Source organism: Rutilus rutilus (assembly GCF_951802725.1).
Source record: "Rutilus rutilus genome assembly, chromosome: 1".
NCBI classification, from domain to species: Eukaryota; Metazoa; Chordata; class Actinopteri; order Cypriniformes; family Leuciscidae; genus Rutilus; species Rutilus rutilus.
The window spans coordinates 18,460,515-18,532,603 of NC_140209.1; the positions used below are offsets into that span (position 1 = coordinate 18,460,515).

General features: G+C 38.3%; 1 protein-coding gene and 1 long non-coding RNA gene across 3 annotated transcripts in view; both read right to left on the reverse strand.

Moving 5' to 3' along the window:
• LOC311292934 overlaps positions 1-772 on the reverse strand; it is a 4,432-nt gene extending 3,660 nt beyond the window's left edge. Inside the window, exon 1 of the long non-coding RNA XR_014627853.1 lies at positions 345-772. This is a non-coding gene — a long non-coding RNA (uncharacterized lncRNA). The remainder of the gene's footprint in view (positions 1-344) is intronic.
• Positions 773-15,050: 14,278 nt separating this feature from the next.
• Positions 15,051-54,043, reverse strand: LOC311276492 (L-asparaginase 1-like). 2 transcript variants are annotated; one of them, XM_084386176.1, is made up of 13 exons: positions 53,914-54,043; positions 43,453-43,585; positions 43,082-43,193; positions 40,757-40,868; positions 40,331-40,456; positions 31,893-31,976; positions 31,127-31,253; positions 28,610-28,722; positions 28,242-28,424; positions 26,599-26,712; positions 21,573-21,671; positions 18,317-18,478; positions 15,051-15,517 (listed from the first exon to the last, which is right to left on the reverse strand). In XM_084386176.1, the coding sequence occupies exons 1-13, from the start codon at positions 54,022-54,024 to the stop codon at positions 15,437-15,439; spliced, it is 1,557 nt and encodes a 518-aa protein (XP_084242302.1). In that variant the 5' UTR covers positions 54,025-54,043; the 3' UTR covers positions 15,051-15,436. The 2 variants fall into 2 exon arrangements, with proteins under 2 accessions (XP_084242302.1, XP_084242303.1); XM_084386177.1 differs by having other exon boundaries at positions 15,302-15,517; positions 43,453-43,567.
• Positions 54,044-72,089: the final 18,046 nt, after the last annotated feature.

A 72,089-nucleotide genomic window follows, 5' to 3' on the forward strand; every position in this document is an offset into this window, starting at 1 on the left:
TGGTACCGTCAGACCCGGAGTTCGGCTGAATGGATTCTAAAACGGTAAAACTCAACTGTTTAACTCTGGGGGAGATGTAAAATGAGCATATTTCCGAAAAAAGTGGAGTATCCCTTTAAGTTTGAAGTTAACTTTCTGTTACAAGTGGATCACGGAAGTGACGCAGCCAGGTAATAGAAAGTGTGATACTTTTGCTGCTTTCGTTCAAGCTGAGATTTGTTGTTGTGTTAAATGTTCTAAACAATAGACAAAGGCTTGTGAAGTTATACTTAGCTAATATGTACAGTTTGTATTTAGAATGGTTACTTTTGCACAAACATCCTTGTAAATAATGTAATACTCACATTTCAGTAAGAAAACACTTGATTGTATCTGGTCTCTTTGGAATTCATGTGGATGGCATTAAGTTTATTTACTTTTTTTTTTTACTCTTCTTTCATAGTGTTATGGAGAGAGTGACATCTTTGCAGTTAGAACTGGTTGAATAAAACAGTTGTGGAAAACGGAGAGGGTTGTTGTTGTAACGTCTGCCAGAGGGTGTGTCCTGTCCAGGTGAAGTAAAAGACGGATCGAGGCGAGAAGGAAAACCCGAGGCACAGGACTGGTAGTCCTTATGGATAGTTCGCACAAGCACACTCTTAACATACATGTCAAGGAGTGGATAAAACAGTAAAAGAGACAAACAGCCCGAAATTAAACCGTGTAGTGTCCCGTAGCAATTCGCGGAGGAGCGGCCATCTCCCACTTCCGTGTCTCTTTCATCTGCTCGAGCGCGTGCGCGGCGCGCTCACGCGAGGATGGGAAAGGCATCCTAAAGGCACATCAACATCGAAGTCAAAAACAGCATTCAATAGTAGGAAAAGTTGCTTTAAGAATTGCAGAAGAGTAATCGCACATGTGGAAAGATACAGACTTTAAAGTCTTAAATATCTCATTGGCAGAGGTAGGCTATTATTTCTGCATGTTTCCCCCATCACATTATGTGAAACATTTACGAAAATGAAATTGTTTGAATGAATGAAATGTGTTTTACTTAATATGACAATAGACTTAATGCATGGAAATGTAATACATGTACATTACAGGTGTGTATGAGTATATATATAAGGATTTTTCATCACTCTCAAGAGCAGGTGCTGATCTCTGTCCTCTGCCATTTCTGCTCATAGTCCCTTCTGTGAGTTTACTTTATGCTTATGACTATTAAGTGTTTATTTCACTTCACAGGTCAAACATCAAGAGCTTTAAAGCTAAACTCTAATATTGATTTATCATTATCAGCTGATTTGATATTTGATCACTTCATCGCCTTTTTTCAGTTCTCCGCCTTGTAAACAAAGCCTGATTAATCTCATTTACTTATAAAAGAGCACAAAGTCATCCTCAAAAATCGTTTAATTTAGAATGGCGATCTGCAGGAATAGCTCAGATTTCCATAACCCACAGTACTACGACAAGGAAAAGTGTGTACGTCTGCTCAGACCCTGAAGTGGCGCTGAGCACATTTCCGTATTGAAGACCGCTTGCGTTAGCCTGGGTTTTAGCGAATACGAGTTCGCATGAACTAAAATAAATAAAATACAAGTTTATTTAATTTTGACTCAGTGTTGTGTGCTTTTGAAACAAGAGGGAGAAAAGTGCTTTACAAAGAAAGGAATTAAAATAATCACAAAATGGAAGCAAGGAAAATTAAAACAGTTATGAAAGGAATTAAAAGAGATATGAATATGAGACCAGTATAAAAATAATCTAAGTGTACAAAGATGAATAGAGTCTGCTTAGATCATATTGTCAAACTTGAGTCTTTCTGTCTTTTTTTAAAGTCAAAACATGTCTTGGAAAATTGTCCTTTTGTAAACAATGTCTCTTGTAAACTGTGAATATATAATCTCAGTGTTTAAAATGAAGTCAGCTGACACTTCTCATTATTTCAATAAAAGGCCTGTATTATTACTTTTGGGTTGGTATACCTGCATAGAACTAATTAAAAGCAAGGTATATTAGACTGCATAGACGCCACTGTGTAAGTATTGGTTGTGCCGACTGAAGTGGCATGTGTTCAAAAGGCTCCTCTGTTATTGACCAATCGCACCCTTCAACGTCATCACCGATCACGTGCCAAGAAGGAAAAGCAGGTGCACCGAGCAGATGCAATGAACGTATGCTGTTCCAAGATGACTCCACTTTATCGCACGTTTGTTGGCAGCATCTGAATATTACTGATGTAATATAGTGTGCGTGAATAGAAAGTAAGTGTATTTTGTCAGTTTTTCCTCAGAATGCACCGATCATTCATGCCGCGATTCAGATGTATCTAGCGCCATTGCGCCATAGGAATCTGTGTTATGTAAGTGTAACCCATGTTAAAATATGAAATAAATAAGAATAAATAGTTTAAAAGCTGCATAAATAAGTTTGAAAGTTAAGTGATTCATTTAATGTAAGTTTATTCATCAGAGTTAAAAATGTTAAAAATGTTAATACAACAATTTAATGTTTAAGATTAAAAGTATGCTGACAGAAAATTCATGTCACTGCCCCTTTAAGGGACTAGTGACGTTAGACGCAGTACTTCAGTGACGCTGCAGCGCGGAGGCCTGAAGGAGAGAGCAGAGGATAGATCAGAGAGAACGAACTGTGTTTAATTAGCAGAGAAAAGAGTGATAAAGTTGATTTTGCAGTTGAAAAACATAACTTACCTGGTTGGGAACTGACGGGGATTTTATGAGAACTAAGCCACCCCGGTTTTGGTGAGTTTTGAGTTGTTTTCTTGCATTTTACCGTGTTGTATTTTTATTTTATTTTTTCCTTTCTCTGGCGGAGAGCTAACATTAAAAACGTAGCTGTTTACAAGGAAATGCTTCGCCATAAACTGTTTACCATTTAATATTTTGGGTTTATGAAAACTGTGAATGTTATAAAAGTGAATGTATGCTTTGTAAATGAAAGATGTGTGCGGTAGTTGTGTGGAAACGGAGCCGTGAGTTAAAAGAGGCCGCTCCGCCGCCATTTTAGAGGTGAAAAAGCACGTAGCAGTAATGTTACAACTCAGAGACTGTGAAATATTCATTCGTGTAATTTGAGGATTTAAAAATTGATTTATTGTGCTTATGACCTGTTACACAGGTCAGGTTTTTTTTGCTTGGTTTGAAGCTCGGTCGGAGCGAGGATTGGCCTGCAGTGTGCGGGTGTGCACATGGCATGCACAGACGGATTCAAGATGGCGAGCCAGACCCAGACTTTCAACTCATCTTCTCCATCGCATCAGTGAGGAAATCTCCTGCGTATGGTAACTCGCTGCCAGAGTGGTAGGAGTATCAGAAATTGTTTTTGAACTGAACTGAAAACCGATTGAACTATTATTTTTGGACTGAATCGAACTGAGACCTTTCATTGAATTGGAAACTGATTGAACTATTATTTTTGAACTGAACTGAATCGAACTGAGATTTTTCATTGAACTGAACAATTGAACTCACATTTGGACTTGAACTTGAGTTTAAAGTGGTATACTTTTATTTTCATATTGAGTTCATATGTTTGAATGTGATTTGAAATGCTTGTGATCCACTTTGATTTGGTTGTGTAAATTGAAGGTATTTTCTTACCTGTAAAAGAAAGGAAAAAGAGTTAACTCAGGAAGAAAAATAGGATTTCTAAAATAGAAAGAGACCGGTCTAACATAGATTAGTCTGACTAAAGTAACTTAAGTGAACTAAAGAACCAAAATAGAGTGAAATACCTATTCATTTATTATACTTACCTCAGTTAAGAACCTGCAGGGTATTTTTTGTTTGTTTGTTTTGTATTCTGTTTATTTTGTGTGTCTTGCATTCAGTAAATTGCCGGCCTTTTGTACTTAAAGCAACGGTCTTTGGTGTAATTATTTTTGCTCCCCACTCCTTAGAACCTAGAACTGGTCCAGTGGCGCAGTAAGTGGTGTGATACCGGTGCTACATAAGTAATATTGCCGTCCTGTTATCCCTTTATCAATATCCATAATAGCTACTGCAAGTAATACACGCAATTTACAGTAAGACATGACAATGTGTTGGATTATTTTGTGATTTATCAGTACATGTTATCATTGATCTAAATGTGTTCAGTCACCATAAATGCGCTAAGGGCGCCATCTAGCGGACTTATGGCTGTTCTATTTGTTTTCCTATTACGTTATTAAGGGCTCAATGTTATTGTTATTCATACCTGTAATGAGCATAGCCTTATAATCATATCACTTACAAATGTTAAAGTAAAAAAGAAACTCTCATTTAAGTTTATTTCTGTATTTCTGTTCCAGAACCACACCTGTTAAATTGAATTTTTATTTCCTTTATTTAACCAGGAGAATCACATTCATGAATTTATCATCAGTAAACACTTTCAAAGAGATTGGGAGTCTGCAGAGTGAATTCACTACATTTGATGTCATTACACAGTTCTGACCGACTGTCTGCAGGGGTTCGAAATAACCCGAATTAGCATATTTAACATTTAGATTAAGTCACTGATGTCCCCAGAGTGTGTATGTGAAGTTTTAGCTCACAATACCCCACAGATATTTTTATATAGATGTTAAATTTGTCACTTTTTGAGGGTGAGCAAAAACGCACTGTTTTTGTGTCTGTCCCTTTAAATGCAAATGAGCTGTTGCTCCCGGCACAGGGGGCGGAGCTTCAAGAGCTCATGTCCTTTTACCTCACACACACATGCACTGAAAATTTCAACAACTTTTGGCCTTTTATGTTCAAACCGGAGTCAGACAAAGATGGAGAGACTCAAGAAGAAGTGACGTACAACATTTCTGAATGGTTAGTTGATGAATTTATGTAGCTTATGTGTAGATATATTCTAGTCATTGATTAGCATATTCTATCTTGATAATCTATGAATCGTGTTCAGGGGGCGGGTTTATGTAAATTCTAGGGTTGGTGATGTCACTAACCCGGGAGGAATGTCATGTAGTCTCTACCAGCCGTTTGTTGTAGTTCTTAAAAAGCAATTTCTTTAAAAGCAAATATTTCCCTTTACTTTGAACTTTGAGCGTTGTAACTTTGCAGATGTTGATTATGCTCAAACAGCAACATTACACACTAACTAAAGTTAGAAAAGTGAAATCATAATCAACCACCCCTTTAACATTTCCACTGTGTCAGTGTTCATTTCCAGTATTGTTTGAATGCTTATTCCAATAAAACCCTTGTCATGCAATAGTAATACTGCACATCACTGTGACACGTGGAGAGACTGACGGCGGGTTTGAATACAGACTTCATGCAGATTTACTGAATCTGAACAGTAATCTTGACTGTGAGGTGAGGTGACACTCTCTACAGAAATATTCACTCAGAAACATTTCTTCATGTCTGATTTGATCAGGACGGGCGACTGTCAGCAGATCCACCGAATCCACACAGATCCACTGCAGTCTCATGGTCTTCTTGTCACGTCTCACTGCATGGATGAACTTCATTATGAGATTCAGTGTCATTCTAAAGGAGTCAGTCAACTCAATCTTTCTCAACAATTATACATATTTCATATTTAAGCACAGAAATGATCATGTTCTTTTGATTTGACTGTGAAAGCATTAGAGCTGCAGGCCATCATGAACACAATAAACTCATACAGTAATGAGTCATTCATGAACACTACAAATGCTTCTTTCTTTCATTTCAGATTATACGTGAGGTGAGATCATATATTCAGAGGGGAGAGAGACACATGCCTTTCTTTCCTCTGTCAAACACAAAAGCAGATTTTTTTTTGAAGAGAACCTTCTTTTGGTCCATGAAAGTAAAGTAATATAGGTTTGGACTGACATGAAGGAGAGTAAATGATGACCGTGTTTCACTTCTGATACACTTCAAATACATTCATTTCAAGAATCTGCCTTGACATTTTTACAGACTTTCTTTAAATGAGACACACACATCTGTTGAATTGAATATTGTTGGTCATGATGATTCTGAAGAGATTTATTTTTGACTCATCTGATACTGTAAACCTGGTGAAAAGGCTCTTTGAACACACCAGACCATTCAACCGCTATTTGCACAAGCATCCGTTCAGGTTATGAAACTTGTCTCTGTCAACGTGCATGCAAACACCGTTTACCACAAGATATGTGAATCAACCCACGGTTTAGATGTCCTCGACCCAAAAACACAATACCCAGAAAAACCACAATAACAGTGTGAAACCTAGAGACACACATGAGTCAAGGTTTGTTTTAACTACTGCAGCGTTTCGCTAGAAGTAACCAGGCGGGTTCTTTCTCCTTCTGAGACTTTAAGAACCGCAGGGTTACTGTTATGACCCAAACCCACGCCGTACGTACACTGTTAACCCTTGCTGTAAAAAAAAGAAGAAACAGAAAGAAACAAATATAGCTCGCTGATCTTGCTGTTGAACTCACTTTGAACTCACACAAACTCTCTCTATCCCTCTCGAACAACTAGAATCACTTCTTATTAGATTAACACTGTTGAACATCATCACATTAACTATTGTCTTCCAGCATTTATAATGACATCTATAGAACTTCAATCAGTTTGGGGTTGCCAGTGGGGGACTAGTTCACCACAGATGTCCAGTTAGAGGCATAACCCGTGTTTCATTTATGTTACCCACGATGGAGAGACTGGAGTAATCGCCGATACGGCATCAGGAAATGAGGGTTACATGACATGAAGAAGCTCTTTGAGACATGCTTTATTTTCTCCTCATTAATTCCATACAGCTTCAATAAAGGTTCAGCACATATGTGCAAATGAGTACATTGGTGTTTCCACGGTTATGTGGTCTAAAACAAAGCATACAATAAATTATCAATATGACATAACAGAAACACAATTCAATAACTAAATAGACTCAAACAATGAGATGTAGCAGAAACACTTTCATGAACAATAAGAATACATGAACACAAATCAATCCCTACTTCTATGCAAACATAATATATTCACTTCATCAAGCAGTTAACATGAGCTGAAGTACAAATCTAAATACAAATAAGTCTAAATACATTTACAATGGGCCTTTTAAACAACTGCAGTGTATTGACCTTTAAGAAGGTTTATGATGGTGTTTCCATGAAAAGAGAGAAATGGCACGAATCTGTCCTGATGCAGCTGAAAGTATTTCATTTTTTGTGGTTGAAGTAAAATATTAAGATATATTGATATTTAAAAGTTAGTGTGTTTTTTTTTTAGACACTTTTTTAAAACACTTCTTTTTCTCAAATGTTTTTGAGAATGTATATAGTTTGTACAGTATAAACACCATTACGCATATTGAGAGACCCGTAATGATAGGAATGACTGTGTGTGTGAGTGTACATGCATTGGTTTTGGGTGTTAGATGAGTGGTGTGCTTGAGGAAAGTTTCTATACCTACATGTTTACTGCATCAGCTGCTTCCTTTTGTCTGATTTCACCCATCACTGTCACTCATGTGAAGCGCTTCAAATACACATCCGCACACATTCTGGAGGAGTTTATCGATCTTCATCTTAACCAAGGATCAACTTCAGGTGAGAAATACTTTTCATTACAGTTTTTATTATAAACATCTTACAGGGAAAGTCTTCAAATGTAAAATATGAGCGAAAACAATGTGACTGAATTAAATTGGTGAGTCTTTGACTGATGCTTGTTGTTGTCTAAATAAGCTACTAAATCTGTTTGCCTAAGAAACAGACCTGAATTAATGTTGTTATTTGAAAGACATGAAGAAATTGCAGAAGATGAGGTTCTGCTTTCTATCACAGATCAGTAACACCTCATCCACAATTCTTTTAAACCCATTTCAGTTTCACTTTATTTCAATAGTCCACTTTAGCCATTCTACTAACTATAAGTAACTTTGCAATGTCAACTAACTCTCATTAGAGTATTAGTAGACTGTCTGTAGACTGTTTGGTTATGGTTAGGTGTTAGGGTTCGGGTTAGGAGAATAATGTGACTTGTAGTTGCCAAGTTACGTATAGTCAGTAGAATATCTGTTGGGGGACTGTGATTGAGACCCGAGCGGTCATAAGAAGATTCACACCAGGCATCCGTTTAAAGGTTGTTCCAAAAGAAGTGTAATGCTTCCAAAGGCAAGGAAGTGCAAAAGGTCCATACAACAGTGGATATGAGCAAAAATAAAAATAAAGGTTACACGACAAAGAGTTTAAAAACAATCAATAAATTAAACAAACAGGCAAGAGAAAAACAAATATGGTAATTTGCACAACTGATATTTCCTAAATTAGTTAAAGCATTTCCCAGCGTGTACACACACCTAGAGGTTAGGCCCACTCTTCTAACAACAGGAAACATAACATACATGATACAAAATACAATAAGGATACATTTCGAGGGATGGAGAAGCAACGCTGGCTCTCCATCACAGTATTTCATCTTTTTTGATTGAAGTAAAATATTAAGATATATTGATATTTAAAAGTTAGTGTATTTTTTTCAGACACTTTTTTAAAGAAAAAATTGGTTAGGGGTGTTATGAGGGGTGTGCTGGAGGAAGTTTCTCTGCGGTTCTATCTACCTACATGTTTATTACATCAGCCACTTCCTTTTGTCTTATTTCACCCACCACAGACTGTCAATGACGCTCATGTGAAGCAAAATCAAATCCATGCAGCTTTCTGAATGAGTTTAGTTTAGCACAAGCTCGCTCCCATCATTCAGGCTTCATTCATCTTAACCAAGGACACGCTTCAGGTAAAAAAATATTTTCAATACAGTTTTTATGATTAGTAAATTATAAACATCTTACAGGGAAAGGCTTCAAATGTAAAGTATTTGCGAAAACAATGTGACTGAATTAAATTGGTGAGTCTTTGACTGATGCTTGTTGTTGAACTCTGATCAAATCTAGACTTTTTGTTTTTGAATGTTTGTATAAATAAGCTACTAAATCTGTTTGCCTAAGAAACAGACCTGAATTAATGTTGTTATTTGAAAGACATGAAGAAATTGCAGAAGATGAGGTTCTGCTTTCTATCACAGATCAGTAACACCTCATCCACAATTCTTTTAAACCCATTTCAGTTTCACTTTATTTCGATAGTCCACTTTAGCCATTCTACTAACTATAAGTGACTTTTCAACTACATGAACTGAACTGGGATTGCCTCATTTATGTGCTGCGTCTGAAAACTGATTCTGTTATTTCTTCTTTAATACTGTGATATTACACTTGACAGCTTCTGTTGGTTTTGAAGATTAAAACCACAAAGTTTCCTGTTTCCCTCAGCACTAAATCATGAATAACATCACACTGACATGTGGAGACATTCACAGCTCTCTGGGGTTTCTGTATGTTGTTTCCGTTGCTGTCGTCAATCAAACACTTAATGCAGACTGTGAGCAGAGCTGGTTCTCAGAGGTGACACACACACACACACACACACACACACACACACACACACACACACACACACACACACACACACACACACACACACTAACTGTGAGCAGAGATGGTATGCAGAGTTAAGTGTTTGTTTCTGTCCTCTAACTACACCATTACATTTGTGCTTTTCTGGGAGGAGCACCTGTCCTTTGTCCATGAAAAATGATCTTACTCGCGCTGAGTGACAGATCCGATGCATGCGCACAAAGACGGCTCAGACAGCGTGCGATTCTGATACACTGTAAGGCTTTACCAGGCTTTTTACAGTAAAATATTGGCAACACTGTTGATTTTACAGTTATTTACTGTAATCTACAGTATGTTACTGTAAAAATGCATTAAATTAAAACTCGAGTTAACTAATTTCACTTGCAGAAACCGACTGACTTAAATTGACCAACTGTCATTTACAGTTTTTTTCGATTGCTAAACGACAGTGAGCACAACTGGAGCTACATGTGCAAAACTCTAACTACAGTCTGCACTACCAACAGTCGCCTGAGCTAAACAGTTCACATCACCTGCAAAACTCACTCCAAGCAACACAACTCTTAACACATGGCTCAAAACAGGCTCAGTGCAGCCAAACACTATGCACAACCCTCACTGAGATAACACACACTGTCACTCAGAACACACTGAGAGTAAAAACACTAGCATCAAACACCAATACAGAAAATACAAACTTTTCATCTTTACAGTTTGAACAATTTCAGTGACTTCATACAAAGTATATTTTCTTCAAAGAAAAGAGTGACATTTTTTCACATGATTTATTTAATTTTTTAGAACATAACAATTCTTTAAGGTAAATGAAAATTAGCAGTTTGCTTCAATAGTCTGTAGTAATTTACGGAATTACAGTAATGAGAAAAAAAAAGGTAGAAACTAAAAGTACATACGAACATGTAATGTAATGTAGCCTAATATAATGTAATGTAATTCGAACAAATAATTGAGGGGCTAATCCTGCCTCTCTCTAGCATCAGGCCACAGGTTTTCATCAACATCACATCTAATATTCTCTCTTGCCATGCACCTGGGGAAGAACCTTCTGGAGTGTCTTATCCATCCCTGGCAGTCGTGTCCTCACATCCGGCACGCATGGCTTCCAAAAGAGACCTTTGGTCATGTGGGTGGTGACCAAACACTTTCCACCTCCACCCATACAGAAAAACAATATATTGAAATATATATATGTGGCATATATTCCAAATACATTGAAATATATTTGCATTGTTGGTCACTTATATTTATCATTTTGAAATATATTCTGAAATATAACAAAAATATATGATGTTACAGTAAGTGTGAAATATATTTACATATATTTAACTAAAATATATTTATTGGGCCAATTTCGAATATTTGCATATATTCCAAAAATATATTTCAAATATATTTATTTTGTGTATGGGAGCCTTTCAGCTGAGATTGCAATCAGCAGTGTGTGAAAGGCACAAGGCTGAAATCTATTCTGTTTTGAATGTGTGGTTCACAGTTTTGACAGCAGTGTGTTAGCATTTGAACAAAGTGCTGTAAATCCACAGTGTTGTGCAGGTTGTGGTTAAAGTCATGGGATAAGTGTGTAGAGTTTTGAAAACTGTGTTCAAGCAATGAAAAACGAACTAGAGTTTGGTCCACATGAACTGCTGCTGTGCAGACTGTAGTTAGAGTTTTGCACATGTGACTCCAGTTGTGCCCACTGTCGTTTAGCAATCGGAAAAAACTGTAAATGTATTAACTAAAATGTATAATGCATTAATAATGTGAGCAAAGTATTACTGTGAACTTATTTCATTTGAGACCACTCAGTTACTAACCTGCTGCTTTAACATTCCTGCAAATAAACATCTGTCAGTGAATGTTACCTCAGTTTCGTCATCTTCTGTTACTGACAGTTTGATTGTCTTGTGTTTGATTTGATCAGAATGGACTTAAGATCGCAGATCCATCAACTCCTGAAACACTGATGGATCCTGTTATTTCAGTCTCATCGGATCATCTCGTCACGTCTCGCTGTGTGAATCTGAATCATGAGATCGTCTGCGATTCTGCCAAATCTGTAAAACTCAACACATTTATATTCTCATAACACACAGAACTGATGATTATTTTCTTACTCGTACAGATGCATCAGAAGCATTAATCCTTCATGAACATTATAAATGATGATTTAATGATTATTTATTTTGTTTCAGCTTCATTATAGTCATGTGAGCATGTTCAGAGGTGAGAGAAACATTTCAACTATCAGCATGAACAGAGAATATTAAGAGATTCAGATCAAACTGTGTTGAACCGAATCTTCTGTGCTTTAAGTTAAATTAGCATTGCTCTGTGTTTATATGGAAACCACCAGATCAGTGTTAAAGGGATACTCCACCGTTTTTTCATATTAAACTATGTTATTCCCTTAACTAAGACGAGTTGATACATACCTCTCTCGTCTCAGTGCGTGCACTTAATCGCTCTGGAGCGCGGCGACACTTTGATAGCACTATAGCTTAGCCCAGTATATTCAGTGGTATATAACAGCAATTAATTTAGAAGTGACCAAACACCTCCACGGTTTCCCTATTTAAAAACAGTTACACGAGTAGTTATACGACCAAGTATGGTGACACAAAATAAAATGTGGCGCTTTTCTAAGCGGGTTAAAAAGAATAACTATAATGTATGGCGGAACTTTTTGGGAGTACTTCGACTCGGCGCAGTAAAAAGTCATGTTTGTTCTACTTCTAATGACAGAAGTGAGAGGAAGAGGATCAGGCGTGACTGGAATTGTTATTAAAAATAACAAATATAAAGTCACTTTGGATAAAAGCAAGCCCTAAAAATACAATGCATTAAAATGCAAGCATGGTTAATGCAATGCATATTTTTTTTTCAAGTAGTGCAATTCAACAGGCTTTTTTGTTTCAAAAACATTTGGCATTATTTTACTTCCATATCAATTATTCAGCTTGTTATCATCAGCTGTCTTCAATAACCAAACAATCAATTCAATTAACAACTCAATTAATCTCTTAATTATCTAATCAACTTACTGGTGGTAAAAACACAGAGCAGTGTTAAAGGATAGTTTACTCCAAAATGAAAATTAGCCCATGATTTACTCACCGAATACAATGTACAGAGTCACCAACAGTCATACGTCCACTTACGCCTAAAGTGTAGTTATGGTGAGATGAAGCCTCATGTAACATTGCTTTTCAGTCAAGTGTTCACAAAAGGTTTCATTTCTCGAGGTTTAATTTACTCACAATACCACCTGGTGGTCAGAGAGTGTAAAACAAGCAGATGCATTACAGATGACCTGATGTGATCTGTGATACACTGTATTTTGCGCCAATTAAGGCTTAGAAATAACCTTAATAAAAAAAAATCTATTTCCACATAGACTATTCTATTTATATGAATATAATTTGTATTTTCTGGTGGTATATAATGGCTGTATAACGTAACTGTGAAATAAATGTATTTGGCTTGAAATGAATGGGGCTATCAAATGTATATAAATCAACTGTTGATTCGCTGAAAGTACCCTATCACTACTAAAGCGCAACTCGTGATGTCGGAAGTAGCGTAGCATCAATATCAGCTGTCAATATCAAATGTTGCATTAATCGCATAAGCTGCGCTTTAGACTTAAGTCGTTTGGCCAGAAGCTAGAATTTTACTTTGTAACGTGTTAAATATGAATATTATTCTTACACAAACTCATGGCTTTGCTTTTATTAACCTCCCGGAGCCATGTAGAGCACCTTTATCATGGATAGATGCACTTTTAGGAGCTTCAAACTGATGGTTGCAATTCACTGCTATTATAAAGCTTGGAAGATCCAGGACATTTATAAATATAACTCTGATTTGATTCGTCTGAAAGAAGAATGTCATATACACCTAGGATGGTATCAGAGTGAGTAAATCATGGGGTAATTTTCATTTTAAAGTGAACTACTCCTTTATTTACCTCTGTAATTCTGATGACTGTCAATGTGCTTTTCAGTGAGGAATGAAACTGCAGCGACTCCAGGTGAGTTTCAGCTGATAAACGTGTGTCTGATATTTTTTCTTATACGTTTTCTGTCATATTGTCTGATATTTGTGATCGTTGTGTGTTTTAAAGATGTTCTGATTGAAGTGACTCTCCAGCCCTCAGGTAAAACATCAAGAGCTTTAAATCCAAAGTCTAATATTGATTTATCATTCTTACACATCAGCTGATTTGATATTTCATCATTTGAATAGATCAGTTTTTGTGGCTGTTTGCTCTCTTCATCGTCATCTTCAGCATCTTCATCTGTTTTATGCTGCGTAAAAGGATCTTCAAGTGAGTCCAGAAGCTTTAATTGTGTCAGAAAGAGTCATGGAAACTTAAACTAAAATATTGTAATTCATGTGTCAGTAATGAACACAATATGCTTGCTTATTGACACAAATTGCCCTCATCTGTAAATACACACTTTATAATTATACAGCACAATCTTTATAACTTCACTTTGAAAACATCTGGCCTAAACTATCAAATCTTTCTGAATACATGGTAATACTAAGATGAATATAATAATACATGAATAAGTGTCATTCTGTGTTCAGATGTTTTCCAAAGGCAGCACCGTCTGTCTGTCAGCGCAATGATTCAGAAAACAGGTGAGTGAATCAAACTGAGACTGAATCACATTTAAGGGCTGTTGATGTTTTAATGTACAGATGAGGCAGACCTTTATGAATATTAATGTTTAAATGAATCTAATTCTCACAGGGATCTTGAATCTGGTGATCAAATAAATGTCAGATCTGATGCTCCCGATTCACTGAATCTGAATCTGATCAGTTCAGCGGCTCAGTGTCCAGAGGATGATCATGAATCAACATGATTCTCAGGTCATTTTGATATTGACTCAAACTCGGGGCTGAAGTGTCTCTGTCGTCTACATCTGTCACAGTATAAATCACAAACTCAGGTATTTTCAGTCCTAAACTCACTTTTCTGCACTCAATAGTGAACAACTGATGCCAGGTTCTTCATTATTGGTGTTTGAAATCTCAGTACGTTATTTTTTTAAAAGAATTTTTTTTTATATCAAACACAACTCTGCTTGACATAAGTTTCATTTTTTTTAATTAGATATAAAATATGTTATTATTTTATGAAAAGCTATGCATTTTTACTTGTTTTTCTACCTGCAAAAACTGTGCTGTTACTGAATTGAACTGAATCAAACTGATCTGATAATGACTCTTTTAGAGCTGCTTTACTCAATCTGTGTGCATTTAGACCTAGAACAGAACTAGAGAGGTAAATGATTAGTTAAATCTGTATTAATTAATAAATTAAAAGAAATTTCATGTTCTGGCTCTGCCTATTTTAGTGTTTAGTTTAGTGTCTCGACCCAGACCTAAAGTGCTTTGTGTACTTTGCCACTGCTATGCTGTAATAAACGTAATTTTTGAGATCTTCAACGTCCACGTCATGTTTTCTTCCAGAGCTTTGTCTTGTCTTTGCAGCAGAATATGTAAACGCATTCATCCTGCTTCTGAGTGGTCCCCGACCACACGCTACTGGACTTTCGGTGCTACCCCGTCACACTCTGCGATATATAATATATATAACCACTCTGAAAAATAAAATCCAGTCTTTATCAGGAAATACCAGGCAGGGGTTTTCTCCTGGTATAAATTTGCCGGCGCCGTCAGTGGTGTAGAGTGTAACAACTCGAGACGGTTTATGAAATATGTAAACGAATACACGGTTACTATTCATCAGAATTTCACCTCTCGCCCAGTCCATATTTTCATGAAGAAACTTTGTCAAACTGACGTTCATGCAGTTTTCTCTGAGCCGTAGTCAGACTTTCCACCATCTCTCCATCCCACTCGCTCTCTGGGGTAAGGTCAAAGGGTCACCATCAATAATTTTGACACATGGTGGAGCATAATCACTACTACTGAACATTGGTAAGTAAAGGTAAATAATAATGCGATTGCTCTATCCGTAGACTGGTGTCCGAGTCTAAGCCTCGTTCCAGGTGATTGTGAAAGGTTTTTCAATGGGGTGAGATTGTGATGTTGCATCAAACTGCAACTCCTGAACCTGAGGGAGAGGAAGAGATGCAGTTTATCAGACTAAATTAAAGCTAAACTACCTAACAACCACCATACGTCAATGTGATGTCAGGAAGACATTTTTTAAATGACTAAAACTAAATAAAAACACTGTAAAATTTGTACTGTAAAATACAGTACAATATAAAATGGTTGCCAGCAATGCACTTTATATTTACAGCCCTCTACAGTTAATTTACAGCTCTTTTTTCTTTATTACAGTATGTTACCATATGGAAGGTAACTCATATCATTTGGGAAACCGATTGCTTCAAACAGTTTGAGTTTAAAAACTAGTATCTATGCAGATAGCACTGTGAACTGAAAGGGAATATTTCTTAATGTAAAACTGCAAACATCTATGTGTAATAGTGAATTAAAGGTGCTCTAAGCGATGTCACATGTTTTTTAGACTGAAACATTTTTTGTCACATACAGCAAACATCTCACTATCCGCTAGCTGCCTGTCCCCTGAACACACTGTAAAAAAACACGGTCTCTGTAGACAGTAGACTTGTAGTCAAGACCGCCTAAACCGAGACCAAGACACTACCAAGACCAGAGGGTATCGAGACCAAGACAAGACCAAGACAGAATAAGTCAAGACCAAGACCGAGACCAAGTCGAGACCGGAGGGGAAAAAAAACAGACTAGTGTTGAAGCTAAGCTATAACTTGTATGAATTCAAGAACAGCAGCATACTAGGGGTCAGCCGCAGTTGGCAGAATAATGCAGAGACAGACCATGTCATGTGTGTGACTGTGAGCTCACTGTAAATGTATTTGCAGACTGGGTGAGATCAACTATGTGTAGCAATTATTGCATGAATTATTGCTGTTACTGCACTATTAGAGGATTGAGACTCCCTTAAGTTTTGTGTACTGTTGAGGACTGACATGACTGGTACTGACTGGTTCATCTGACAAAACATCAAACACCTCCAACACCATCTTGCTCAAGTCAAGTCAAGTCAAGTATATTTGTATAGCGCTTTTCACAATACAGATTGTATCAAAGCAGCTTCACAGTATTAAATTAAAATAATACAACAAGGTTTGTTTCTAGTGGAATTTATTGATAAAATCAAATTAGATATCCCCAGAATATCCCCAACTGAGCAAGCCAAAGGCAACAACTCCAACAACTGTCTAAAGAATGAGAAATATGTAACCAATTAAAATTATACTTAATGTGTAGATGAAATCGTAACATCAAATTAAAGATGCACAATTATAAACTTGGATTAGGCCTAATGTTTAGTCAACACAACGGAGATATGCAGGTGATATAAAAAGACCATTTATTTAGTCTAACACCATCTTAAATACAATACTGTAATCAAACAACACATACGTGCACACACACAGAGAGAGATATCAAAGACACAAATTCATCTAAGCAAATGCCTGCCTATCTCTGCCGATTTCGGAGTCTCAGACTCCAAATGAATCCATTCTGCAACTTTTAAATACATAATTACATTTTTAAAAACGAAATTAAAGGCTTAAGTGCAGGATCCGAAATTTGGTCGTTTTGTCGCTATGGTTACACACACAACACACACACACACACACCGTTGGCGGTGCGCTCAAAGTCATCTGTCAGTTGTGCAGTTACCCAAAATCTCCTGAATGAAGTTAAAACCCATCATGTCACTGATATGTGTTTTTTAAATCAAGTGATCAAAGTGCTCGTTGCCGCTGCGATCAGTGGCGGGGATAAAGTGTTTTCTCGTGTGGCTCGCGCACACGCTGCACTGTCTTCACTCAGGCGCGCGCTTCAATCCGTTCCGTTGCGGATAATAATGTTGCATTATCGAACGTTGTGTCGTCGTGGATATTGTAGTATTGTATTGCTAAATCCCCCGACCACTCTGTCGGTCTGAGACAGCGAGACCTAGACAAGACCGAGAGGTCCGAGACCAAGACAAGACCAAGACCAAAGACCGTCAAGGCCGTGACAAGACCGAGACCACGTAAAAGTGGTCTCGAGACCAAGACCGGTCTCGAGACATACATCACTAGTAGACAGCCCAGGCTCCACAAACGGCAACAAAAAAAAACTGGGCCAACCTGGACCATGAAACATAACAAACAGTGTTCCAGCCAGAGTTCTGGCTCTTGACTACAGCAGCCAAAGAAAAACTAATGTTCAAAAGTCAAGGGTCAAGAGCCCAACTAAATCTAAACCTCTGTCACCTTTTAATAAGAACTTCTCAAGACATCTAACAGAAATAAAGTCAGTCTGGTTAGTAATAAGTGAAGCTGGTTGTGCGGTTTGTGGAGTTGTTTAATCCTCCTCTCCTAAAGATCTTCAGAGATTTGTCTTCTTTTATCTTAAGTTGATTTCCTCTTTTTTTTCTGTTCTTCTTGTTTCTCTTTCCTTCAGTTATTCTGATTGTTAGCAGCAGGTGTTCATCAGTGTCTGAATTATCTCACTTGTTTTGATTCACTCTGTCAAGTGGACTATTTAGTGAACTAATGTAGGGAATAGTGAATGAGAGTATAGAGTGTGATTTGGAACACAGCCTCTGAGTGTCGACTTTGAGCGCTGTTAATTCACAATATATTCCTGTAGGCTACTCTCTCGAAAATAAAAAAAATATCACCCAGAATGCATTGTTTTCTATTGTATATTGCTGTTTTAATGGAAAACAGCATGCTACTGTCAAAATTTGGCCCCTTTTTTTACAGGCCAATTTTTACAGTGTAGATTCCATTTTGTTGTCCTTATATGGGTGTTTCTGACAGTGTGAAACTGAAGTATGTGTTTGCATGAAGCGTCTGACCTCAGCGTTATATGTGAATTGCAGGTCGACATCAGGCTGTCCAGTCACGCTCATGGTAACACGAGTGACGGGCGCTGTTACACCCCACACCTTCACCAGACCCAGAGTCAACCTGTCGGCCTCGGCCAGACCGTCTGTGGGAACCATGCTGGTCAGAACACCCTATACAGATGAACACACAGATGTTACACACATATATAAACACACATCACAGCTGTTACACACATATAAACACACAGATGTTACACACATATAAACACACAGCTGTTACACATATCAACACACATATGTTACGCACATATAAACACACAGATGTTACACACATATAAACACAGCTGTTACACATATCAACAGACAGATGTTACACACATATAAACACACAGATGTTACACATATAAACACAGCTGTTACACACATATAAACACACAGATGTTACACACATATGAACACAGCTGTTACACACATATAAACAGCTGTTACACACATATAAACACACAGCTGTTACACATATATAAACACAGCTGTTACACACATTTAAACACACATATGTTACACACATATAAACACACAGAACAGCTGTAACACACATATAAACACACAGATGTTACACACATATAAACACACAGATGTTACACACATATAAACACAGATGTTACACACATATATAAACACACAGATGTTACACACATACAAACACACAGATGTTACACACATATAAACACACATCACAGCTGTTAGTGTGTAACAGCTGTGATGTGTGTTTGTGTGTGTGTGTGTGTGTGTGTGTGTGTGTGTGTGTGTGTGTGTGTGTGTGTGTGTGTGTGTGTAACAGCTGTCCTGTGTTTATATGTGTGTAAAAGCTGTGATGTGTGTTTATGCGTGTGTAACATCTGTCCTGTGTGTTTATATGTTACACACACATAAACACACATCACAGCTGTTACACTCATATAAACACACAGAACAGCTGTTACACACACATAAACACACAGAACAGCTGTTACACACACATAAACACACAGGACAGATGTTACACACACATAAACACACAGAACAGCTATTACACACATATAAACACACATAACAGCTGTTACACACACATAAACACACACAACAGATGTTACACACACATATAAACACACAGAACAGCTATTACACACATATAAACACACAACAACTGTTACACACATATAAACACACAACAGCTGTTACACACATATAAACACACAACAGCTGTTACACACATATAAACACACAACAGCTGTTAAACACATATAAACACATGACAACTGTTACACACATATAAACACACAGCTGTTACACACATATAAACACAGATGTTACACACATATAAACACACATCACAGCTGTTACACACATATAAACACACATCACAGCTGTTACACATATAAACACACAGATGTTACACATATATAAACACACAGGACAGCTGTTACACACACATATAAACACACAGAACAGATGTTACACTCATATAAACACACAGGACAGCTGTTGCACACATAAACACACATCACAGCTATCACACACACACACACACACACACACACACACACACACACACACACACACACACACACACACACACACACACACACACACACACACACACACACACACACACACACACAACAAAAATGTATTTGCTTTTATTTGTGCTTTTGTTGTGATTTTTAGCCTGTTTTTGGATGTTTAAAGTTGATCTGTTTATCTGAATATTTTACTTATTGTCAGCATTGTTGAGATTCATATGCTGATTGTTGATATGCTGTAATACTTTTGTATGTGCATCACTCATCGCTCAAATCATTCATAACTGATTGCTGTAATAAGCAAAAACTCTAGTGTTAAATTAACACTCCTGGGAGTGTATATGAGTCCACACTCAAAAGTGTAAAGTGTTAAAATATGAGTGTTAAATTAACACTTAAGAGTGTTAAAGTTAATGAGATAATTAAGTGATTAATTTAGTGATGATTGAGCATTATTGAAGACACCTGATGTTAACAAGCAGAATCACTGAAGGAGGAAATCACTAATTTTAAGTTACCATTAAGGTGATGGGTGTTTGCTTTAGTTGAGCTCTTGACCCTTATATGTTTACTTTAAATTTTACTTGTCTGCTGTTATTGATTTATAACAGTCAGATGAACAAAGAGACAATGTGATCTGATGGTGTTGGTTATGTTTTGACATAATCATGTTGTGATCTGTAAAACAAAACTTTTTGAGATGGCTTATCTTGTTAGTTACAGCAGCTCTGTGATTCTACAGCACATGATTTTCAGTATTTTTCATATAATCCAAAAATATTTCATAACTATTGTTCTGATCAAAAGACTTTCAAATTAATTTATTTAGAAACACAGACATCAATAATCAGCCTGTGAATCTCAACAATGGTGACAATAATAAAGCATGTTGCAGTCGCTGCCACCAATCACAACTCATTAATGGCTCCCATCATGCATTGCGGTATGAATAAATTATGATCTGAATTGTCTGTGTAATTTACTTTTCTTAATTGAATATTCTGCTCGTCACCATTGTTGAGATGCATAGACTGAATCTTGACATCTGTGTGTGCCTAAAAGAAAGTTTTTTTTTTTTCAAAACAACTTTTAAGAAATCCTTTGTATTATATCTAAAATATTTATGCAGATTCACAGTTATGCTGTAATCAACAACATAAATCTAAGTCAGAAATAAGGATCTTAATGAATTCAGTGATCAAGTTCAAATGATGATTGTCATAATATAACCAACACCATCAGATCACTTTTTCTCTTTGTTCATTGGGCAGTTATAAGATACAACAGCCAAACAAAATCTAAAGTAAATGTATAAGGGTCAAGAGCCCGACTAAAGCAAACACTGATCACCATAACGGTGGCTTACAATTTGTGATTTTCTCCTTCAGTGATTCTGCTTGTTAACATCAGGTGTCTTCAATAATGATCAATCATTACTAAATTAATCACTTAATTAGCTCATTAACTTTAACACTCTTGAGTGTTAATTTAACACTCATATTTTAACACTTTACACTCTTGAGTGTGGACTCATATACACTCCCAGGAGTGTTAATTTAACACTGGAGTTTTTGCTGTGCTGTTATCAGCAAAATCCCCAGAACAATTGGAATACATTTTTTTTTTGTATCAATAATCGCACACCCCTTTTTGTTTAAAGTGCAAAATAAAGTTAGAAACAGAGAAAGTGCAGGTTACATGACCTTTTTACGGCTAATAGTGAGGTTCTTGGCGATGACCTGTACAAAGCGACTGTCAGCCGGGTCAGCCGTCATCTCACCACGCAGATTGCGCATCAGCATCTTATGAACATAGAACGTGTTTAATTATTTAGTGATTTAAAACAAGTAATAATTATTATCTAATTATTAACATTTACAAATTAAATTATTACACTGCTTTTTGTTATTTGAAAAACTCAAATACAAACCAAATTCATGTGGTAGCCTACAACTAACATAAAGAAAGAAAGAAAGAAAGAAAGAAAGAAAGAAAGAAAGAAAGAAAGAAAGAAAGAAAGAAAGAAAGAAAGAAAGAAAGAACTGTATTAAAGTCAATAGATCTCTTAAATATCAACAACAACATAAATATATACATTATACAAACTAAAGTTAGGTCAGGTTGCAAAATGTTGTGTGATGCCCCCATTAATTAAATCATATAATAAAAAGTAAAACAACTTATTAGCTTGAAAAATATATTGAAAACTTTTTTTAAATACTTACTTAAACTCTTTTTAATAATTACTTAAGAGTTACACCAAATGACATTTCTTAAATAAAATATGTGAAAATTTTATGTCAAAAATAATATGTGCACTTTCATGTGTACTTACCTAAGAAAGCACTTGTTAATATTAGGTACAGTGAGGAAAATACGTTTTTGAACACCCTGCTATTTTGCAAGTTCTCCCACTTAGAAATCATGGAGGGGTCTGAAATTGTCATCGTAGGTGCATGTCCACTGTGAGAGACATAATCTATAAAAAAAAATCCAGAAATCACAATATATGATTTTTTTACTATTTATTTGTATGATACAGCTGCAAATAAGTATTTGAACACCTGAGAAAATCAATGTTAATATTTGGTACAGTAGCCTTTGTTTGCAATTACAGAGGTCAGACGTTTCCTGTAGTTTTTCACCAGGTTTGCACACACTGCAGGAGGGATTTTGGCCCACTCCTCCACACAGATCTTCTCTAGATCAGTCAGGTTTCTGGGCTGTCGCTGAGAAACACAGAATTTGAGCTCCCTCCAAAGATTCTCTATTGGGTTTAGGTCTGGAGACTGGCTAGGCCACGCCAGAACCTTGATATGCTTCTTACAGAGCCACTCCTTGGTTATCCTGGCTGTGTGCTTCGGGTCATTGTCATGTTGGAAGACCCAGCCTCGACCCATCTTCAATGCTCTAACTGAGGGAAGGAGGTTGTTCCCCAAAATCTCGCAATACATGGCCCCGGTCATCCTCTCCTTAATACAGAGCAGTCGCCCTGTCCCATGTGCAGAAAAACACCCCCAAAGCATGATGCTACCACCCCCATGCTTCACAGTAGGGATGGTGTTCTTGGGATGGTACTCATCATTCTTCTTCCTCCAAACACGTTTAGTGGAATTATGACCAACAAGTTCTATGTTGGTCTCATCTGACCACATGACTTTCTCCCATGACTCCTCTGGATCATCCAAATGGTCATTGGCAAACTTAATACGGGCCTTGACATGTGCTGGTTTAAGCAGGGGAACCTTCCGTGCCATGCATAATTTCAAACCATGACGTCTTAGTGAATTACCAACAGTAACCTTGGAAACGGTGGTCCCAGCTCTTTTCAGGTCATTGACCAGCTCCTCCCGTGTATTTCTGGGCTGATTTCTCACCTTTCTTAGGATCATTGAGACCCCACGAGGTGAGATCTTGCATGGAGCCCCAGTCCGAGGGAGATTGACAGTCATGTTTAGCTTCTTCCATTTTCTAATGATTGCTCCAACAGTGGACCTTTTTTCACCAAGCTGCTTGGCAATTTCCCCGTAGCCCTTTCCAGCCTTGTGGAGGTGTACAATTTTGTCTCTAGTGTCTTTGGACAGCTCTTTGGTCTTGGCCATGTTAGTAGTTGGATTCTTACTGATTGTATGGGATGGACAGGTGTCTTTATGCAGCTGACGACCTCAAACAGGTGCATCTAATTTAGGATAATAAATGGAGTGGAGGTGGACATTTTAAAGGCAGACTAACAGGTCTTTGAGGGTCAGAATTATAGCTGATAGACAGGTGTTCAAATACTTATTTGCAGCTGTATCATACAAATAAATAGTTAAAAAATCATATATTGTGATTTCTGGATTTTTTTTTTAGATTATGTCTCTCACAGTGGACATGCACCTACGATGACAATTTCAGCCCCCTCCATGATTTCCAAGTGGGAGAACTTGCAAAATAGCAGGGTGTTCAAATACTTATTTTCCTCACTGTAACTACATGGGTTAAGGTTAGGCTTAAGGGTAGGTACAGGGTTATTACTCAGTTATTGTAATAACTATTATAAGTACATATATGTACATGGGGAACGGGACTGTAAATAAAGTGCTACCCAAACATGAATACAAGGAGTATGGCTAAGAACTTGGCATCTGTATTTTAAATTTGATATTCAAAAATATTTTTACTGTCATTCAAAAGTTTGCCGTCGTTATGATTTTTTCAAAGAAGTCTCTTACTGCATTTAAATTGAATACAATAAAAAGGAACATTGTGATATATTATATATTAATAAGTACATTTTAAAATAATAGTTTTCAATTGTGATATACACTGTCAGAAATAGGGGTACAGCAGGAGTCCATTTCTGTCCCCCAAGGTACATATATGTACCTTTTTGAGGGTCAAAAAGGTACATATATGTCCCCAAGCATTAAAAGGTACAAATATATACCGTTTATTTTAAAGGTTACGGTACAATATCAAAAGACAGCCTCTGCTAAGTAATTTTTTTTATTTTTTTTTTATTTTTTTTTAAGGTTTTAATGATACCTTAATCATTTAAGGTATATTTTAACTTATCACTATATCCGAGTAGCCTTGAAATAAAGGAAATAAAAATTGTGTAAGTCAATTTACTGATATTAAATACTGATAAATATTAAACACAGCAAAAACTCCAGTGTTAAATGAACTCTCTGGGAGTTTATTTGGCTCCAGCCTCAAGAGTGTTAAAGTGTTAAAATATGAATGTTAAATTAACAATCAAGATTGTTAAAGTTAATGATCTTATTAAGTGATTAATTGAGTGATGATTGACCATTATTGAAGACACCTGATGTTAACAAGCAGAATCACTGAAGGAGAAAATATCATTTTTTAAGACACCGTTATGGTGATCAGTGTTTGCTTTAGTTGGGCTCTTGACCCTTAAACTATTAACATTAGATTTTGCTTGGCTGTTGTATCTGAGTTATAACTCTCAGATGAACAAAGAGAAAAGTTGATCAGGTGGTGTTGGTTATGTTTTGACATAATCATAAATTGCCTGAATCACTGAACTCATTTAAAGTCTAATCTCAGACTTAAATGTCTATTGTTGATCACAGCATCATTGTGATTCTACAGCGTAAGATCCAGAAGATTTGAAATAATCTAAAAGATTTCTTAAAAGGTGTTCTGATAAAACAAATCTTTCTTTTAGGCACACACAGACATCAATAATCAGTGTATGAATCTCAACAATGGTGACAAAAAGAATATTCAATTAGGGAAAGGAAATTACATAGACAATTCAAATCATAATTTATTCATACCGCAATGCATGATGGGAGCTGTGAATGAGTTTTGATTGGTGGCAGCCACTGCAACATGCTTTATTATTGTCACCATTGTTGAGATTCACAGGCTGATTATTGATGTCAGTGTGTCTACATAAAGGACTTTTCAAAGTCTTTTGATCAGAACAACTTTTACGAATATTTAGATTATATTGAAAATGCTGAAAATCTTTTGCTGTAGAATCACAGTGATTCCGTAATAAGCAATAAACATTTAAGTCAGAGATTAGACTTTAAATGAGTTCAGTGATTCAGGTCAAATTATGATTGTCAAAACATAACCAGCACCACCTGGTCAACTTTTCTCTTTGTTCATCTGGCAGTTATAACTCAGATACAACAGCCAAACAAAATCTAAAGTTAATGCTTTAAGGGCCAAGAGCCCAACTCAAGCAAACAATTGTCTCCATAACGGTGTCTTAAAAAAATATTTTCTCCTTCAGTGATTCTGCTTGTTAACATCAGGTGTCTTCAATAATGGTCAATCATCACTCAATGAATCACTTAATTATATCATTAACTTTAACACTCTTGAGTCTGGAGTCATATAAACTCCCAGGAGAGTTCAATTAACACTGGAGTGTTTGCTGTTGGACCTCAAGGTATATATATGTAACTTTTTGAGGATCAAAAAGCATTAAAAGTTACATATATGTACCGTTTCCTTTAAAGGTTAAGGTACAATATTGTACCCTTGAGGGTACAGCCCCAGTGACAAGCCATTGTACCCCTAAAGGTACAATTATGTACTTTATTTTCTGAGAGTGTATGTAGAGCCAGCCCTGATTGGCTGCTTGAATCTCAATTTAAAAGAACGTCCAGTTCGCGGCCTTTCTTTCTTTTGGCCATCGGTGGAGAAGAAGTCATAGCACGGTTACTCATGGTTCTTACAGGGCTTTCAACCGAGGAGGTCCTTCAGAAAATATCAGAAGCAGGCATAGAAGTAACCGGCATTGAGATAAAAGGACATGAAATGGACTTTCAGGTAAATGACACTTACTCAGATGATAATAATTTATTTGTCACAGCTAGACATTAAGTTTAAAATGAAATGTTGGAAAATGTGAAAATGAAAAGTATTTAATACATTTTTATTTTACTTCTGTGTGTGTGTAATATATATCTCATTATAGTCAACGATTGTACCCTGTAAAAGCCAATTTTGTACCATTTTTGAAGGGTCCATTTTTGTACTGTAAATAAAGGTACAAAATTGTCACCACAGGTACAAGACTGGTCTCTTAAGGTACAAATCACAAGGGTACAAATATGTACCCTATGCCAAGGGTACAATATTGTACCCTTGAGGGTACAGCCCCAGTGACAAGCCATTGTACCCCTAAAGGTACAATTATGTACTTTATTTTCTGAGAGTGTATTTTAACATGTGTGATGTGAAGACGTTTTTCCATACCTTCTCCTTCTCTTCTGTGCTGAGGTCTTGTTTTGCCAGCACATAGGAGAGTTTTGAAAGAGCAGCTTCTGCGGTCATATCACATCCAGCGATCACACCAACTTCATGCAGAGCCTGAGAGGGAATATTAAATCACACACTCCTGGAATACACACACATAAGGCTTTTCTAACTTTAGTTAGTGTGTAATGTTGCTGTTTGAATATAAACAACATCTGCAAAGTTACAACGCTCAAAGTTCAAAGAAAAGGGAAATATTTGCTTTTAAAGAAGTCGTTTTCTAAAGCTGCAGTCCGTAGCTTTTTTGGGTTAAAAATGATCCAAAATAAATGTTTGAGCAAGTACATCACCAGCCAGTGTTCAAAACTCTCTGCTTGCCTGAGCTCGATTCAAAACTGTAAGCTTGTAATAATGTTTTTAATTCCAGTGGTACTGGTGGATTTCTGCTGGAAATTTGAGCATGTCTTTGTGTCATTACGTCACATCTGTACACATAAAGTCACATCTGTCCACATAAAGAAGGAGTCTCAGCTAGTAGGCTATGAGTATGAGGATGTTGGTGGTGGAGATTTATAGCCTTTCTCGCAGCACTTGATATAATTAAACTTGTCAATTTGATGGCGGATTCAGAAAGGTTCAAACGACAATCACCAGTGACAACTGGAGATTCACCCGTTGTAAAACGCGAAAGACTTCGGACTTCGGAAATAAAGAGACTGCAACCCTGACGGCCCATGCGAAAACAAGGATAAATCATTAACAATTTGAGAACAATAATTTGCATGGTTTGACGTGATATGATAAGCGATCGTTAGATTTAATCGGCGCAATTTACTGCAATGCTTTTTTCCCCTTAGTTGGTCAGAATAAAAGTGGATGTTACTTACTTGTTCAGACGACATTTTCTGGTGAAAATTCTTATGTTGGTCATTCTTCCAAAAAGTATAATCTGTGATTGTGAATGCCAGTATTCACACCGGCGGCGACTGACAGCCGCACATTCTCCTCAAAACATTGGATTCATCCGCGCAACGCACGTAAAGTTGATAATTCCGCGAATAACTGCAATCGCAGATTTCGAACAGAGATGGCGACAAAGAGGAAAAAATACGGACTGCAGCTTTAAGGACTACAACAAATGACTGGTAGAGACATTCCTCCCGGGTTAGTGACATCACTAACCCTACAATTTACATAAACCCCGCCCCCTAAACACGATTTATAGATTACCGAAACAGAATATGCTAATCAATGACTAGAAGAAAACTAAACATAACCTACAATTCACCAACTAACCATTCAGAAATGTTGTCTACATGTTGTCACTTCTTCTTGAGTCTTTCCATCATTGTCTGACCCCGGTTTGAACATAAAAGGCTAAACGTTTTTGAAATTTTCAGTGCTTGACTGCGTGAGGTAAAGTTAAAACTTTTAGAGCCCAACTAAAGTAAACACAGATTTTTTTTTTTTTTCTCCTTCAGTGATTCTGCTTATTAACATCAGGTATCTTCAATAATGGTCAATCATCACTCAAATTAAGTACACAAGTATATAAAATATATATAAAATTGTTCTAGTGTTTTTTTTTGGATAGTTTTTATCAAAAAATATTACATATTGTGCCTTTAAGCAAATTCCCATACCTGTCCAGTGGCGTATGTGGCCGTGACCGTGCCCCGCAGGCACTGGGTGCAGTTGATCATGATGAGTCCTCTCTTGGTCGCTTTACGAATCGCATCCAGCAGGTCAGGACAGTTGTCGGGGGCGTTACCGCTGCCGTAGGTCTCCAATACGATTCCGTCCATCTTCTGCAAGAACTTCTTGACCTGATCAGAAAATGGATCTCATATAAACATCTGAAACTCCAGAAAGTTCAGCCAAAAATGAAACTTCTGCCATTATTTACAAAAAAATAAAAAAATAAATGAACATGTTCATGCACTGAATGAAGAGATTTGCCAAAAATATTTGTCCAGATAAAGGCAGATATTACCACACGCCCCAGCCTTACTGTTTCAGCGGTGATTCCTGGGAAGAGTCGCAGGAGACCCACGTTACTGTTCCACTGTGTGTTGACCGTGAATTTGGCGGTTGGATTAGCTCGCTCCACAGCATCCCAGTTAACTAAAGGGTAAGAAATAAAACATAATAATCAAAATAACACATCTGAATAAAATAAATAACACTGCATCACCACTAACAAGGAAGTTGACATTTCATTTCATGCAGTGTCCTGCAATGTGGCCTCATATATTATATATATGTTTTTTACTTTTTTCTTAAAGGAACACTTCGACTTTTTGGGACTTTGGCTTATTCACCATATCCACCAGAGTTAGATAAGTCCATATACATACCTTTTTCATCTCCGTGCGTGCCGTAACTCTGTCTGACGCACCCACCGCTAGCCTAGCTTAGCACAAAGACTGAAGGTAAACGGCTACAGCTAGCATACTGCCTAGAGCCCTGCACGGGGCAAAACATCCAGCCCTAACCGAGACCTGGCCCGTGGTGTTCAAGCCCTAATCCGGCCCCAGCCCGAAAATGTCTGCAATTTTTCAGCCCGAACCCGACCCGAGACCAACATCAATATCACTTTGAGCTCTCTCTGACGCGCACTTACTGATGTCTCTGCTAGACGCACACACATACACACACACGCTACTAGGTAAAATATTATTATAGGCCTCAAACATAACTACCACCACCGACAATTATGCCCACAAATATTAATACAGACTGTCCATTACAGAGAAGCATAAGCAATGGCATGCAGTAGAGAATATTATATAGCCAAATGTGATCCAGCAGTAAATAAAGATTTATGGCCTACCTTTTTTTATGTCAAGTAACTTTACTGAAGAACAACGTTTCAAAGAACTCTTCGCCAACTGGCTAACGTTAAATAAAAATAAAAATATAATAAAGAAAAAAAAAAAATCCGTTGAACTGAGTAGGTTCATTCACTGTTTATTTGTGATAGTTGTGAAGAAAAAGAATAGCATCCACTGTTGACGGCTTAAGGCTCGGTAATCAAATCAAAACTCTTTCAAAATGCAGCTTTTCCTGAAGTATTGGGAACTTTTAGTAACTCCTTACGCTCCAACTTCTCCCTGATGCTCTGCATGGTCAACTGTCACTTAATGCATTGCACGCGCGTTGCGTTACTCGCGTGATCGCATATTGCGTTGCATATTTATAATATTATCAATATAACAATATTTCATACAGTAGCTCTGCACGTATATTATGGGCAGTGGGCACGATGAAAGGAGAAAAGCCCGAGTCCGAGACCGAATTCGATGAAATAAATGAGCCCGAGTCCGACCAAAGCCCAATCTGTAAAAAAAAAAAAAATTGACCCGACTGCTCCCAAAAAGTGACAAAATAACTCCAACATTTTCCTATTTACATGTTGTGATTTGTATAGTCACAGCGTGTACAAATAACATGGTCACATATTCTCAGAAAGCGAAGCACTGCTAACTTGGGCGGAGTGATTTGCTCGCAGCGCCTGAGAAGCCCTGTGGTGAGGAGCAGAGTTCACTCAGAATTGGAGTAAATCACTCCGCAGAAGTAACAGTGCTTCGTCTTCTGAGAATATAGTTCCCAGTATGTATACGGTTAAAAGATGGTTGTGTCTCATGTGACCTTGTTATTCGTACACGCTGTGACTATACAAATCACAACATGTAAATAGGAAAATGTTGGCATTATTTTGTCACTTATTGGGAGCAGTATGCTAGCTGGAGCCGTTTACCTCCAGTCTTTGTGCTAAGCTAGGCTAGCGGTGGGTGCGTCAAACAGAGTTACAGCACGCACGGAGATGAAAAAGGTATGTATGGACTTATCTAACTCTGGGGGATACGGTGAATAAGCTAAAGTCCCCCAAAAGTCGAAGTGTTCCTTTAATAATTTGTGCATTGTTAGTACATGTATAGTACATATACATGTTAGTGTATATATATAAATTCACTATGGACCACTTTTACGATTATTAAAAACTACAAAGATATTTGAGGGGAAAAGGGGGGAAAAAATAATACAAATGACAAAAACACAACAGAAGTACTAAAAATGTAACTAAAATATAAAAGAAAATGTAACTGGAATATATATATATATATATATAAATCCACTATGGATATTTCAATAATGTTATCGCATCCTTTTTGGAGCTTAAAGGGATAGTTCACCCAAAAATGAAAATTCTGTCATCATTTTCTTTCTTCCGCTGAAAACAAACGAATGTTAAAGAATGTCTGAAGTTAATGGGGCCCATTAACTGCTTTGTCACCCATATTCTTCAAAATATCTCTATTTTGTGTTCAGTAGAAAAAAGTACTTCATACAGGTTTGGAACAATTTGAGGGTGAGTAAATGATGAATCCATTTTTGGGTAAACTATCCCTTTAAAAGCCTCAGTCCTAAATAATTGTACATAATTGCATTGAAAAGAGCAACTATTCTATAAATAGACCCACATGGGACTAAGACTGTGTATAAATGCTATCAGAACAGGAATCACTTTTGATGTCGACTTCAGCGATGGCTAACGGCGGCAGGTTTGGTGAGGTAAATGCGTCAAAGCTTCCAGAGTCCACTTTGGTGACACGATTGCCCCTGTACAGCTTATGATGAAAATACAGGCAAACCTGTGAAGAAAGACGCATTTCTTTTTTTTTTTATAACAATAATAATTATTATACAATTATTACAATAAATGTATTGTTATTACAATTATTGTATAATAAAGTATTTTTATTGAGCTTCATTAGCAGAAACAAAATGTACTTCAAAACTTTTAATCATCTCAAAGGACACTTAAAACCACATTTAATCAAATATTATTTCCTGTATTTTATTAAACTATCTTCCATATTTTCAGTCTGTGGGGGCAGTGTTTCATAACACCACCCAAATGTAAACGCAAAGAAAGAAGGCGTAACCTTTATTCTCGCTGTATGTCATGCCATGTCGTGGAGATGCTGTGTTTTGCGTTGCAAAAGCCAAACTACTTTGTTTGGCCTTCCAAAAGAGGACACAATTAGAAAACCGTGCTTAAGATTTATTTACAACACTGTTCCAGAACAGTAAAACCAAAATATTCGACTGTGTGCTGCATATTTTTCATGTTTCCTGAACCTGGGAGAGTACAAGTCCGGCTGTGCACAAAGGCTGATTCTAGAAAGCAATTTCATATTTGCATGTATATTCTGGCGTTTCTGACACACACGGCCTGCAAGTATGTTTTAATTTTTTTAAGAATTTGCTACTGACTATTTCAAACTCACCTCGGGGATGACATACTCTCCTGCTATCAACAGCGCCCCCAAGAGGTTCTCCCTCCCATCATTCCTCCTCTCAAAGATGGGCACCTGCAATATACATGATGGTTGTGAAGCTAATAGTGAAGTTAACATGATACTTTTTTGATGAACACTTGTTAATATTGGAGGATATACACTTTATATATATATATATCACATTATGAATGTGACACATTATGAAATAAATCACATTATTTCACATTATGTGAACATCATGAAGGGGGGTCACATTATGAAATAAATGTTTTTCTCCAAAACACGTTGGCCACAATTATTGGCACCCTTTTATTAAATACTTTTTGCAACATCCTTTTGACAAGATACCAGCTCTGAGTCTTCTCCTATAATGCCTGATGAGTTTGGAGAACACCTGACAAGAGATCAGAGACCATTCCTCCTTACAGAATATCTCCAGATCCTTCAGATTCCCAGATCCATGTTTGTGCTTCTTCTCTTCAGTTCAGCCCACTCATCAGGTCAGGGAACTGTGATGTCATGGCAGAAGCTTCATTTTGTGCTCCGCAACAAATTTTTGTGTTGATTTTGATTCTGACCATGACTGTTCTGAACCAAATTATAAATGCAATACTTTTGTTTTTGTCCCTATTTTTCATGAGCTGAACTCAAAGATCTAAGACTTTTGTACACAAAAAGCCATTTCTCTCGAATAGTGTTCACAAATCTGTCTAAATCTGTGTTATAAAGAGCTTTATATATATATATATATATATAGAGAGAGAGAGAGAGAGAGAGAGAGAGAGAGCTATATATATATTTTTTTTATTTTACAACAAAATGAATCATCACTGAACTTACTGAAGCTGGACTGTGACGCTATTTTCTTCTGGAAACCTTTTTTTTTTTTTTTTTGCATTATTTTCCTGTTATCTCTGTAAAGCTACAATCTGTATTGTAAAAAGCGCTATATAAATAAAGGTGACTTGACTTGACTTAACTTTAAAATGCTCTATTTGTGCAACACAAAGGTGAGTATTAATGCATTAATACATTTAATTAATGCATTAACACTAGAACGGCCATGGCGGTCATTTTGACCATTTTGAATTTTATATCTGCAATAACTTTGTTGAAAAAATAAATACAATGCTGCTGGTACCTGACTTTTCCTAAAAGTGTCTGTATTTTCATTTAAAATGTTTTTCATATAAATTACACATAAGGCAAAAAAATAAATGAACATATTTACCTATTTCGGCCATAGACGGTCATATTGACCGCACGGAATTTCGCGGTATTATTATAGGCTAAACCAATATACACAACAATAAAATGTGGTTAAAAATACACTAAACATATTCAACGACAAATCATTTAAATGTAATGATATTCAGAACAGAACAAGAATGAAAAAAAATAACTATAAACAAGCCAAAATGAAATGCGTTATAAGCGAAAGTGAAAGTAAGCGGCGTTATAGGCTCACGTAACTCTCTAATTAGAATCAAAATGTTTCAACATTTGCGATGTATTTGGATTTTAAACTATTTCTTTATTATAGGCTTTGTACTTCACTCACGATCCAATATCGACGGAAAAAATCATCCTCTTCACATGCGCAAAATGGTACGAATTGTAGTTCTCTTACGAGAGTCCTCTCGTACTGCGTTTTTGTAAAAACGCTACGGGAAAAGTCTCTTTACACGAAATACTGAAGCAAAAAATTATCCTTAATTTTCATACATGTAAAGCGCGTTGCGGCAGTGCTTAGCTATGGCGAGACGGCTTGCTCGCTCATTGGCTGCTCTGCAGCAACTGCATAAGCCTATCGAGCGAGGCCTGAGGTGACGTCAGGCCAATGAGGACGCTTCGCGCCCTCCTAGCCATTTCCCGCCGAGACGGGTGTGGCTAACCTCTATATAAGGAGCTCGAGAAGGCTGATTCACTTGATTTTTCATCTCTTCAGCGAAGCTCTCACATCGCTGGATCACGAGGAAGCAAGCGTCGTTTGAGGCAAGCACTTCAGCGGGACGAGCCACTCGAAGCTGCTGGCAACGCCGCTTTCTACAGCCGTACCTGCTGCGCTTTCCGGCGCTATATCCTTTGCATTACTACTGTTCTTGTGTGTGTGTGTGTGTGTTCGCCCCGCGACACTCACCCCCTAAAAGAGCTGCGTCTTTTTAAAGATGCCTTCGTGTGGCTCGTGCCGAGCCCCACTCTCCCAGGGAGACCGCCACGTCATCTGTGTTTCCTGTTTGGGAGAGGACCATGCAGCGCTCGCGCTCGCTGACGGCGGCTGCCCTCACTGCGAGCTTTTGCCGATGGTGACTCTGCGGACTCGCCTGGCATCCTTCTCAGAGTCTGCATTCCCCGCCGCGCTGCCGCGCCGCAAGAAGCGCCGCTCGCAGCGGGTCCCGGAACCCGCTCCAACCCGACCAAGCTCGCCGGTTCGCCCGCCTGCTTCACCGGCTTCTCCTGTACTTCTTCCTGATGCTCAGCGCCCGCAGTCTGCCGCCGCTTCATCAGAGGAAGTCGTTTCCGAGGCCGCGTCGGGGGAGAAGGATTCCTGCTCTCTGTTAGCTTCAGGCAGCGAGGACTGGGCGAGCTCTGAGGACCTCGCGCCTCCTGCCCGCAAGCCCACTACGAGAGCCAACATCGAGAAGGAGCTCATGCGAGTACTCGCGCTGGCCGCGGCGAGCCTCGGCCTCGAGTGGTCTGCACCGGAACTCCCCTCTCGTACCCGGCTGGATGGTAGCTTCCTCCCTGGTGAGCGCACTTCTCCGGAATCTAAGCCCGCCCCCTTTCTTCCTGAGCTTCATGAAGAAGTGGCGAAGGCTTGGAATGCGCCCTACTCTGCGCGAACGCGCTCGTCTGTGTCGCCAGCATTTTCCTCCTTGGATAATGCAAAAGACCGAGGCTACCTTTCACTTCCGCCGGTGGAACAGGCGATAGCAACCCACCTTTGCCCGCCCTCTGCTGGACGGCGGACTAAACCGGTGTTGCCTTCCAAAGCCTGCCGCATGACGTCGACGCTGCTCACGCGAATTTTCTCCGCCGCTGGGCAGGCTGCGTCAGCGCTACACACCATGGCTACGCTGCAGATATTCCAGGGTGATCTCCTCCGTAAGTTGGATGAGATAGGACCTGAAGCTATCTGCATCGCGGATTTGAGGAGCGCTTCGGACCTAACACTCCGCGCTACCAAGTCTGCTGCACAAGCCATGGGAAGATGTATGGCTTCCGCCACTGTTGCTGAGAGACACCTATGGCTTACGCTCACGGAGATGGCTGATTCCGAGCGCAACGCGTTCCTCGACGCCCCGCTGTCTTCCGCTGGCCTTTTCGGTTCTTCTCTCTCCGAGTTCGTGGAGAGATTTACCGAAGCCCAGAAAGCGTCTCAAGCCTTCAAGCACTTCCTCCCGAAGCGCTCCGGTTCTGCAGCGAGTCGTGAGAAACAGACTCCGCGGAGTTCTCAGCCTCAGCCCCCGCCTTCGGCCACATCTTCACAGCAGCGACAGCAGCACAGCTCTAGGTCCCGCTCTCGCTCTACCAGGATTGTGGTAAAGCCGGAAGCCCCGAAGAAGTCCTAGCACTCCTAGGAAAGCGCAGGTGTGTGAGTCCCGCTGCGGCCGGTCTCTCACCCAAGCGCGCCGCTGTTTCAGTCCCAAGACTTGCGACTGCTCCAGCGTTTTCTGCAAGACGCAAGCCCGCACAGTTGCCCGCTTGCCTGCACACAAAAGCCGTTTTCACGGCTACCCAGATATATCCCGAAAAGAGTGTATTTTCTGGTGTCCCGGCCACGGCCGATGGTGCTATAAATGTAGTGTCGATGCCCACTCCTCAGTGCCCATCCCTACACATAAGCACAGCCCTACACTTAGGGCTCGCGCACATAAAATCGGCTCAGATCGATTGCGCTTCAAATGTAGTGAAAGTGCCCACTTCCCAGTGCCCACATACACTATGTCTCACAGACCACAGGCTCTCTGTAAAAACGAGACCTGTGTGCGCTCGCTCTGCTCAGGCAGACAGCGCGTCCAAAGCAGTGAATGTGCCCGCGTCCCGCCCACATTTACCCGCAGACATGAGTCCCGCGAAACTCGCTCAGCCCTCCCTCACTCAGTTAAGCACTGTAGTAAGGTCGAGGACGAGCGCTCTGCCCGCTGTAATAAGCGCGCCCCCCGCTCGAATGCCACAGGCATAACGCCTATGTTATCGCACCCCGAAGCACCTCTGTCACACGAACAGAGCGTGCTTCGCATCCAGCCCTTAGCCAGCCATGCAGTAGCATGGGCAGCGCTCCCAGGGGTTTCGGACTGGGTGCTAGGCATTATAAAGAGAGGCTTCTCGCTACAGTTTTGTCGACGCCCCCCCCGCTTCACAGCGCGCGTCGAAACTTCGGTGAATTTAGAAGTAGCACACCTACTTCGCGCCGAAATATCAAAACTGATAAGCAAAGGGGCGATAGAGCATGTACCCCTAGCTCAAAGCAAAGGGGGGCTATACAGCAGATACTTTCTAGTTCCCAAAAAGGACGGTGGTATCAGACCCATACTGGATCTAAGACGGCTGAACAAAGCATTAGTGAAACGCAGTTTCAAAATGCTCACGACCAGGAAAATCCTCGCGCATGTTCACCGAGGAGACTGGTTCATGTCGATAGATCTGAAGGACGCGTATTTTCAAATACAAATAGCGTCACATCACAGGCAATACTTGAGATTCGCCTTCGAGGGTCAGACATACCAGTATACAGTCCTGCCGTTCGGCTTGTCCCTGGCACCTCGTACATTTACGAAGTGCATGGACGCAGCGCTCGCTCCTCTCAGACTCAGAGGCATGCGAGTGCTGAACTATTTGGACGACTGGCTGATCCTAGCTCAATCACGATCACAGCTCGTGGAGCACAGAACCATTTTACTCGATCACCTCGAGAATCTTGGTATCACAGTCAATTGGACGAAGAGTTCACTGAACCCCAGTCAAACGATTTCGTTTCTGGGTACCATTCTGGACTCACAGTCTATGACAGCGCGGCTGTCGCCACAGCGCGTGCTGCACATTCAGCGCGCAGCGAGATCTTTCCGCTGCGGCGCGACTACCCCGCTCAGGACGTTTCAGAGGATGCTAGGTCTCATGGCCTCAGCATCACCGGTTCTTCAGCTGGGCTTGCTCCGCATGCGCCCTCTGCAGTTCTGGTTGAAAGCGTGAGTACCGCGCGGAGCGTGGGTGTCCGGCCGGTTACGTCTCAAGGTCAATCAGAGCTGTGTGACAGCCCTAATACCTTGGTTGGCGGGCGACTGGTACCGATCAGGTGTAAGCCTGGGGACTTCCTCGGGAGTGAGGATGGTGTCGACAGACGCATCCACCTCGGGATGGGGAGCGCTGCTCGAGGGCAGACCGTTCTTCGGCCTGTGGTCGAAACGAGAAAAGCTCCAACACATCAACTGCCTGGAGATGCTGGCAGTGCACAATGCGCTGACGCGTTTTTGTCCCCAAATCAAGGACCAACACGTCGTAGTCCGTTCGGACAACACGGCCGTGGTGTCCTATATAAATCGCCAGGGCGGTCTGAGATCCACATCCCTATACAGGCTGGCGAAACGCCTCCTAATATGGGCTCAGCACAATTTGCGCTCGCTGAGAGCAGTGCATGTGCCTAGGCTCCAGAATGTGGGCCCAGACAGGCTGTCCAGGAACAACATTCCCCTGGGCGAATGGTCTCTACACCCGCAAACAGTCCTGCTGTTGTGGGAAAGATTCGGCAGAGCGGAAGTGGACCTATTCGCGTCCCGCGAAAACGCTCATTGCCCCGTGTTCTTTTCCAGGAACGACAGCGCGCTGTCCCACGTGTGGCCGCGCTGCCCGCTTTATGCCTTTCCCCCCGTCTCCCTCCTGCCACAGGTGTTAGAGCGGGTCAAGGAAACGAAATGCTCAGTGCTGCTTGTAGCACCGTTCTGGAAGAACCAAGCATGGTTCCCAGTCCTGATGCAGCTAGCAGACATCGCTCCATGGCCAGTGCCATTGAGGAGAGATCTCCTCTCGCAGGCCAGGGGCTCAATTTGGCACCCACACCCGGAGCTGTGGTCCCTTCACGTGTGGGCGCTCAACGGTTATCCGTTGACCTCGCAGAGGGAGTGATAAATACCATCACTCAGGCCAGGGCGCCGTCAACTCAGCGGCTTTATGCCTCGAAGTGGTCGGTTTTCTCCGGCTGGTGTACAGCTCGGAGCCTATCACCTCTCGATTGTGAGGTGACGGAGGTTCTCTCCTTCCTACAGGAGCTGTTGGATAAGGGCAGATCCCCTTCCACGCTCAAAGTTTATGTGGCGGCTATTACAGCGTTTTCTGGAACAACGCTGGGGCAGTCTCTAGGAAGGAACGATTTAGTCATCCGCTTCCTCAGGGGAGCTAGGAGGCTAAATCCTCCCAGGCCTCCTTCAGTCCCTATGTGGGACCTTTCTACGGTTTTGGCGGCCATGAAAGGTGCCCCTTTCGAGCCTATCCAATCTATTAGCCTCAAACATTTGTCTTTCAAAACAGTGTTCTTGATGGCTCTCGCTTCGGTGAAGCGCATAGGCGACCTGCACGCGCTCTCTGTGAGCCCAGCGTGCTTGGAGTTTGGACCTAACGACTCTAAAGTCATACTCAAACCTAAGCATGGCTATGTGCCAAAGTCCCTCAACACACCATTTCGGGCTCAGGTTATCTCCCTGTCTGCCCTGCCGGGATCAAGTGAGGAAGGGGACTCAAGTTTTCTTTGCCCCATTCGGGCTCTAAGAGCTTACGTGTCCCGCTCTGCTGTCTTCAGACAGACTGAGCAGCTCTTTGTCTCGTTCAGTGGACGTTCCAAGGGAATGGCTGTGTCGAAACAGAGCTTATCCAGATGGATAGTTGACGCCATAGCGCTGGCTTATACTGCCAAGGGCCTCCAGTGCCCGTTGGGAGTTAGAGCGCACTCCACGAGGGGCGTTGCCTCCTCGTGGGCTTGGTCCAGCGGGATTTCCTTACAGGATATATGTACGGCGGCGGGCTGGGCCTCGCCGTCTACATTTATCAGGTTTTACAACCTAGAGGTTCCCGCCTTACAGGCTAAGCTACTATCGGTATAGCCGATTCAGCTGTCTAACTAGAACACTGAAATCGCATGCGCAACGCGCTGCCGACTGTCTTATGGGCAGAACTGTGTAAGACCCACATTTCCCACATTTAGTTCAGGTTCCCCCACCCTGTCTATGTGATGTCATATTCGCGTCTGCTGACGCAACCATATAAGGACAGAGGAATCCCCTCTTGTCTCTAGACTCTCTCTGTGAGGTCATGTTTTATGTCTGCGGACGTTACAATATAGGGAATTAAGGTTCCCCTCCCTTAATCCCAGGCTCTTTGAGTCTATCTGGTGATTATGCACTGTACACCTGGTTAGCTTCCAGTGATCGGTGTCTTTATCCCAGCACGCACGGCGTTTTACAAGGGGTTCCCGTAGCGTTTTTACAAAAACGCAGTACGAGAGGACTCTCGTAAGAGAACGTACTCGGTTACTAACGTAACCTCGGTTCTCTCTAGAAGAGGGAACGAGTACTGCGTTCTCTGCCGTGCGTACGGTTCACTCTGGTTCGCTTCGGCGATGAAAATCAAGTGAATCAGCCTTCTCGAGCTCCTTATATAGAGGTTAGCCACACCCGTCTCGGCGGGAAATGGCTAGGAGGGCGCGAAGCGTCCTCATTGGCCTGACGTCACCTCAGGCCTCGCTCGATAGGCTTATGCAGTTGCTGCAGAGCAGCCAATGAGCGAGCAAGCCGTCTCGCCATAGCTAAGCACTGCCGCAACGCGCTTTACATGTATGAAAATTAAGGATAATTTTTTGCTTCAGTATTTCGTGAAAAGAGACTTTTCCCGTAGCGTTTTTACAAAAACGCAGTACTCGTTCCCTCTTCTAGAGAGAACCGAGGTTACGTTAGTAACCGAGTACGGTATAGCCTACTATAGGCTACAAACAGAGCAGTGGAATTTTTATATGTTAGGTTGACTATTTCATTATTATATTTTATTGTGGCTATAATGAACAGGCTGCAATGTCAAGATGCAATAGGCTACTGGAATATGGTTGGTGTGTGTGTGTGTGTGTGTGTGTCGGCGGGTGCGGACGCAGACGCGATCGAACTGTGTAAACAAATATGGGCTACTCCGTCATTTTGTTCAGGACATCTACGGATATTATTTATTTATAAATGTATAATTAAACTTGTTTAAATGTACAGTTTGGTGTTGTTTTGTTTTTTAAAGACATATTAACACAATAAATGCATTAATCTCTCAATTGGGTATTTATCATTAAAGATAGAGTTTGGAATATAGCGGTCAAAATGACTGCTTGCGGCAGTTCTAGTAGTTATGGAATTCTGGCACTTCTAGTGTTAATAAATCAATTTAAAATGTGTTACCTGTGAGCCAGTGAAGATGACAGGCTTTCCCAGATTTTCACACATGAAGGATAAGGCAGAAGTGGTGTAAGCCATGGTGTCTGTGCCGTGCAGAACTACAAAACCATCGTATCGATCATAGTTTTCCTGTGAACACGAGGAAAAACCTTTCAAAATCTCAGAAATTATTTTTGATATATAAAAAGTGTTGAACTGACTGATCTACCATCAAAAAATATGAAGATTACCTTCAATTACAAAAAAAAAAAGGTTTAAATAAAACAAAATATCAAAATCAAAGACTTTATCAGATCAGTTCTGTCCACAATCAGTTTCAGTCATGTCTAACTTGTACTCAACAACGTGACCATTTCAGTCTTATTCACAACCCAGAGAAAAACAAAGAATGCAAAAAAACATACATAAAGATGGTTGAAAAGGAAGCACCTCAATGTCTTTTCCAATACGGGCCCAGTCATCTTTATTCATATTACAGGAGTCGAGGAGGGGAGAGTACTCTAAAACTGTATATTCAATCCTCTTCTTCTGTTTGGACTGTCTGGTGGGGGTAAGGGGGGGGGGGGGGGGGGGGGGGGCATAAAAGCACAAACCGGTCAAAGGTTTGGACAAATGACTATTTTTTTATGTTTATGAAAGAAGTATCTTATGATCATCAAGTCTGCAATTACTTGATCAAAATACAGAAGAAATAATAATTTTGTGAAATATTACTACAATTTAAAATAATGGGTTTCTATTTTATTATAACCTTATACTTTTTTGAGGATTTTTTGATGAATAAAAAGTTTAAAAACAACAGCATATATTTAAAGTAGAAATCTTTTGTACCAATATAAACTACCATTCAAAAGTTTGGGTTCAGTAATTTTACTTTCTTTAAAAAAAAAAAAAAAAAAAAAAAAAAGATTTTATTCAGCAAGGATGTCCTAAATTGATAAAAAGTAACCGTAAAGACAGCAACGCTTCAGATTACAGTACTGCATAATTAAAAACAAATTTACAGAGTAACTTTCTGTAATTATACCTATAAAGTAAGTATAAGGGAATAATATGTAAAGTTTTGGGAATAAAGGGGTAACAACCAGATGAATTAACAAATAATTTGTAGGCCTACTGTAAGTATTTTAGAACTAAGGGGTACTGATTATACTATTATGACACAACAATCTTACATTTGTGAGCAATTTAGCAAAAAAACATACACTGATATCTTTTAAATAAAAGTGCACTGAAAACTAAAACCATAAATACTGGGGAAATATACTCTTGTTCCATGTAGTTACAGGGTAAGTACAATAAAAATCATACACCCCAGTCAACACATTGATCTCACAGTGATCTCTCCAAATGATCACAATGTGAGTCACTGTGATCTAAAAGTGTAACCTCACAGCGCACTCACTGTGTGCTCGTATTATGATCACAATATGAGCTCATCCCAGCTAGAAATGTTATTGGACGTGGACTCCAACGTCGCTCAGACGTCAAATTTTGGTTGAAAATGAAAATCGGGTTGACATCTAAACATTTGTTTGACTTGTTTGAACATTTGTTTGAACTCCACAAACAGCATTACCAGCTTCACTTATTACAAACCAGATTTACTTCTGTCATATGTGTACAAACGTCCTTATTGAGATTAACAGAGGTTTATATATTGATGCTTAATTGAAAATAATAGTTTGGGTTGATGTCATCGCCATTATGGTGATCAGTGTTTGCTTTAGCTGGCCAGTTTGACTCTTGATGTTTTAATGTTAGTTTTCTCTGGTCGCTGGAACTGTTTGTTACGGCAAGAACTGTAAGAGAAAATGTGATCAGATGATGTCAGCTTCTTGATGATGACGATATAATCATCATGTAGTGCTCTGATCATCTGATCTCGTTTAGACTATTATGTGTGTTATTAATTTAATATTATTGATTACAGTAATGTGTCTACAGCATTACGTCCAACAGAGTTTTAAGAAGAACATCTGTAAAAAAAAAATATATATATATATAAATAAAAAAGAACACTAAACATTTTGAACTACTGTTTCATTTAGACACGTTGTCGCAAACCTAACTAGAAAACTATTAACATTCTAGAAAAACTAACATCAAATAGTCAAGGCCAAAGAGCCCAACTACAGCAAACACTGATCACCATAACGGCGACCAAACCAAACTATCCCTTTCAAACAAACTTCAACATCTAAACCAGTTTAACCAATTCAGTCCTGTGTCTGCTGGGAAGCTTCCCGCTAAAACTTTCTAAGAATGTTGGGGATAATGTTCTATCAATGTTATCACTAAACTTGTTTAAAATGTTTTTAGAGAGTGTTATCCTACCTTTTAGAAGAATTCTGGTAACAAAAATAAAATTAGCTACATAAAACATTACAAGAACATAACATAATGCTCTCAAAACATTCATAGAACAATAACATTTCTAGCTGGGATGAGCTCATATTGTGGATATCATATAGTAGCCTATATGATTGTGGAGATCATACACACAAATATGCCATTAATTTTGGAGGTGTTCTCCTATTTATTGATCAAGACAATAGCTGCAAAATTCAGAATTAATAATTATTAATTAATTATTAATTAAAAATAAAATAAAGAAATTATTGAATCTGTCTTGTTGGGGGAGGATGGAGAATGATGTATTTCCTTATTTGAGAATAGACTTAAAAATTTAATGATTCTTCTTTGTTTGTCATCTAAAAAAAAAAACTGTAAAAAAACTGCGTAAGAACTTACGGCAGCACCAGCATGTCCTTTTCCAGTCTCTTTTGTTGTGCGTACTGCTCATCGTGCAGAATCGAGAGTTTGCGTAGAGTTTTAACAAAAACATTAGGTTCTGGAGACAAAACTGTAAATATAGAAGAAAAGCCTGTAAAAAGTTATGAACAAATGCACCAAATTGATACACTGTAAAACCTTGTTATAAAAAAAATAGTCCCATTTGAGCTACCCGCTCTTAATCACAGTTTTTTTTTTTTTATACGAGATCAGCAAACAAATAATCCCATAAACATGTCATAGCATAGCCGTGTCATAACATATTAATTTGTATATCATATGTGAAGCCTCATGCAGGCAGGCGTGTGAGTTTTGCTGATAGTGTTTACCGTTTTCATGTTCCATCATACCAATGGTTCCTCCAGTGTTTATGACCAGGACCTTTGTATCCCTGACATTTGGGCTGGAGTGACCCGCGGTGGTCAGGCTGACAGATTTCTGCAACTTAAACACAAAACTCGTCTGAAAGGAAAAGGGGGAGGTATTGCTGTAATTTATAGTAATATCTTCAGAATTACTGATAAGTCTAGTTTAAAATATAATTCTTTTGAAGTGTTGGTGCTTAGTGTAACACTATCTAGTGTAAATGCTAAATCACGTTTGAGATTTGTGCTGGCTACTGTATACAGGCCACAAGGGCACCATACAGACTTTATCAAAGAATTTGCTGATTTTCTAACAGAGTTAGTACTGGCTGCAGACAGGGTTCTAAATAAAAACTTACTAGCCCGTTTGGCTGGTGATGCATGAGGCATTACATGCATGATACATAAGCCTCTGTTCCGCTCTGTTCTCGGTCTTTTATCCCTCTGGCCGTACTTCCTACATTTCCCATGAACACTGTGCCGTAATGCTACGTGATGACGTTTCATACGCCCATTGGCTGCACGCAGTTTGCAGTGAAACCAGCACGAGAAACCATGGAAACGAACGGACACAGAAAACACAAGAAATAAGACGAATGGAGTTGGCTAGTAAAGTAGGTTAATTATTAAACGAAATGCGGCGGTGGTGGGGACAGACTTCTGGGGACTAAAGAGGAACGAGGCAGGGGATGAGGAGGGTATCGACAGAGAAACTAAGAAAAGAAAATTTAATGCCAAATGGCTGACGGGTCGTGATTGGCTAGTGTTTGATCACAACAATGTCGTCATGTATTGTCAGGATTGCCGCATGTACGCAAAAGAAAAAAACAAAACAAACAATTTCGAAGTAGGATCTAATAATTTTAAAGTAGAGGCAGTAAAGGACTATGAGAGTTCCCGAAGTCATCAGGAGAGCCTAAGGATTAAAACTGCCAAGACAGGTCGTATTGAAGAGAGCCTTGCTGGGAGTAGTCTCGCGTAGCCAGACCTTTAGACTGACGGCAGAAGGTCTGGACTCTATCGCAGCTTTTCTTGGCCAAGAGGACATTTGACTGACATATAACACAACCAATCACTGTTCGTTTTGTTCCGCGTCATGTTGAGGGGCGTGCCAATATAATGTCGATGTCCCTAACGTTGTGCCAGTTCACTGCAACAATGGAGCCGCAAACTTCACATACTTTTGAAAATCCAGCGTTTAGTTGATCCTGGTAAGCGCTCATTTGTCTCAGTTGTAAACACAACGGCTTTCTTCTTCCACGAGGGGTTTTGGCATCACGGCATTTGTTTCCAGGCGGACTGTTAAAGAACGCGACACACACGTCTTGCGGACATCCTGTAGAATTCAACCAATCAGGTCGCGACTTTGAAACTCCTGAAGTGTTTCCAGAAAAGTGTGCCATATGCATCAGACGTTCAGCCAACGGTCCGTGGGCGTTACGTCCGAGGCTGAGACTATGCTGGGAGAAGCCTCGCTTTATTGAAGACGTCTGAGTTAGATAAGATACAGCTACTTTTTCGAAATGCTCACGCCATCGGAAAGAAGGGCAGGCCTTTCACCGACTTCGCATGGATGTGTGAGTAAGTGAATTAACGTTACTATTTACGTGTTTCAGAAACAGTGCATTTAATACGATTCAAAGTGCTTCCATAGACACAGATGAAACTTTACGTTTGGGGGTTTCAAAAATAAAAAACAATATCACTGAAATGAACTATATTGTAGGCGCTAACAGTGGTTTTACACGAAAATTAATTTCAGGGTGGACAGGAAGAAACGCTTGAAGATAGGAGAGACATACACAAATGACTACCAGGCAAAAGAGTTCATACACTACATAGCAGAGGATGAGAGAAGAAAGATGAGGGAAAGATTATCAGATGGCAAGTTCATCTCGGTCATGTCAGATGGATCCCTGGACAGTGCAGTGATGGAAGAAGAAATGGTCTACGTCACCGTGCCAGTGAGGGGAAGGTCAAAGTTGATTTTGTCGGGGTAAAAGCTGTCTCAAAGCCAGATGCTACAAATATAGCTGAAGCAGTGTGCAGTATAATGGAAAATGGAGTCAGCACTGATTGGAAGGACAAGCTAGTTGCAATCACCACAGATGGAGCATCTGTAATGACAGGGGTAAAAAATGGTGTAGTAACAAAACTGCGTGCAGGCGGACCAAATGTGCTGGGGATCCACTGCATGGCCCATAAGCTAGAGCTTGCCTTTTCAGACGGAATAAGGAAAAATGTGATGGCCAGGAAAGTTGAGGACCTGTTGAGTGGACTCTACACCTTATATCATAAGATTGGGCCAGCCTAAAGCAACACTTTAGGGAGCTCAACATGAAGGCTAGGATGCCAACCAGAGTAGGTGGAACCCGGTGGCTACCACATCTCTTCAAAGCACTAGACCATTTTCTCAGGGGATATGCTGGCATTGTACACCACTAAGAGGAGAAGGTATGTTAATGTATAACCTACTCATACCAGCAGTGTAGATGGATTATTTAATGTTTGCTTTCTTTTTCTCTTCATCAGTATTAAATGATGTCTGATATAATGCAGTTGTTTTGTTTGTAGTCCCAGGAGGCCACGAACATCAATGCTGTTCTGAGGGCCAAAGCCAAAGGGTTCCTCAACATAGGCAAAGATGGTGGAGTGCTCAGGTTTTGCTGCCTTCTCCATGACACCATATATCAACTGAGCAACCTCTCCAAGTCACTGCAGAGGTCAGTGTCAACCCTGGCTGAAGCTCAGAGCTGCCTTTCCTCCACTCAGGCTGTCATAGAAAAGTACAAGTCAAGGTATGTATTATATATCCTACAATTTATGATTTGATTTTAGGTTGTTATTTATAAATAAAAAATAATTAAAAAGATGCTCATCCATCTATCTCTGCACAACTGTAGACCTGGGCCTAAGCTGAGAGCAGTGCTGGACACAGACACCTATGAGGGAGTCCTCCTGAAGCCTACTGATGCCGACCAGCATGACAAGGCAAAGAATGAGCTCATCGATTCTCTGTGCCGGTGCATCACTGCTAGATTTAGTGATGTGAACAGTGGTGTCCTGCAGGCTATGCAGCTGACCAGTTTCCAGTGCTGGCCAGAGGCAGACACGAGTTCAGGTTAGCAATTCAAATGTAATGAACAAATCTTTACACATTTTATGTTTTAAGACAACTGCTTAACTTTATATTAATGTTTTCCCCATTGTTCTCAGATTTTGGTGATGAAGAGGTAAACAAACTCATCAGTCACTTCCGACCTCTTTTACTGTCTGCTGGAGTGGATGTGGAATTGATCCCTGATCAATGTACAATTCTCAAGTCTGAACTGTACACAGCAGGATTCAGCCAAGGTACTTGGAGAATGATGTTTGAGGAAAAGAATTCATACTGATGTACCTTATCAGTAGCATTTTTAAACAAGTGCTTGAAAAGTTCCCAAGCTCTATAGAAATGTCTATTGTAAGACAGTTTTATTTTGTTTATCAGGAATCAGAGTAATTAACATTTTGTTAAAGGCACAATCCAAATTTGAATGCCATCTTTTAATAACTAAAGTTGCATTTGAAAATGTATAATTGTTTGCAAATGCATAATGCATATTGTCTGTCTCACCCTGCTACAGGAACCTTTGAGAAGACCTGGCCTACTGTGAACAGAATGCTGCGCCATCGGTGTCCTGATGTCCTTGATCTTTTTGATGCTCTCCTTACCATCCCTGCAACTACAGCTGACTGTGAAAGAGGGTTCAGTGCTATGAAGCACACTCTCAGAAAATAAAGTACATAATTGTACCTTAAGGGGTACAATGGCTTGTCACTGGGGCTGTACCCTCAAGGGTACAATATTGTACCTTAACCTTTAAAAGAAACGGTACATATATGTAACCTTTAATGCTTTTTGATCCTCAAAAAGTTACATATATATACCTTGAGGTCCAACAGCAAACACTCCAGTATTAATTGAACTCTCCTATATGACTCCAGACTCAAGAGTGTTAAAGTTAATGATATAATTAAGTGATTCATTGAGTGATGATTGACCATTATTGAAGACACCTGATGTTAACAAGCAGAATCACTGAAGGAGAAAATATATATTTTTTAAGACACCGTTATGTAGATCAGTGTTTGCTTTAGTTGGGCTCTTGACCCTTAAATTATTAACTTTAGATTTTGTTCGGCTGTTGTATCTGAGTTATAACTGCCAGATGAATAAAGAGAAAAGTTGATCAGGTGGTGCTGGTTATGTTTTGACAATCATAATTTGACCTGAATCACTGAACTCATTTAAAGTCTAATCTTAGACTTAAATGTATATTGTTTATTACGGAATCACTGAGTCTACATCAAAATATTTTCAGCATTTTCAATATAATCAAAATATTCGTAAAAGTTGTTCTAATCAAAAGACTTTGAAAAGTCCTTTATGTAGACACACTGACATCAATAATCAGCCTATGAATCTCACCAATGGTGACAATAATAAAGCATGTTGCAGTGGCTACCACCAATCAAAACTCATTCATGGCTCCCATCATGCATTGCGGTATGAATAAATTATGATCTGAATTGTCTATGTTATTTCCTTTCCCTAATTGAATATTCTTTTTGTCACCATTGTTGAGATTCATAGACTGAATCTTGATGTCTGTGTGTGCCTAAAAGAAAGATTTGTTTTATCAGAACAACTTTTAAGAAATCCTTTAGATTATGTCAAAACTTCTGGATCTTTTGCTATAGTATCACAGTGATGCTGTGATCAACAATAAACATTTAAGTCAGAGATTAGACTTTAAATGAGTTCAGTGATTCAGGCAATTTCTGATTATGTCAAAACATAACCAACACCACCTGATCAACTTTTCTCTTTGTTCATTTGAGAGTTATAACTCAGATACAACAACCAAGCAAAATCTAATGTTAACAGTTTAAGGGTCTAGAGCCCAACTAAAGCAAACACTGATCACCATAACTGTGTCTTAAAAAATGATATTTTCTCCTTCAGTGATTCTGCTTGTTATCATCAGGTGTCTTCAATAATGGTCAATCATCACTCAATTAATCACTTAATTAGATCATTAACTTTAACAATCTTGATTGTTAATTTAACATTCATATTTTAACACTTTAACACTCTTGTGTCTGGAGCCAAATAAACTCCCAGGAGAGTTCATTTAACACTGGAGTTTAGGCTGTGTTTAATATTTATCAGTATTTAATATCAGTAAATTGACTTACAAAATTTTTATTTCCTTTATTTCAAGGCTACTCAAATATAGTGATAAGTTAAAATATACCTTAAATGATTAAGGTATCATTAAAACCTTAAAAAAAAAAAAAAAATTACTTAGCAGAGGCTGTCTTTTGATATTGTACCGTAACCTTTAAAATAAACGGTATATATTTGTACCTTTTAATGCTTGGGGACATATATGTACCTTTTTGACCCTCAAAAAGGTACATATATGTATCTTGGGGGACAGAAATGGACTCCTGCTGTACCCCTATTTCTGACAGTGCAGGTAAAGAGTGACTGGCGCTCACGCCTAAAAGGTGAGACCCTCTCTGACCTCCTTAAAACCCAGTTGTGCTCACCTGACATCAAAGACTTTGACCCAACCAAAGCCATTGACATCTGGCATGCTGACAGTTTGCGCTCACACAGGCCTGACTTTGTGCGCAAACATGGAACTAAAGGAACAGAGGGTGGCTCAGATTCTGATGGTACCTCTGAAGAAGAAGAAGAAGAGCTTTGAAGACATGTGATTCAAATGATAGATAGATAGATCCCAAACTTGAAATTAAATGTTTGCACTTTCTGTGTATATTTTGTTGTATTGTACTTTGTGTTTTTCATGCCAGCAATTCTAATAAAATAATCAAATGCATTCAGTGGCACTCATAATTTCTCTTATTTTCACCCGAAAAAAATTGGCTAGTGGATATTCTGATTGGCTGGTAACTTTAGAAAGTTACCAGCCACATTGGCTGGTGATCAAAAAAGTTCATTTAGAACACTGGCTGCAGATAAAGTCATAATTGTTGGTGATTTTAATATACATGTTGATAATGAAAAAGATGCATTGGGATTATCATTTAAAGACATTCTAAACTCGATTGGAGTTAGACAACAAGTGTCAGGACCTACTCGTTGTTGAAATTCTGCAGCAGAGCGATGACATCTCAGATCATTATCTAGTCTTGTGTATTCTTAATTTAGCCAAGGCTGCAAAGCCAACTCAGTGTTACAAATATGTTAGACATATCACTTCTGTCACTAAAGATTGCTTTATTAATGATCTTCCTGATCAGTTTCATCATCTCAGCATCCCAGATAGCTTAGAGGAACTTGATATTGGAACAGAAACTTTTAACTCTCTCTTTTCCAGCACTTTAGACACACACAGCAAAAACTCCAGTGTTAAATTAACACTCCTGGGAGTGTATATGAGTCCACACTCAAAAGTGTAAAGTGTTAAAATATGAGTGTTAAATTAACACTCAAGAGTGTTAAAGTTAATGAGATAATTAAGTGATTAATTTAGTGATGATTGATCATTATTGAAGACACCTGATGATAACAAGCAGAATCACTGAAGGAGAAAATCTCAAATTGTAAGGTAACAGTATGGTGATCTGTGTTTGCTTTAGTTGGGCTCTTGACCCTTATATGTTTGCTTTAAATTTTGCTTGTCTGCTGTTATTGATTTATAACAGTCAGATGAACAAAGAAAAAAAAGTGATCTGATGGTGTTGGTTATATTGTGACAATCATCATTTGAAATTGATCACTGAACTCATTAAGATCCTTATTTCTGACTTAGCTTTATGTTGTTGGTTACAGCGTAACTGTGATTCTTCAAAATTTCCAGAATTTTAGATATAATACAAAGGATTTCTTAAAAATTGTTTTGTTTTTTTTTTTATCTTTTTTTAGGCACACACAGACGTCTAGATTCAGTCTATGCATCTCAACAATGGTGACAAGCAGAATATTCAATTAGGAAAAGTAAATTACATAGACAATTCAGATCATAATTTATTCATACCGCAATGCATGATGGGAGCCATTAATGAGTTGTGATTGGTGGCAGCCACTGCAACATGCTTTATTATTGTCACCATTGTTGAGATTCACAGGCTGATTATTGATGTCTGTGTTTCTAAATAAATTAATTTGAATGTCTTTTGATCAGAACAATGTTTATGAAAATTTTTTGGATTGTATGATAAATACTGAACATCATATACTGTAGAATCACAGAGCTGCTGTAACTAACAAGCTAAGCCATCTCAATAAGTTTCGTTTTTCGGATCACAACATGATTATGTCAAAACATAACCAACACCATCAGATCACATTGTCTCTTTGTTCATCTGACTGTTATAAATCAATAACAGCAGACAAGCAAAACGTAAAAGGGTCAAGAGCCCAACTAAAGCAAACATGATCACCTTAATGGTAACTTACAATTTGTGATTTTCTCCTTCAGCGATTCTGCTTGTTAACATCAGGTGTCTTCAATAATGCTCAATCATCACTAGATTAATCACTTAATTATCTCATTAACTTTAACACTCTTGAGTGTTAATTTAACACTCATATTTTAACACTTTACACTCTTGAGTGTGGACTCCTATACACTCTCAGGAGTGTTAATTTAACACTGGAGTTTTTGCTGTGCTCTTAAACACTGTGTACATTTTAAAATTTTCCTGATTACTTACAGAACACTAAATGGTTTTGTAACAAACTTGGCTTGCAACTTTAGTAAACCAGTAGTCACTTAAAAGTTCAGGGAACTCTCAAGGCATGAATGTATTAATGCTTGAAAGCAGACAAAGATAGGCATAAGCAGGTTAACCAACTAAGTACATTGATAACTCAATAGTGAAATCAGAAAAAATGGACACTTATCCGAGGGTCCTTGATCAAATAGTCAATGCGTGAGAAGTATTGCCCTTTAGAAGGCTAAAAAAACACAGATCTCTTTGGTTTAAACAGGATCACCTCACATGCATGTTCCTGTGCTCTAACCTGGCTTGCCTTTTCTACTACAGAAGGCCTTTCTCTTCCAAAGTACTCTCCTGTCAAAATAAAAGTCAATTTTGCCAAACAGAGGATGTTGCGGCACCAAACATAAAAGTCCCACATACAAAAGATAGAGAACTTCAACTAGGGGCTGCAATCAATTGAATCATAACTATAACTTTTTACAGTATTTTATCCTCCTTCACATTTGTAAAATAAAGTATGTGTATTTCTCTTAGCCCTAATATAGCAGTTTCACAGTTTAGCTCCCCAGTACTTGAGCGAGCTCTTAACGCATTATAGTCATTAACGTCTATTGCAATCTCAAAATTCCAGCCAGTTGATAATACCTAGAATTTCAAAATCGACTGCTGGCGGTAGATCCTTCTCCTATACCTAAACTTTGGAACTTTCCTAGCATTGTCCGGGAAGCAGACACACTTTGTCAGTTCCATGCTAGACTAAAAACACATCTCTTTGACATAGCATACACAACACATTATCAACTTCTGTAATTCAATGTTAGGCTGCATAGATTTGGTCAGCTGGAAACAGGAACATTTCCCATAAATCCTGATGTACTCGTTACATCATAAGAAGAATGGCATCTATGCTAATATTAGTCTCTCTGTTTATCCCAAGGTTTACCAGAGTCCGCCGGATCCAGGCCGTATCCAGATCAGACGGTGGACATGCGCCTGGATGCCTAGAAAGCTTGAAATGTCAAAACGAATAGAAACAGACTACTCTCTTATGTAATCCGTATAAAATGTGCAATAATTTTTTTGTGTAATAATATTTATTAAACGTTCAAAAAGATACAAGCCATATGCAGATCTAATGAAGGACCTGCGTCTGGACGCGACAACAACACAGTCCTGAAGTGTCCACTATTCCCTGTGAAGGCCAGAATCCCTCCAGGAATTTTCAGAAGTTGCAAAACGGTTGCTTGTTGCCGCTGTTATCAATTCTCTCCAGGGCTGGACTGGGACAGATAATCGGCCCTGGCATTTTGGCCCAGACTGGCCCACTACATATGATCATAAACACCACCCATCTTTGCACGCCTTTGAATATGTTTTTGTTAAACTCCTATTCATTATAACCACTAATACCATGTAATGAGTGAGTATAAACGAGTGAGAGTTAACAGATAAAATAAGTACAAAATTGTAATTTATTAATACAGTCGAACTATACTCCACACAGTGGTGAATCCAAAAAACAAACTATAAGCTGCATTGGCATAGCAATACCAGTGTTTCTCACCGGAATTTTGGTAAAATTGTGGTGAGTGGACCTCAGTCCTTCAAGGGGGGTTTGGGGGCATGGTCCCCCTAAGAAAATTTTGTGCATTTTAATGTTAAATTCATCAATCTGGTGCAGTTTGAGGGTTCAAAATTAAAAGCTCCAACCCATATTCAGTGTGCAAGTATAACAAAGAAAAAAAATCAAACCTCTTTTAGTAACTGTGTCTGTCTATATTACACTACTAGGCTACACAATAATAGTTATAATATTAATCTCATGATAGTAGCCTAATAGCCATATATTGTAAAAAATAATGCACCGAAATAAAAATAAAGAAAACTTTCATAATTAGTTTTGTACTAATTTCTAAACTTGAAAGAGATAAGCACATGATCTTTTATTTTGACGGAAACTGCATCAAGCTTTTATTTTTACGGAAAACATGGATACAAACGCGTCTCATTAAACTTCTAGTAAATTGCTGTAATCGTCAACTATGCAGATGTGGAAATAATCTGTAACCGGGTTATGGGTTCATACAATTATAGCCAAAGTTTTTTGAAAGTAGTTCTGCCTACCGCGGACTCTACGTTACACTCATCTCTCTCCTGATCCTCCTCATCAGCCACAGGAGCTGATGAAGGTCCTGCTGCTGCAGAAAACATATATATATATCTTGACACATTTTACAGCGTCTGCTTGAAGGGCCTGTATCTATTTTTCACGCTATTTCTCTGCACATTCCTTGCGTTTCTTCTCCATCTCTCAGACTATTTTGACACACTTGACACTCACTCAAAGCCCAGAGGGGGAGGTGTTTAAAGATGTGATTGGGCCAGCCCAGTGTCAATCAAGAAAACAACCAATGGGCCGCTGATCTACGCGTTTCAGGGCCGGTCTGTCAGTGAAAAAAAAAAACCTAACGCTTACCTTTTTTTTTGACCAATGCATTACACCGGCACTAACCCAGCGCCGTCAATTAAACAAAACAAAACGAAAAAAAAAAAAAGTATGAGATGTATCGGCCCAAAAGCACGTCGGCCCACCGGGCATTTGCCCGGTATGCCAGATTACCAGTCCAGCCCTGATTCTCTCTGCTTTTTATTTGCAGTGTAATGCTGTAGACGACACATATTTACCTTGGGTTCATCATCTGCATGATTTTCAGTTGGTTGTCCTGAACCATTTAGACTGGGTTGATTCAGGTTAGTCACCTGTGTCTTCAGGCAGGAGGTTAGCCAGGACAACATCTTTATTTGGATCTGTAAATATTTCACTGGAGAAAAAAGTAAATTCGGTGACACTTTCTATGAAGCCTGTATTTATCAGAAACATGAAGGACAGCGCATTTTTCAAACTCATGACGTAGTATTTTTTGGCGCATGCGCATAAAATAAAAAGTTAATATGTTTTGTGAATGGTTAAATGTTATTTCAGCCTTTTCATTTCTGTTCAAGTTAAAGTTGTCCTAATTCATTGTGTTGTTAGACTAAGTTCACAGAAATTGACTTCACCGACCCACACAAGTTTATTATCTGGTCCACTTGCAGCGTGGAATGCAGTGGGTGGACCAAAAGCAGGCATCACATGATCTCATTTCACTATAGCGTTTCTTTGCTGCTGCAAATGTGTTTGACAAAAAAACATCCAACAGCCATTAGTTGGGCTCTCAACTCTTATTATATATTTTTGTGTTTATAATTAAACTAAATAACAGGGCAATAACATCACTATTTATTCACGCAGTGATGCATGCTGGGAGTTTTGTACTATGCTGGTACCCAGCATGCATTGCAGCATGGCACTTCTGATTGTCACCATTGTTGAGATTCATACGCTGATTGTTGATGTCTGTGTGTGTCACCATTGTTTATCTGTTCATGTTAGTTGAAAACTGATTTCTGCAGTACTGCTGAATATTCAACTGCAACAGTAGTGGGTTCATACATCATGTAGCTCAGATAAGATTCATTCATCCAGCAATCTTTCAGTAATCAGTTATTTTAGATAATATTAAAATCATAGAGAGTATAAGACATTTTGAGTCCCATCATCAATCAGACACACACAGAGATCAACTATCAGCATGTGAATCTTAACAATGGTGACAATCAAAAGTTTTGTGTAATGCATGCTGGATGGCAGCATAGTACAAAACTGAATAAATGATGCAGCTGGATGGTCTTTTTATTGTCGCCATTTTTTAGATTCATGTGCCGAGTTTCGATGTCTGCGTCTAACTGATGTTGTAACAGTATTTTTTCTTGTGTTTAAAACATCCGTCATAATGATTGTTGCTGGAATCTTGCTGTTGTTTCTAAGTGGTGGTAATGGAGAGTTGCATTTTAATTATATAACACTTTAGATAAAGGATTGAAAACAAGGATAAGATCAGTCATCATTATTGAATAACAATCAGCACTCATTGATCATCATCATATTTTTTGAATGTGAAAGCAGCTTGAAAACAAAATTATTTTTAGGTTTTAATGTCAACAGACAAACTAAAAGAAACACTGACATTCAAACCAAATATTTTCAATAAAACATCAAGATCCAAACCTCTGTTAATTCTCAACAAGAACTTCAGTGGACGTATAACAGAAATAAAGTAAATCTGGTTAGTGATAAGTGTAATCATGTGTACTGGATAGAGGTCAGTTGAAGTTGTTGTCTCTTTTATTCTGTTCTTATTGTTCCTCTATCCTTCAGTGATTCTGCTTGTTAACAGCAGGTGTTCATCACTAATGCTCAACAATCACTTCAGCAGTCCTCAACTCTGGGCCGTGAGATCCACTTTCCTGAAGAGTTTAACTGTCGATCGACTGTCCTACACAGTTCATCTCCAACCATAATCAAATTTGATTCCTCTGCTGAGACCTTGAGAGATTTAATGTCTTCCTTTATCTTCAGTTGATTTCATCTAATGCTGTGGTTGAAGGCAGTTGTAGTTCTTGTGTTTCTCTTTCCTTCAGTGATTCTGCTTGTTAACAGCAGGTGTTCATCACTAATGCTGAATCATCTCTTAATTAATCACTTAATTATCTCATTAACACTTTTAACACTCTGTAGATTGGGACTATATGTTTTCCAAGCAGTGTTGATTTAACACGGATTTTGCTGTGTACCTGTGTTATGGAAAAATTTATCTTTTCTTTGTATTTTATTTTCAATGATTTAACAAATGAATGCCATGCATTCATTTGGCTGTTTTTTGAGTTTCTTTTTATGATGTTGATACAGCTGGAAGGGTGTGTGTGAGACTTCAGAGGTGGGAAGATTCCCGGGCTGGGAGGGGTTAGGGGAGCCACAGGGGTTCCTCTGTTTCTTTTGTTTGGGGGGGCTGTAAGAGATAGCTTTGAGGAGAAAACTGCCAGCCAAACACCTCTGAAATGTCTCACTCCGCCTGCAGCTGGACTATGGATGGACTGGGAACTATTCTTGCAAGAATAAATATATTTTAAGGACAGTTTGAATCCTGATGTCTCTTATGCTGTGATGCTGTTTTGTTAATTATTGTTTTTGCCACAACACCTGTAACTTTGTAGTAATCACGAATACCTTGATTAGCTTGTTGAGGTGTGTATGATTAGGGTTGGAGCTAAACTCTGCAGGAGTGTATCTCGTGGTCCAGAGTTGAGGACCCCCGACTTACATATTCACTTGATTATCTCAATGCTCAATGTTACTTTTACTCTTTATAATGTGGACACTACATGATACTCATGTGAAGTTGAAAGGGTTTAAAGGAGAACTCTGGTCAATTTTAACATTGAGCTCATTTTTTTGTACATTTGGAGTGCTGTCAATACAGAGAACAACGACAAAAATCGGTGTTGCCTACACCGAGTTATTCTATTTTTAAAATTTGCACCCTGTTGACTTCAGTGGGGCAATATTTAAACCTGCTTTTAGCCTCTTAACATCCTTGATGTGTCATTACAAGTGCACAGAAAATGTGAGTGATTCCTTCAGAGTGAACACGAGTGAATCTGACTGCAGTAGTTGTGCAAGATATGTATAAAAATGATGTTATTTAAGCCAGCGCAAATACCTTTGTTTACATCATGTTTTCGGTTGAAGTCCAAAGTAGTCGATTGCCGAGTTCAGGCGCGTGATCATAGGTAACTAAACCTATGCGCATGAACTCGACAATCGATTACTTTGGACTTCAACCGAAAACAGGATGTAAACACAGGTATTTGCGCTGGCTTAAATAACATCATTTTTATACACATCTTGCACAACTTTCTGTGCACTTGTAATGACACATCAAGGATGTTAAGAGGCTAAAAGCAGGTTTAATATTGCTCCATTGAAGTCAACAGGGTGCAAATTTTAAAAATAGAGTGTAGGCAACACCGATTTTTGTCGTTGTTCTCTGTATTGACAGCACTCCAAATGTACAAAAAAATGAGATCAATGTTAAAATTTACCAGAGTTCTCTTTTAAGGTGCAATATAAAACGACACACCCATGGAATGTATTTGAACAGAAATAAACTACATTAGAAAAACAGTAATATATTGGCAACACTGCAGTGGTTTACCGTCAAAAACAATACAAAAATAGTTATGTACTGTGAAAACCTAAGTCTAAATTTAGTTAATTTCACTCAGATATTACATGTACTTACACTTAGTAGAAAAAATAATGTATGTGAACTGAGTAAATGTTGATATGAAATATTATTTAGTGTTTTGCAGACTTTGCACATAGAATAGATCTGTTAGTGTTTAATGTTCTGTTGGGATTTAAAAGGTTTCTGTTGAGTTTTTTGTTCTGAAGAGTAGAGCCTGTGTTTCAGTCCCGGAGAAGAAGGATTTTACTGTTAAAAAAAAAAAAAAAAAGAAGCCTGGTAAGGTTTAACAGTGTGCTGAATGAATAAACCGCTTGAAAATAATCGGTTGAATAAATTATTTTTGACTCATTCATTGAATGATTTGCTGCTACCTCTTGGCGGTTTTAGTATCATATTAAAATGTATAATTTTATTTATTTTACCATCATATTTCTGTATAGAAAAATTTAATATTTAAATTACATTAACATTTATTTACTTCACAAATTCTTTAATTTGTAGTTTTGGATTTGTAAATGTGGATCTCTCAGATGAACTTGAGGAGTGCTGGTCTGGCCTTGGCCTCAACCCCTCAAATATTGGTCTGGAAACACTGGTCTTGGTCTTGACTTGATGCCTTTAAGGTGGTCTTGACTACATCACTAGCTGTCCCAGTCAGAGTCTTGTGCTTTCTTTTAAACAATATAAAGTTTAATGTCAAATGCTAAATGTTTTATCAGTGTTATACAACAGGTGAAAAATTAAGAAATGAAATGTGTTAGATCCAGTCTTCACTAGACCTGACATATCAGATTTTGGTCTGATCAAATCAGTCGACACCTTGTCATGTTAACTTTTCTACAAAGGACATGCAGACAGACAAAGAACAGAAAGCAGATTAAATAATGGAAAATAAATATATAATTGAATAGATTTTATTAAATTATCTTGAATTTCTGTTTTTATCTGACCAGCATAAATTCTACAACAACAAAAAGGAAAATGAATGAGTCACAACTGTGAAGTTGAGATTACAATACAGCACTCATTATGCATATGCCTACATAAATAAGTCAACAAAAAGTAACAATAAAATAAAATGAAAAGTAATGAGTAAAATAACATTGAATATTTAAAGAAATTAGTACATAAGGAAAGATAATGTATATAAAAAGAAAGAAACAACATGAATAAAGATATTTGTGACTGCCATCCAGTTGTCAGGCCAAAGGTGTTTATTACTGAAAATGCAGGAAAAACAATTAGTATATTAATTTAACACTGAATCCTGTTGCACAAATGCCGAGTACAAACACAATGTCACCCTTAAACATTGTGTGCTTGTGAAAATTGACAAAACCATCTGTATCCTTTAGGCTTACATTGGTCTATCCCCTTAAACTTTGTTCGCAAGCTGACGACGTAATGCCACTGCAGAGACACACCCGTGCTCCTCATACGCTCAATATGTTGGTCGACTGCTAAGCTCAAATGTGATTTGATTAAAGAGTTCGACAGGACAGTCTCAAAATACACGCTCACCAACCCAAGCCATTCACATATGATGATCTGCAAGTGCAGATCTGTAGAAACATTCAGAAAATGTGCAAGCATGCTTTGTTTGTGTATTTGTAACTGTGAATCATGTTAATGCAAATTTGGGGAAAAAAATTCAGGAACATTACACCCGCCAGAATGCGCAACTCAAATGAACAGTTTGCTTTAGTATATTATATATGTGAAGATTTAAGTTCTTAACTACTCTCTGGACAAGCACGGTTTTCTTCCGACTCTCCTAACGAGTTTGCGGATACACGGTCAGTCAACTCATCTGCCGATCTGCCCTCACACTTATAATAAGTGTAATGCAGGTCGCGGTTTTAATTTTCACATCCTGCGCCGCGTTGTTTAAATAGCAAATGCATCAGTGCCCATCAGTTTGCCCATGGGCTGCTGGTCTGAGAACGAGGTGTGTTCAGGCGTATTGCTGGAGTGTTGCCATTTTGAGAAAACTGAAATAGACTAAGCCATTGACCAACTGAAACCTGCTCTAAAGTCAATGGCACAGTATTTTTTAGTAATGAGCGCGTTAGTAATGTGCGCCTATAGGCACGTCCTCAACGCGCATACACTTTGTCCTGTACACAGTAAATTCCACAGTGTTAAATCAACACTGCTCAGAGCAAATATGGTCCCACTCTACAGAGTGTTAAAGTAACACTAAAGCGGTGTTAAAGTTAATGAGATAATTAAGTGATTAATTGAGTGATGATTGAGCATTATTGAAGACACCTGATGTTAACAAGCAGAATCACTGAAGGAGAAAATCATAAATTGTAAGTTACCATTATGGTGATGGGTGTTTGCTTTAGTGGGGCTCTAGACCATTATATGTTTACTTTAAATTTTGTTTGGCTGTTGTATCTTATAACTGCCAGATGAACAAAGGAAAAAAAGTGATCTGATGGTATTGGTTATATTATGACATTCATCATTTGAACTTGATCACTGACCTCATTATGATCCTTATTTCTGACTTTGATTTATGCTGTTGGTTGCAGAATAACTGTGATTCTGCATAAATATCCAGAATTTTTTATATAATATAAAGGATTTCTTAAAAGTTGTTTAAAAACAAAAAAATCTTTCTTTTAGGCACACACCGACGTCAAGATTCAGTCTATGCATCTCAACAATGGTGAGTCAGTCTATGCATCTCAACAATGGTGACGGGCAGAATATTCAATTAGGAAAAGTAAATTACATAGACAATTCAAATCATAATTTATTCATACCGCAATGCATGATGGGAGCCATTAATGAGTTGTGATTGGTGGCAGCCACTGCAACATGTTTTATTATTGTCACCATTGTTGAGATTCACAGGCTGATTATTCATGTCTGTGTTTCTAAATGAATTAATTTGAAAGTCTTTTGATCAGAACAATGTTTATGAAATATTTTAGTACTGATAATCATATGCTATTAAAATCACAAAGCTGCTGGTAACAAGTTAAACCAAACTATCTCAAAAAGTTTCATTTTTCAGATCGCAGCATGATTATGTCATAACATAACCAACACTATAAGATCACACTTTACTTTGTTCATTTAACTGTCATAAATCAATAACAGCAGACAAACAACAGTAAAATTTAAAGTAAACATATAAGGGTCTAGAGCCCAACTAAAGCAAACACCCATCACCATAATGGTAACTTACAATTTATGATTTTCTCCTTCAGTGATTCTGCTTGTTAACTGCAGGTGTCTTCAATAATGATCAATCATCACTAAATTAATCACTTAATTATCTCATTAACTTTAACACTGCTTTAGTGTTACTTTAACACTCTGTAGAGTGGGACCATATTTGCTCTGAGCAGTGTTGATTTAACACTGTGGAATTTACTGTGTAGATGGTCTGCTTGCTCTTTACCTCGGGCTCGAGCAGATCCGTTTGCTCTCTGGAGAAGCATTCAGTCTTTCCACTTATTAAATTCGGTCATGTAAATAGCAATCTGCAATACATACATTTATTGCATGTAAAGCCCAAAACACACCCTTTACTTATTAAGAGAATAGGAACAACTCTTTTACACCATGCATTGGGTGCGCCGACCATTTTTCAAAGTGGATTCGGACACGCCCTAAGTGCACTTGCACCGCGCACTTTAGATCATGCGCTTAGATCCTTAAAATAGGGCCCATTTAGCCAAATGAGGCAATATCTGCAGATGGGATTACTACAAGTGACTCTCCTTCATACGCAAACCCGAAAATTGTTCATGCATGGATATGCACGCTCATGGAGGCTTATGTTCACTCCTCACACTGACTAACATCAGTCCCACTGGATGCTTCTGCTATGAATGTCAAGTCTGTTTGAAGCCTGTCAATGTGTTTTGCACCAAGTGTGCGTTGTGACTTAGTCAAACATAAAATTAATAATATAATCAAACAATTAAAAATGAAATTAATTAGAGTTAGTAAAATTGTAATGTATAACAGTTATATATTAAAGTGATGAAATTAATCATATTAAGGGAATAAAGACAAACCTGAGTACTGATTTCGGTGTGTGTCTTCTGTCCACCCCAGAGGTCCAAATAGGAAGCGAAAGCTCTCTGCTGGTATTTATATGGATACAATGAAGTCACATGACACAGGATTTCTTTGTAAGCACATGACAAACCAGAAAGAGAAAGTGTGCAGAAAGAGAAAATCTGGGGGCTGTTGCTGCTGTCCTGCAAACATTACTCCAAGAGCACAATGGCCATTGTTAAAAAAAAAAAAAAAAACACTTTCACTTCCTTACTTGTCATGTGACCTCAATTCATTCTTACTTAAAGTAACAGATATATTTTTACTCATATGCCAGCTGAGAACTTTTATCTGCTCTTTTAAGCCTCTAAAAATACAATGCAGACATTATTATTAAACGTTTTTTACTAAAGATATATGTATGTATAACCTTTTTCTAAAAATAACTTAACTCTGATTTAATCAGTCTAAATTAGTGGTGCAACATATCTCAAAACTCACGGTTCAGATCATATTACGGTTTTCAAGTCACGGATCAGATCATTTTTCGTATCAGCTAAAAAAAATAAAAAAAAATAAATAAATACAATAAATACAAATAAAATTAGGGAGTTTTGAGACAAATGTAACTTTAATAAAGGACACTTTAAGTTCTTTGATACCACAGCAAAAACTCCTAACTAATAAAGTTCAAACATTATTAAAGACAAATGAACAGCCAGTAAAAATAAGAATACTCAAATTAAAACAGATAAATACTATATAATAATTAAAAGTTAGGTCTACCAGTAGTATTCAGGTACAGAATAATAAAATAATTGTAATTACACTGCATAGTGTTCACTGTATAAATTAAATATCGATTAATCATTGTTAAAGTTGTTTTGTTGTTTGATCAAATTAATGACATAGCAGTTATTTTAAGGCTGCTGTCACTAAATGCACAGAACCATTGTCCGAATGCACTTCTAATATGATATGATGTGATATAATATGATGAAACACATCTGATTTCTTTCTCAAGTTATCTCAACTGTTAAGGTTCACTTAAGACTTTATAACCGACTGTATACAAGAATTCTTGTTGAGACGGGTATTTTGAGATAATTTTGTGTGTGTGTCCATTCAAGCTGAAGGAGTCGTGAATCAAAGCTCGATTATGTGTCAGATTACCGAACCGTGGGACCTGGTTTATACAGATCACAGATAAACTATACCCACATAGCAATGGTCTTGTGGCCCATGCAGGTCCGGTCCTCACAGCCCCTTTTTCCTCAGCCCACATGCCCCAAAGAATAATGGCCCTGTAGTGGCCCAGATCTGGATTAAAGACAAGGGCCACACATGGGCCATAACTGGTCAGAGTCTCGGACAATTACTCAACTATTAATCAACAATTAATCTACTGCGAAATTTCACATTAAGTGTTTTCTAGGCTCTAAGGGGGTAAAATGCCCTTAACGTGAAATTTTGCACGTTGCATTCATATTCTATAGGCCAGTGGTTCCCAAAGCATTTTCTTTGTCTCCCTAATCAAACACACCTGATTCAACTCATCAGCTCATTAACCCATGTTGTTTCTGTATTTATTATCATTTATCATCTATAGTTGTTAGTTGTTAGTCACACAATAAAAACACCATTAAAATGTTTATGATATATATTATTATATTTATTTAGCTCCATTCAAAGTAGTTATCTGTAAACAGGTAAAAAAACAGATTTAATAAAAAATAACAGGAGTTAAATGCTTTTTTGTATTCATGCAGAACAAATCTTTTTTTTTTTTCTTTTTTTTTTTACATATATGAAAAATAAGAGAAAAATACATACAGCTCAAAACGTTTTTGAGTTGGTTGAGTTGGTTGGATTAAACAATAACAAATAAATACTGGTGACTACATATATCAAAAATATCATCATTCTTTATTCTTTCAAGCAGCAGACATATTTATTTGTATGAATTAAATATAATGAATCCTTATTAAAGCTATTAACGAGCAGTGAATGCTTTTCTCTTTTTCTTTTGTTGCTGGATCAATATTAAGGACACAGACCGCATTAGGTTTATTACCCACTGTCACTTTAAGACATCGGATCATGTCCAATGACATGCGGATCCAATTGCACTGATGCACATCCGATACACTCAAAACTGTTTAAGACACAACCAACATAGTTTGTGAATACTCTCCAAAACGGACATTTTGACATAATGTTGTGTATTTGTCCATTCAGACACGAAAGAGAGCTCAATTCAGTACTCGCGCGCTGTATAGGTGTCTATGTGCATGGCTGCACGCTTCGGGCCGAGTGTGTGCGCACAGAAAAGCTCAGCTCTTTTTTTGCGTCGTCACTCTTATTCAGATCTATGTCTGCTCTACTCATTCTCCCAGACCAACGCATTCTCATCCTTGGGTGTCATAATACTGACGCTTTTGACATTTCATCTACATCGAACGCACATGGCACCCTTTAGCGTCAATATGAGACGCACAGAGCTTTGTTCGGTTATGGGTAGGTTTAGGTGTAGTGTAGGGTTAGGGTTAGACCGCTAGGAGGCGCCTTCTGGCCCATTTCTATCTGCGTCTCATATTGACGCTAAAGGGTGCCATGTGCGTTCGATGTAGACGAAATGTCAAAAAGGTCAATATATGACGCCTTGGGATGAGAACGGGCTGCCCAGACGTTTACTTTTTTTACATTTTATGAGACATGCAGCGCATGTGAACCCGTGTGCCGCTGGGTAGATCAGCACGTTACAGTACAAATGTGCGCATCTGCCGCAAATGCAGGATATCGGTTCTGACTGGATCACTTCCCAAATCGTCACTATCTAACATTTTTGTCTAGTTTTTATTCGTTGATGTCAATAGATTTTCGTCATAGTTTTTGAATGACAAAAATATAAAAACTTTGAATTTATTTAGTTATCGTTTCGTTTTCGTCTGTGAAAATAAGTCATGTGATAGATGTACCACGAAACAAGTCTCCGGGTGAGTAGTTGGCCAGTTTTAGTTACTATAGTAACAGCATGAGAAGACGCGTTCCGTTGTAGTCAGCGCTTGGTCGGTTAATTTGGCCATTTTCTAAGTAAGGCTAGTAATAAATGAACACACATATAAAATGTCTTTCGTCCTGTAGGCGTCATGGAGAATATTTCTGTTCGTCCTAAACCCATTTTCTCCAGGACGATAGGACGCCGTTAGTCTCGAGCCCTGCCTGATATTAACAAGCAGAATCACTGAAGGAGAAAATCACAAATCACTATTATGTCACTATTATGGTGATCAGTGTCTGATCTTTAGTTGGGCTCATGATCCTTACATTTTTTACTTTAGATTTAGTTTGGCTGCTGTAATTCAGTTGTAACAGCCAGATGAACAAAGAGAAAAAGTGATCTGATGGTGCTGGTTGTGTTTTAACAATCACTTTTGACCTGAATCACTGAAGTCATTTAGAGCCTATCTCTGAGTGTGACTAGATTAAGGTAATCAGAAATCGCTGTTTCAGAGTATAGTCAGAGAATGTCTAATAAGGGGAGAACTTCCACTCTCAGTAAACTTCCGGCTTCTGAACTGGTTGCAGTTCCACTCTGGTTCCATATGAGGGCGCTCACAGGACAAGTGCAGAATGAATGGAGGTGTATGGAGCTACAGTATACCCCTCAAAATCCACTTTTCTCAGGATATAATTTTTTTCTAGTAATTTAAATGTTGTATTCGAAAGGAGATTTTTTTAGAGTCACTTATTTGCTTTAAAAAGTCTTTTAAAATGTCAATGACGTCATACACATCGTACGACCAGAGATACTGCTTTACGGCAATACTTCAGTCACTTTGGTGCTTTCGCGCTCTGCACTTTCTTTTCTCTCGAGGAAAAAGTTGCTGCGTTGAAAAAAAAAAAACTTGGGAGAAAAAGTCCGCCTTAACATTCTGGTCCCGCTGCGGATGACACGATGCCAGCAAGCGGTATCTCTGGTCGTAATCAGTCCTTCACTGACCAATCAGCGTTCATTAGCAGAATGCTAGCGTGTTATGGGCAGCAACAACTCAACCTGTAAGAAATCAAAACACTCACACTCATTTTTATCATCAGTGTTTAACGGCTTTAACTACAATCATTAAATGTGTGATTCAGACATTTGTGTTCCATCAAGAGAAACTGATACTTTGGGAAAGTTAAATAACAATAAATCACTGAGATCTATTGAGATTTCTGCTATAGATGAAAAACTGTAAGTGTGTGTCTGATCTTAAGCAGCATCTGATCATCTTCATTTCATTGCCTCTTATAGTCTGTGTCTGTGCAAGATAGGGCTCATGGTGTTATGGACTTAACGTAATCTACTAGAATCAATCATTTCACAGAAGTCGGAATGAATCCAAATGTAACCATTTATTATTAGTCAGGTAAATGCCAATTACAAAATCAATTCAAAGAAAATCAATACAATAACATAAAATGCTCAGAGATAAAGAGTAAAAAAAAAATTACCTGACTCAGGAAATACATAATTCTGAGTGTCCTCCAGACAGTGAAGAGAAGGATATTTAAAGGGAAGGAAGTGGGGGAGAAGGAACAAATGTTAAGGAAGCTAGGACAGGAGGGAAAGAAGCTTTCCCGCAACTTTACTCTGTTTGTGGTGTCCATATCTCAGGAGATCAAAGTATCTGAGGTTGAAATCTATCTAAACTGTTGAAGACACTCTTTACAGACACTGTGACTGCATGACAGAAAAACAGGAGCCTTGACCATTTTCTTGACACACGGGATAAGAAAGTTAAAAATATAAAACAAATGACATGATGAATAATAATAAAATGAATATATGAATAAACGATTACACGGATAAATGATTGATTGAATGAATAGATAAATGAATAAATGTGGGCAAAAGCAAATGTGAATTTTTGATTATCTCAGCTTGTTGCTTAATTTGTGGTCATGAGTTTATATATTTAAGTACAGGTACATGACACTTCTGAACCTAGAAAAGTTATACTGCTTTTTAAACCAACTGAGAATCCATTTCCCAGGAATTTGAACTCTATCCAAGTCGGACCAATAGATGCACCCGTGTCAAATCCATATCTCACTTCCACACCAACTGGACCGGCTTTAGCTGATGCACTGGCGATTTCGGCCCGAGCAATTGCTCTGACTCCATCCAAACTGGCTTCAGCCCTAGCTGAAACACTGGGGCCTTTGACTTCTGCCTCAAATACACTGAATTGAAAACGAGCTCGTCCAAATCCTGCTTCTGCAAAGGCTCCAGCTATATATGTTCCAGTTCCAGTATAGGTGCCTTCTGCACTGGCATCGGCTGGTCGGTCATATGTGTTAACTATGTATATGGTGTCGAGTACATAGTGCCAATATGACTTTATAGTTTCCTCTTTGTATCCTTTTCCTTCATCCAAAAAACAAAACAAATTAGCTTTAATGTAGTGCACATATACAGACGTACATAATCCTCTATACAGAATGTCTGTAACTGCCCATAAGACCAAAATAAAAGCAAATGTGATCTCTGGATTAGCACAATCTGTTATGCTTGTGTCTCTTGTGCATGTTGTGAAATGTGTTATGAAGCTTTGTGTGGTTACCTAAAAAAAACCCTAAAAAATATGGAGCTTTTAGGGTTTGGAACTGTTATCTGTCCGACTGGCAGGAGCGTGTAGTGGGTGTGGCCAAACTATCGCATATCACCTCAAAACTTTTCATCTCGCAAGCAAAGGTTTTAGCCAGGGATGGGTAAACTTTGTCCTGTAGATTTGTAAATTGTATCCAAAAATCAATGGTAATGGCTTTGGATCAATGTTACAATGTGATGTATTCAGTATAGTTTCAGTATAGTTTTTCTATGTTCTATTTTAATTTGAGATGTTTATGTATTGCACACTGTGTTATTATTGGATCCATGCCTATTTTGGAGATGATTATTATCACAGTGATCAGGGCATTTACGTGCTAGTAGCGCCCTCTTGTGGCGATGTTCAGAATAATTACTCAACATTGCCCAATAATACTTTATTAACGTCATTGTCATATACAGACTGAATACTGTTTAATTATTTAATGGATGTTTATGTTTATGGAATATCTGTATGTATATATAAATACGTTTATTTCTCTTGTTCAATTAGTTATACTCAAACAGCTCTTCAGTAAACAAAGTGAAAAAATTAGACCAGGGCTATTCACTTAGTTAAAATCGAGGGCCGGATAATCAAACCGAAAAGTTGCGGTGGGCCGGTGAGTTTAGCTTATTTATTGAAACATAATTTATTATTTATTGAAACATAACATTTTAAATAAATAAGCTAAAGAAAAACTAAAAAAAAGTACTGCATTTTTAAGTTTGGATATTGCTATAGTTTAAGTTAAATTCCCTGTGTTTCTATAAGTTTGGATATGTGGGAATTGTGGGAGAAATTGATGTTTTTGTGTTAATTTAAACTTACCTGATGCCACTGAAGGGCAGATGCTGAAGTTGTTTTCCCCATTTTCGTGGTGTTGCGTATGTTCCTGGAAAGAATATATATATGTTGTATATGTTGTGTCGTATATTGATGCAGACATAACATTAAATTATTTATATTTTTTTCTAATCAAACCGTTTTTGGAACGATAATGTTAAGACATGAACAGAAACGTTAAAGGTATCACTTGAGAATCCTGTTGTGTCATTAATGAATAACTACACAGGAACAAATGAGTAATGCAATTTTAACACTCTAGTAACTATATTAACTAACAAGAAACTCTGATTAACAAATTAGTAATTACTAGTGCTTAGTCGAATGATGTAGTTCACTATTAACTAATCAATAAAAAAAATGTCATACCTCCCGGAGAACTAAAGTGAAAAGCATGATAACTCCTTAATACTGACTAAAGTCTTTGTAATCTTTTAAGATTTTTGTAAGGTTTTGGATAGTAATGACTCAAGTGTTACTCCATCCTTCTAAAGAGATTATTACCTCTTTACTTTAAGAATTTTTCTTAGACAATTGAAATGAAATAACTTCACAGTTTTAATATGCTCATGTTATTAGCACATTAGTGTATAAACCTAAATGTAATTTGGACATTTTTATGGCAGCCAGTTTCTGCCAATAAAGTGAATTAACTTGAGTTTTAATTTAGTGCAATTGTGCTGCCAGCATTTTACAGACAAATTACAGGACCTTTTTTTTTACAGGAACAAAAAAAAAAAAAAAACTGTACTTTGCAGGTGAAGCTACTGGCAGTTAATTACTGCAAATTTACACTGCATAGTTTTAGTGTGTTTCAGCTCTATAATTTTGCAATCATGAAGACGTTCTTACCATGAAATGGATCAGGATCTACTGCCATTTTCAAAGTGTCTGTGGCAGATCACAAATGCATTAAAATATTCAATATAGAGTATTAAAGATAAAAATAAAAAGATATAGTTCTTCAATAAAGAACTAAATATATGTTGTTTATCATTACTTATAATACCAGTAAATCAATGCATTTGCATAAAATGTTGTTGCGAGAAATGCACTCTCACCTCGGGCTGCTATATAAGGTTGTTCACCTTCTGTTCGAGTAGGTCAGAGGTAACGCTCCTTCCTGCTGTGTTACATGGTAAAAATCTGTATTTTGTACACATCATGCATCCTTCATGAACTGCTCTTGCTCTCTACACACACAATGATCATCTTACCACGATTCATAGACATCATATATCAAATATATAACAATTCATGTAAATAATTAAACAACAATTCATGTCACAGTATTACATAAAGTTTCATATATTGTTTTGTGTGATTTACCACAAAGTGGCAAAAAGAAAGCATCTCAAGGATCAGCGCATGCACGTAGAGCAGTGGAGAGTTATTTTAGAATAACACAGTTTTTAACTAGCGTCGTGAACTCACTCTGAGGCCCACACGGAAGAAAATGAATAGTTGAATAAAGTCATTATTTGTGGGGGGGTTTGTGCACAAAAAGTATTCTCGTTGCTTGATAAACTTAAGGTTGAGCCACTGTAGACACTTGGACTATTTCTACATTGTCTTTACTACCTTTTCTGGGCCGGCAGAATGAAATTACCTAGAAGCCTATGGAGGAGGACAGCTCACATATTTCATCAAAAATATCTTAATTTGTGTTCTGAAGATGAACGAAAGTCTTACGGGGTTGGAACAACATGAGGGTGAGTAATTACTGACAGAAGTTACATTTTTGGGTGAACTAACCCTTTAACTCTCCTGTTGTTCCCCCTTTATTCCCCAAACTTTACATATTGTTCCCTTATACATGGAAGTACACTGTAAAAAAATTGCTGTAGTTTTGCAGCTGTTTGCCAGTAACTTACTGTAGATTTAAATTTATGTTATTTACTGGCAACAGTTTGTTCAAAGTTAAATGAACATTAAACATTAACAAGTCTTTGTCTTTAAAGAATAAAATTATAAAATAACAATCTAATGCAAAGCATTCTGGGAACCAGAAATCTTCATCAACCTTCCCACTAAACATTGGACGTTGGATAGACGTGCAAATCATGTCTATATTGGGTCCGTCGGTCCATGACCAATTCTGGACATCTATTCGACGTCCAAACTAGGTCCACTATTTGGACGTCCAACCATGACCCAACTTGGACGTCATATTTACGTTCAACATTGGACCTGAACTGGGTAATTTTTTTGGACGTCATTTGGACGTCTATGACAGGTGCAGGAAATTTACATGATTATTAATATTTTTTTAATTTACAAATGAAGAGCTCTTTTCCAAAACGCAAGTTTGTCATGTCATTTTGCTGTGTACTGAACCTATTCACTGCTCCATCCACGTTTCCAAATCGCTATATTTAAAATGTACTGCAAGATGCAGTTTCTTTCCAAACCGCGATAAGCGCCGAACCTATTTTTAGCCTAAATTATATTGTGTTGTTTGATTTAATAATCATTGTTTAACATGTTTAGACTGATAACTGGAGACGCATACAAAAGTCTGATGCTGTAGCTCAAACAGTAGAGCGTTGGCGCTTGGAACATAAGATCACAAAGATGTGTGTGTGTGTGTGTGTGTGTGTGTGTGTGTGTGTGTGTGTGTGTGTGTGTGTGTGTGTGTGTGTGTGTGTGTGTGTGTGTGTGTGTGTGTGTGTGTGTGTGTGTGTGTGTGTGTGTGTGTGTGTGGGAAAGCCACTGTTTTGTTTGAGAGCACTGAGCGCGATTATTGTTTGAAAAAGACATATCTAATAAAACACACAATTCACAGCAAGCCGACCCCGTCTCCTTCCTTCTTCCCACAAACAAACTTTTGTGGACGGACGTCAACATTAGACGTGCGGAAGACGTCGAAAAAAGACGTCGCCTGGCGTTACAAAACAACCCCTTCAATGGACCAAATTTGGACGTCCAAAAATTACATGAAAATGACGTCACTACGACGTCACATTGCGCAGTGGGTTTTTCTGTTTTTTTTTCCTTCAGATTTTGGTTCCCAGAATGCTTTGCATGAGGATGTTATTTTAGTTTTATTCTGTAAAGATAAAGACTTGTTAATGTTTAATGTTCATTTAATTTTGAACAAATTGTTGGCAGTAAATAACATCTATTTAAATCTACAGTAAGTTACTGGCAAGTAGCTGACAGTAATACTGTAATTTCTACAGATTTTTCTAACAGTGTACTTTATATACTCTAAAATGGCTTTAATTACACAGTAATTTCCAGGCTGTAATCTAAAGCTTGCAAACAGCCCCCTCGAGGACTGAGCGAGCATGCTCCTCACCCATGCAAATGACGCACATATTGAGTGTGCAAACAGGTGTCAGTAAACACTGACACGGATACACACACTGAAAGACCAGGGGCCTGTACCATGAAGCCGGTTTAGGTGGCTAGCCAGCTATGTTTCAGTTTAGTTTCCGCCAACCTGGGTTTTAGGTACTATGAAAGTAGCTTGGCTTTAATCGGTGTTCGTTGCCATGGTATCTTACGCTGCACGGCTAACCTGCTCCGGGGCAGGTTATGTTCTGGATTCGAGATCTCAGACTGAAGTTTGACCAATCAGCTGAGAGCAAAGAAACATATAAGTGACGTAACTTATTCCAAGTGTCTGTTACAATGGCTTCACCTTTTCTTCCAAAGCCGGTGGACATCTCAGTGCAAATTGTTTGACGAGCACTTCGTAGAGAAAGAGTGTTTAGCCAGACAAAATCCCCTTGCCTTAACTGATAGTTATTTGTATGAAAGATACAGATTTTCCGCGGAAGCAATGTCTTATCTTTGCGAACTTCTTGAGCCGCACATAAAGAATTTAACACGTCGAATTCATGCACTTACTGTACCGCAAATATTGCGTTTTTTTTATTTATTTTTTTTTTGCACGTGGTAGGCTATAGTCTTGCACGGTGGGTGACGCACAGAAGCTGGGGGAAAACATATGTTTGTCTAACCATTCGCAAGGTGGTCCTCGCTCTGCAGGAGTACATGAATATTTTCATTAATAGTGTTCCCCGGACATTTATCGACCATGTCCATAAAAGAGGGCTTTTATAAAATTGCCGGTAAGATATATTGATAGGGTGACATCACATTTTTTTTTTTTTAAGCAAATTTCACAAATGTACTATACATGTTAAGAATTATTTTACATCTTTATTATTATTCTGTTAATCTTATGATAGGATTCCCTAGAGTCATTGCAACATGTATG

What these genes read in the sequence shown, in the direction of transcription:
- LOC311276492 (XM_084386176.1), bottom strand. Translation starts at nt 54,024, where the DNA reads ATGTTGTCCTGGCTAACCTCCTGCCTGAAGACACAGGTGACTAACCTG. An exon ending in CAGGAATCACCGCTGAAACA is followed by an intron (nt 28,425 to 28,609) that starts GTAAGGCTGGGG and finishes TTTTCTGATCAG; the next exon opens with GTCAAGAAGTTCTTGCAGAA. An exon ending in CCACATACGCCACTGGACAG is followed by an intron (nt 26,713 to 28,241) that starts GTATGGGAATTT and finishes ATTCCCTCTCAG; the next exon opens with GCTCTGCATGAAGTTGGTGT.